Genomic DNA, 72,089 nt, shown 5'->3' with positions numbered 1-72,089 from the left:
AAATTTAGCATTGGAGGGCAGCGTGGAGGGTACAAATCGTAGAGGGAGACCAAGAGATGAATACACTAAGCAGATTCAGAAGGATGTAGGTTGCAGTAGGTACTGGGAGATGAAGAAGCTTGCACAGGATAGAGTAGCATGGAGAGCTGCATCAAACCAGTCTCAGGACTGAAGACCACAACAACAACAATTCCGAAATTAGCAGAATCGAAAAAAGTGTAGGAGAAGCAGTTGCTCCGATCATCGAGTATAAGGTGACGGAACAAATTCAATTAGTGAAAAAAGAGGATCAAAAGAAGGTGGAAACTTTAAAGGCTTTAGTATCCTAAGTAGATACCAAAGTGACGAAGCAGGCTAATACCTGCGAAGAGAAAAAAAATGAAGTAGAAACGCTTGCGATAACCACTTGCCAAGTAATTACGAGAGTGTCGGAATTAGAAAAGAAACTTGACGAAAAACAGAGCTATGTGCCAATCTGTGCACATAGTTCGGAATTGTTGGCGAAAGAGGAGCGGTTCGACCCCTTGAAAAAAGGCGGTATACACGCGACGGATTTCATTAAAAATTGTGAAAGAGTTTTACCCAGATCATGGACTAATGAGAGAAAAATTAATGCGGTTATTGATGTGTTGGCTGGTGATGCCAAGCGTTTGGGCTTATTAAACCTCAACATTACGAACCTGACTTTTGACGAGTTTAAAAATTTGTTTCTGGCTGAATACTGGTCAGAGCAAAAACAGCAAAGTGTCTGGCGCGAATTTGTCGTATCGAGGCCTTTCGATGCGAATTCGCGCGGCTCGATGAAAGAGTTTTGTGAGGGCTGGATCCGCAAGTTGGAATATTTGCGTGATCGCCGCACGGAATCCGAAATAGTCCGGGAACTCTACAAGAAGCTTCCAGATGATACAAAACGCTATGTGGGAAGCAATCACAGGACAATCAATAATTTCCTGGGAAGAGTTGAGGACGAGGACTATTGGCGCAATAATCGCGACAGTGGTGGAGGCCGTGGTAACAACAACGGGTACCACAGCAACCACAACAATGATAACTATGGGAATAATGCATACCGCAATATTGGCAGCAATAACAATAGTGGTTCGGGCCGTAATGACAATCGGTACAATGCAAATGATAACAGGAATGACGGAAACCAGTATCATACTAGCGTGATACGGGCTTCGCAGAATAGTAATAACGCCAGAGGGTGTGATCAGCCGCCTCAGCAGCATCCAGGGAGCGTATCTGCTGGGACGAGACAGGGAAACCATTAGCCGCGACGGTGAGGGGCCGACCGAGCGTGGAGAAATTTTGGAGGCCCAATAACAAGAGAAAACCCAGGTGTCGTCGTTATGAAAATTCCGTATGGAATAATCAACGGCGGGAGAGTGTGCCAGTGTTAAGAGAAAGGAGTGCGCCCACAAGTAGTAGATCAGCTGTATACACGGCAGTAGAAGGTTCATTCACTGTCAGTGAGAACAATTTAAGTAGTGTTCCGGAAAACGATTATAAAGTGGCAGCTGTAACACCCACAGCGGAACTGGAGATTGAGTTTAAGAATGATTCGCGATTGTTGAGAGAAGATCAGATGTCGGATAACACGTCCGTCATTGAGCGAGGGGATGCAGAGAGGGATGAGGTCTGGTTAAGGCAGTTCGGTCGCTTATACGACGAACTAAGAGATTATAGGGGCCTGTACGGGAGAAGTGTTTATGGGGAGCGTGGGCAGGATTTGCCGCGTCTCGTCCCGCAGGAAGACAGTGTTTGTGAAGTGATAGAAAGTTCTGGCCCTAACCGGCAGACTTTACCAGAAATAGTTGATGTTAATGGGGAGCACGAGCAAGATTCGTCGTGTTTCGTCCCGCAGGAGTTGGATGTTGAAGTAGTAACGGAAAGTTCTCGCCCTGACCGGCAGACTTTACCGAAAGTTATAGTGGTAGAAGTGGCCGACCCATCCGACGCAAAACCCCAGTTTAAAAATTGCGAGAGTATTAAGGAGAAATATTATGAAAATTTTAGTGATAGCCGGACACGATTGGTAGAAAAGCACATAGATTACAGCGTGTATGAGGTTAGAGCTGACATTATACGGTCAGACGATATCAGTGTGGGTTGCGCGGATCTAGAGAAAGTAATTGCAGATACTACTGGGCACATTCCTCCAGGTAGATTGGCAGATGAGATCGATCTGACCAAAGAGGAATCAACGAAGGTGACAATTAATGAATTGATAGCAAAGCAACACTCACTAGTTGACGAGTTACAGGAAAAGGTTTCGGTATTGGAGGCGAAGCTACAGACTAAGCCTCAGGACAAACGTGTTGAAATTAAAACTGTATGTGAACAGAGGCTGAAAAAGCCGCCAGATAAGCTGGATTTAGGGTCAAAGCCGGATGGTTTTTTCTGGAATGACCTGGATATAGACGAGGATTTACTGTGGGAAAATAAAGAAACAGTCGAGGACAGGTGTAGACAGATAGCACGACCTACAACTAAACGTGTTGATTGACACCGGTGCAGAATTGAGTGCTGTATCTGGGAAAATATTTGAGTTACTGAAAGACAGACCTGGTATCGTAGTTATGCCAGTTGTTGTTGTTGTGGTCTTCAGTCCTGAGACTGGTTTGATGCAGCTCTCCATGCTACTCTATCCTGTGCAAGCTTCTTCATCTCCCAGTACCTACTGCAACCTACATCCTTCTGAATCTGCTTAGTGTATTCATCTCTCGGTCTCCCTCTACGATTTTTACCCTCCACGCTGCCCTCCAATGCTAAATTTGTGATCCCTTGATGCCTCAAAACATGTCCTACCAACCGATCCCTTCTTCTGGTCAAGTTGTGCCACAAACTTCTCTTCTCCCCAATCCTATTCAATACCTCCTCATTAGTTACGTGATCTACCCACCTTATCTTCAGCATTCTTCTGTAGCACCACATTTCGAAAGCTTCTATTCTCTTCTTGTCCAAACTGGTTATCGTCCATGTTTCACTTCCATACATGGCTACACTCCATACAAATACTTTCAGAAACGACTTCCTGACACTTAAATCTATACTCGATGTTAACAAATTTCTCTTCTTCAGAAACGCTTTCCTTGCCATTGCCAGTCTACATTTTATATCCTCTCTACTTCGACCGTCATCAGTTATTTTACTCCCTAAATAGCAAAACTCCTTTACTACTTTGTCTCATTTCCTAATCTAATTCCCTCAGCATCACCCGACTTAATTCGACTACATTCCATTATCCTCGTTTTGCTTTTGTTGATGTTCATCTTATATCCTCCTTTCAAGACACTGTCCATTCCGTTCAACTGCTCTTCCAAGTCCTTTGCTGTCTCTGACAGAATTACAATGTCATCGGCGAACCTCAAAGTTTTTACTTCTTCTCCATGAATTTTAATACCTACTCCGAATTTTTCTTTTGTTTCCTTTACTGCTTGCTCAATATACAGATTGAATAACATCGGAGAGAGGCTACAACCCTGTCTCACTCCTTTCCCAACCACTGCTTCCCTTTCATGCCCCTCGACTCTTATAACTGCCATCTGGTTTCTGTACAAATTGTAAATAGCCTTTCGCTCTCTGTATTTTACCCCTGCAACCTTCAGAATTTGAAAGAGAGTATTCCAATTAACGTTGTCAAAAGCTTTCTCTAAGTCTACAAATGCTAGAAACGTAGGTTTGCCTTTTCTTAATCTTTCTTCTAGGATAAGTCGTAAGGTTAGTATTGCCTCATGTGTTCCAACATTTCTACGGAATCCAAACTGATCTTCCCCGAGGTCCGCTTCTACCAGTTTTTCCATTCGTCTGTAAAGAATTCGCGTTAGTATTTTGCAGCTGTGACTTATTAAACTGATAGTTCGGTAATTTTCACATCTGTCAACACCTGCTTTCTTTGGGATTGGAATTATTATATTCTTCTTGAAGTCTGTGGGTATTTCGCCTGTCTCATACATCTTGCTCACCAGATGGTAGAGTTTTGTCATGACTGGCTCTCCCAAGGCCATCAGTAGTTCTAATGGAATGCTGTCTACTCCCGGGGCCTTGTTTCGACTCAGGTCTTTCAGTGCTCTGTCAAACTCTTCACGCAGTATCTTATCTCCCATTTCATCTTCATCTACATCCTCTTCCATTTCCATAATACTGTCCTCAAGTACATCGCCCTTGTATAAACCCTCTATATACTCCTTCCACCTTTCTGCCTTCCCTTCTTTGCTTAGAACTGGGTTGCCATCTGAGCTCTTGATATTCATACAAGTGGTTCTCTTCTCTCCAAAGGTCTCTTTAATTTTCCTGTAGGCAGTATCTATCTTACCCCTAGTGAGACAAGCCTCTACATCCTTACATTTGTCCTCTAGCCATCCCTGCTTAGCCATTTTGCACTTTCTGTCGATCTCATTTTTGAGACATTTGTATTCCCTTTTGCCTGCTTCATTTACTGCATTTTTATATTTTCTCCTTTCATCAATTAAATTCAATATTTCTTCTGTTACCCAAGGATTTCTATTAGCCCTCGTCTTTTTACCTACTTGATCCTCTGCTGCCTTCACTACTTCATCCCTCAGAGCTACCCATTCTTCTTCTACTGTATTTCTTTCCCCCATTCCTGTCAATTGTTCCCTTATGCTCTCCCTGAAACTCTCTACAACCTCTGGTTCTTTCAGTTTATCCAGGTCCCATCTCCTTAAATTCCCACCTTTTTGCAGTTTCTTCAGTTTCAATCTGCAGTTCATAACCAATAGATTGTGGTCAGAATCCACATCTGCCCCTGGAAATGTCTTACAATTTAAAACCTGGTTCCTAAATCTCTGTCTTACCATTATATAATCTATCTGATACCTATTAGTATCTCCAGGATTCTTCCAGGTATACAACCTTCTTTTATGATTCTTGAACCAAGTGTTAGCTATGATTAAGTTATGCTCTGTGCAAAATTCTACAAGGCGGCTTCCTCTTTCATTTCTTCCCCCCAATCCATATTCACCTACTATGTTTCCTTCTCTCCCTTTTCCTACTCTCGAATTCCAGTCACCCATGACTATTAAATTTTCGTCTCCCTTCACTACCTGAATAATTTCTTTTATCTCGTCATACATTTCATCAATTTCTTCATCATCTGCAGAGCTAGTTGGCATATATACTTGTACTACTGTAGTAGGCATGGGCTTTGTGTCTATCTTGGCCACAATAATGCGATCACTATGCTGTTTGTAGTAGCTAACCCGCACTCCTATTTTTTTATTCATTATTAAACCTACTCCTGCATTACCCCTATTTGATTTTGTATTTATAACCCTGTAATCACCTGACCAAAAGTCTTGTTCCTCCTGCCACCGAACTTCACTAATTCCCACTATATCTAACTTTAACCTATCCATTTCCCTTTTTAAATTTTCTAACCTACCTGCCCGATTAAGGGATCTGACATTCCACACTCCGATCCGTAGAATGCCAGTTTTCTTTCTCCTGATAACGACGTCCTCCAGAGTAGTCCCCGCCCGGAGATCCGAATGGGGGACTATTTTACCTCCGGAATATTTTACCCAAGAGGACGCCATCATCATTTAATCATACAGTAAAGCTGCATGTCCTCGGGAAAAATTACGGCTGTAGTTTCCCCTTGCTTTCAGCCGTTCGCAGTACCAGCACAGCAAGGCCGTTTTGGTTAATGTTACAAGGCCAGATCAGTCAATCATCCAGACTGTTGCCCCTGCAACTACTGAAAAGGCTGCTGCCCCTCTTCAGGAACCACATGTTTGTCTGGCCTCTCAACAGATACCCCTCCGTTGTGGTTGCACCTACGGTACGGCCATCTGTATCGCTGAGGCACGCAAGCCTCCCCACCAACGGCAAGGTCCATGGTTCATGGGGGAAGAATTATGCCAGTAACAGGAGTGAAAAATTATCGGTGCTATTGGGAAGGCCAGTAAACCGGTCACAAAACAGATTTTTGTCAACTTCGAGATATGTGGGGCACGATTTGAACAAGAGTTTGTCATCGTGCCAGACTTAACTACGGAAGTAATTATCGGGTTAGATTGGCTATTAAAGTACCGTGCAGTGATTAATTGCGAAAGCAAAACTTTGACATGTACGTCACAAGATAAAACAATAGTAATTAGTTTTGACGAGGCAGGAGACGGTGTGCATAGGCAATACCAGCCTACACACATTGTTAACTGGCCGGATGACATTGACGTAGGAATGAATTTGAACTGACGTAACGTGAGGAATCTTGGCATTGACAAAAGTGTAGAAAGTGAATTGGAAGAGATAATCAAATTCCCTCCATGGATTGACATTAGTATTGGTGTGAAAAAAGATCGTTTTCGAGAAGTAATGAAGCTAAAAGCACATGCTCGCATACGTCGTCATGACGCTAAAGCGCGTTCTGCTAAGTTTGCAATCGGAGACTTAGTACTTGTAAAAGCTCATGAGAAATCGAGCGAGATAGACAATGAAATCTCGAAATTTAAGTTTGTTTATAATGGACCATATAAAGTTATTGGTATACCTCACACAAATGCTTATTGCTTAGAGTATCCAAGCTCTGGAAAACTATTAGGTATACAGAACATTGTAGACTTGAAATTGTACCAACCTAGGATTGATTAATACCACAGAATGGGTAATTTGTACAGTATGTAAATATAGAGTGTAATATTTAAGGATTTGCTAGGTTGCCATGCTTATGCCTGACCAAGAGGTCATTAAAGAAGTTGTAATTAATAAGTAATTAATTTTGACTGAATGATTTAAGAGGAATTCATTAATAATCATTTGAAAAATCCAAGCTGCTAGTTTAAGTTTTCAGCTGAGTCACTGTAGATTAAGGAATGTAAATATGATTTTGTAACTAGCTGTAAGATTACATAAATATGTGATTTACTAGTCACTGCCGATGTACTTAGACGCTGTTTTAAGTTTCAGGCTAGTACATGCGTGTGATGATGGACAGTGTTGAGTTATCCACTGTGATAGAATTAATGGACTCCTTGAGATTACTCTGGAGTGAGTTTTTCCGAAAGAATACAGTGAAACGGACGTTCTGGAAATGCCTTTACACAGGCGAGTGAGATAAAGCGTACCACACAGGCGGGCGCAACAATACTGGCGAGGCGGAGTCGCTGTCCGCTCTTGTGCCGCTGTCGGCTCTTGTGCCACTGTCGGCATTCTTTGTACTTGCGAGTACGAAAGGCCGAATAGTTTTTCTTCCCGGACAGCTGATGTGAAAGAATTCTGCTCTCAATATTTATGTTTTTGTCAATCTGCTGAATATTATTTTCTTGTTTAGCTTTAATTGGACTCTCATGACCAGAATATTAATTATGAAAAGGTTATATAAAAATGTGTATAATATGTAATTAATAATTAATTTGCGTATTTTGATCTACCTGTTTTTATGGCCATGTACTCTGATTAATTTTTTAAATAATATTCCATTTCTTGATAGTGTTACGAATTTTGACGATTTTAGAATAGCTAAACCATTTTCTATTTTCTATGAATTTTAATATGTTGTCAACCTGTTTTATTTTGTGCAAGATGACAGAGTGGAATAAGATTAGGAGTGTCTCCACTCAATTATTATGGTCTAAAAATTGATTTATGCTTAATTAGACGAATGGTAAATTTTGATGATGTTTTGACCATATGCATTTCTGCTGTTTCTTTTTTGGGACATTTTCTGAGTCTGTTTAGGTTACACGAACATCCCAGACAATGTGGGGCACGTGTAACGCCGGAAATGCATATCCTCCTATTTCCATCTATTGTACCTTAATTTTTTCCTTATTTTGTTACCTGAAGATATAACATTTCTGTGTCTTTATATATTGTAATTGTTTTAATATATATATATATATATATATATATATATATATATATATATATACATATATATACTTATGCATTTATGTCGATGTATAATTGGTTTGTTTTGTAAATATTTTTTGTATTTTACGCTGGGTCTTGCCTAGGGAAAACTATGCTATCGAACGAATACATCGATAGGTCGTGTGAAGAACGAAAGTGTGTAGGATCTTTGGTAGTGTTAACTCTGCCGCGTGGAGCGCGGGCAGCGAGAGAGAGTCTGGTTGGAGTAGTGCGATTGAGCAGGTGTGTTGTGTGACGCTCCCGCAAGTTGCCGGGCTTTCGGGGTTTGGCAGCATGTAATTGCGATCGACTGGCTATGGCAGTTTCTAGCACGGTGTCGCGGACGGGAAGCATTAGCTGGCACACATCAAGAGCCCGTTTCGCCTGGTGACCGTGTCGAGAAGAAGGCGCGCCAGCATCCAGCTTCTGCAACAGCGACGGCCGACAATGAGTGACTGTCGCCACCTCGATCGGCGACTTCAAACCTTCAATCAACCAACAAGGAAGACTAAAAGCACGTAAAGTTTCAGAACTGTATGGCAGACCTCAGCTTTTCAAACTGTTCAAATCACAAAATTACAGCAACTTAGCATGAACCTTTGTTGCTCATTGTCCCAATCGCATTGCCAAGCAGGGTCCCTTCCTTTTCCGAAATGAACCCGAGTGTCGTTGAAATTCAAACGCCAGCATTAAAATAATATAATTCTATTTCACTGCTTTAATTTCAAAGTTCAGTTAAAGTATTTATAGCTGGCTACAATATTTAGATTACACAAGCACAAATTAAGAGTGCGAGTTTTGTTACCGTATTTTAGCTTACCTGTGACTGCAGCTCAGCTTGGTACGTACAAAATTTTACTATTGTTAATTGTTCAGAATCATTTAATTCAAGTTCAAAGTTAAATCTCTTATTTCTAAATTGCGTAGAGTCAAGTTGCTTTTGAAATGATTGTTGAGGTAGTCCAAGGCTAACCGTATTTTACTGAATTTCGATGTGCTTCAGGAAGAAAGCTCACTATTAACTTCAGTCACTAAATTAACTTTCGATTTTCCGGTTTTATTAATTCTTTTGCTAAATTAAGTCAGAGTGTAGCGAAACTTATTACTTCTGACAAACTTTCAGTTTTCACACTACACGTGCCAACCTTCAGTTGCCACGCTTCTAGTGCTAATTATATGTGTAATAACCTTTCTTTTTCAGTTACTATAGTAATTGTCCTTAGGACTGGCGACCGTAATTTCCCCCAAATCTCAAATATCTAATTACTGCTAGTTAATTGTTAACATAACGGCCGCACATTTACTTTCTTTATTAACTTTACCCCTTTTCAAAATTAATTTCCACCAGTTTCATTTGCATTTTCCTTTCATTAAGATGTAACCCTTTCCTCCCTCTTTACCGACAGATTAACTTCGGTGACGATTGCTTTTCCCAAATTTCCATTAGGTACACGCGGTTTAATTTTTCACTGTCATTAAGGTCGATAAGAGAGGGGGAGGTTACAAGTTTACGTGTGAAGATCTACCGCTGTAAAGAGGTAGGTGAACAAAAATTATAAAAGAAATTGCATTGCAGCAGCAACGTATAATCAGTCGCAACTGGTGCATCGCACGCACACATGTAAAAAATCCTGTCACAACTAGTCAACTTTAACTGGCCTAGCATGCAGGAACATGCTTGAATATTACCTAACGCCTCAATTACAACAGGATATGAGCACAGGTTTTGTTTTCCACAAAGGCAGCGCACCATCACATTATCATCATCAATTTTTCACATATCTCTGCAGGAATTTTGGACTGGACATGATGGAACGATGACCTGGGCAGCATGATCACCCGATTTAACCTCAATGGACTTCTGTGCATATGGTTACTTCCATGAAACTCCGACGAGCTGTGACAACAGAGAACACAATGCAGTTTTCAGGTATGGCAGGGCACTGAGGAGCCTTGTGATCTGATCTGGCACCTTCCTGCCCTGTCGGAACAGCCTGCTTAAAACACTTGCAATGTCTACATTCAGTCGATCAGCGTGCTGATTGGATGTGGTGAAATATTTCACAGCAAAAGTGTATTTGTGGAAAGTCATCCCCCCCTCCCCCCCCCAAGTTAACTTGGACCAAACACATGTGAATGCAAAAATACTGTTCCTAAATCCTTAATGTAGGTTAACTTTGCTAAGTAGATCTCATATGTAAATTCTTCCACAAAATATTTCTCATTTCTTTTTGTTTGTAGGTATGTTCTGAACAGAGATCACATTTAAGTCAGCATGTCGTAGGGACTAAACACCAGGCAAATTTTAAAAAAATAAATCAAACTTTGAACAAACATTTGTGACTAAACCAAATGCAACAAATTTCATCTTGACCTGTGCCGCGGCACTGTTGCAGTAAATGTACCATTCAATGCAGTTGAAAATAGCCAGTTCAAAAGTTTTCTACAGAAATACTGTCTCTGCAGCGTTCCATCAGAATTCACACTGAGAAAGAACTATTTAGATACTTTATATGAAAATACGTTGAGCAGAATAAGGGGAGATACAGGTGATTCATACATGTGGACCTCTGTCGATGAGACAACTGACAGAAAAGGTCTATATGTGGCTAATTTGATTGTTGGAAAATTAGATCCTGACAAGGAATGCTCATTCTCAGCATATAAAATGCTATTAACAGACGAGAGATGCAGTTTCTCAAGAGAAAATCTGAAGAAAGTGTTAGTTATTTACTGTGACTAAGTAAGAACATGGACAATAATATAATGTGGATTTTTGTCAATCTATTTATCTTTTTAGACAGTAAAATGTCACATTTAGGTCACCTATTTTCTGATTTTTATAACCTATTTTTGCAAGTGATAGAACCTAAAAGTCTGAGGTCTAATGATGATAATGAAGTAGCTGACTACAAATAATTAACAACAAAATTAAATCGTGACAAAACAAAACTGAGATGAATTTTAAAAATTGGTATTTAGAGCAAGAATATTTTATGGTTTGAACAGTATCATAATTTGTTATACGCTAAAATAGCTAGTTACTTCAAATCTAAGATTTTTGTGCATAATTATATTACTGAGAATCATTTCCATACCTGAGAAATTTAAGTACATCCTCTTACTGCCTATATGGATCTCTAAGTATTATTTGTTAGTATACTTGAAAAATAATGAGAAACTTAAACAAAAATACAAGACAAAGGAATGCTGAAAAGGAGAGAATTGTGCCAAGGCCACATTTTTCTCTGTACTGTTTCTTCGAAGAACCACCTGGCTCATGTGTCAGTAATCACAATGGTAGAAGTTGGAGAAAGTGGTGAAATACTGCACTGGAGTGAAAAATAGTACATCATTAAGATATGTGTAATACCGATATCATTAAGATATGTGTAATGCTGATCTTTTCATGTTTCCCATGTGTACTCTTTCAATGCATTCCTGATACAGGGGGTTGAGTCACTATTTAGCAATCCCACTGTAGACTGCTGTAATATGTACCTAGTATCTGGAATTTCTTGTTATCAGTTTCTTTAACTACTGCTATGTATCACGGGCTCTCTTGGAGGGGAAAGAAAGACCATTAACGTACAAAAGAAGGGGGATATATGTAAATAACGACATATGATGTGTGTGTTAAGAGTCAATGGGAAAGCCATTTGTTTTATTTTGGAACAGATAGGTGATTATATTCTTTAGGTAAAACCTACACTTTATTATGTAAAGATAACTAAGATACTTTTTATAATTGAATTGTATTTAGTTTTAGTAATTGCGGTAATTCACACCTTATTTTAAGCATTTTTCCTACATGAATAATTTTTCCATTTGTCAAGTCATACCTTTTATAAATATAATCTAAGGGTGTACAGTATTTTCAGAAATTTATGTCTTACTGTGCTGAAATGATGAAACTAGTAAAAAGGTCATGCTGTGGACAATCCAAATGAATGGATGAGTAAGAAACTGGCCAGTTGTTATCAAGTCTTCAAAGGAAGCACATGAAACACAAATTCATGACATCCAGATAATATCTACAGTACGCCAATATCTACACATTTGAATGTCTGTATGCGAGATGCATAGGGGGCCTGAAGATCGCATACTAACGTGCCAAAACTGGTTGTGAAAATAAAAACTTCTCAAATTGCACGACTGTTTGGCCATTTTCCTTGTTAAATATTTGAACAGGCACTGCCCTGCGTCCACAGTGGGTCAATAGATGTTCTTTATTTTGGTATGCAGCCTTGCATTTGAAGACAAATTTTAATGCAAGCTGTCATATGTGGAACAAATCTTATGTTATGTAATGTTTGTTAAAATCCCACTAGAGCCATATAGATGTACACGTATTAATACAGACAGACTTATCATTTTAATGATTCATTGCTATATTAACAAAAATGGTAAGTAAATTTTTTATCTAATTTATATTTTCTTCATGTCTTCAGTTTTCATCAGTTAAATAGTATGCACTGTTATGGTGCCATCTGACCATGGCTGAACAATAACCTTCTTACTGGTGACTGTCACCACCAGTATCTCTTACAGTTATGAATTATCTGACAACATACACTGTACTGATGTTTCAAAGTATTTGGTATGTATTAATCAAGTATATTACTACATTTTACTCTATTTGACAGATCTGATGATGGCAACACTCAGAATAAGAAAAAATAAAGTGAGACACAAAAACTAACATGGAGAGAGAGTGTGTGTGTGTGTGTGTGTGTGTGTGTGTGTGTGTGTGTGTAAGGGGGGGGGGGGGGCAGGTGCACACACACGATTATGGCCACTAACCTATACAAAGATGTCCATTCTGCTGTTTTGATGCTTACATGTTCTTGATGGTTGAGTACACTCCCAGCAAGTTACACTCACATGTCTAATAGAAGGGCAGAATGTAACACTTCAACAGCAAGGTGCTGGTATGCACAACCATTTCCAGAAAGAAGGTTACCAAAATCATGTCACATTTTAAACACTCGATGGCCTTCTTCTTGCAACAGAGTCCCTTAGACCGGACCAATGGGAAACTGGTGAATCTGTCACAAATTTTTCAGTTTTAACAAGTTTTGTTACAGTGAATTAAGGACAGTCTCAGCATCAGCACATGAGCTATAGCCAAGGAACTAAACACTTCCAATGCCTATGTGTGAAATGTCCATATCAGAAAGACATGCACATAAAAGACTTATAATCTAAGGACTACCACTACCCAGTGGAAATCTCCCAATGACATCAACACAAAATTTTAAACATCCTTACTTCCAAAGGGGTGTTTTGCTTACTGAATAGGCTGCCTTCATATGAGAAGAAATTGTCAACAGCCTCGACACCCATGTCTTGGAGTTTAAATACAACTTGTCTGTTCCACTGTCAACAGAAATTTACAGTAAATGTTTGGTCGGATTTTGTTCATCCACATCTAACTGAGATGTATCTTCTGCCTAACATGCTGGTGGAGGAAATTTCTGCATTTCTCCAGAAAGCTGTACCATAAATATTGGCGAATGTCTGGCTAGCGGTCAGACAACGTTTATGATTCCAGTGTGATGGGGCTCCACCACAGTTTGCTGTTTGTATCAGAAAACATTTAGACCATGTTTTCCTCAAATTGTTGGTCTGTGAGATGTGGGCCAGTACTGTGGCCACAGTGTTCTCATGACATCACTCCTACACATTTCTTCTGTGGGGGAGATGAAGTCTTTGGCATATGACACAGAGAGAGACTACAGATGAGTTTGTTTCTCATTTGGCTGAAGCTGCAGCCATTACTTTAGAAACACCTGCCTGTTTTTGGCGGAAAATCCTTAGCACACAGATGCCATTTGTGCATTAACGTAAACAGATGGCATTTTCAGCAACATCTATAAAAATCATTTGTAACATGTTAGTCTGAACATTGTGTCTGAATATCCCTAGCATCGAAACTTGAAATTTTTGTCACATAATAGCTTTTTTTCTCTCTCTTCTACACACTCAAAGTTTATATTCATAGGAACAATTGGGAAAGGATAGATTACTACTCACTACACAGAGGAGGCACTGAGTCACAGACACGCACAATGAAAATGAATGCTAGAAATGTTTCATTTGTATTCTTGGTTTTTTTGCACACTGTATATGAATGTAGATTGGAGTATATTTGGGATATTTATTTGAACTCTTCCAGAGTGCACCCAAGCTCAGGGAAAAAAGAAAACAAAGTGAGAAAGTCTGAGTGAGGTCATAGTATACAAGTGGCATTATAGTGCAGCACACAAAAATATGGCTTCCATGTCTTGCATGTTGCAGCCATACATTAAACTGCATTGTTACCTCTAATAACAGGAATAATATCGTGAATGACTCCTCAGCTTAATATATGCCTAAAGAATAGTCACAACAATAACACTAACAATGACATCAGAAATAACATTCATGATTGAACTGCTAGTTTAAATCATGTGAAGACAAAGAAGTAGTTTCCCCAATGCAAGGGGCACAAAATTTGGAATACAAACAACACAACTTGTAACACTGACAAAACGGAGTATTACATTGTTACCAATCAAAAAGTACTCAAAAAGATTTGTTTCACCCTCTTGCTGTACCAATAAGTGGAAAGAAATCCTCTATTGATATTCATGAATACAGACTGATTGCATGTTGTTTCACATCCATTATGCAGGACTGGACCACTTAAGTTTTCCCCAGTTAGAGTTCTGGTAACAATTCAATGTACTTCTCATCACAGCTACATTAGGTTCTTATTGTGCAGTTTATCAACAGATGAAAGTGATATAAATACATCCAGTATACACCAATAATATATTTTTAAAGTGTCATAACAGCTTTTACATTTCTCAAGCAATCCAACTTTACTGAACCCGGAAATATACAACGTACAGAAAACATGCAATGTACAGAAGAAGCAACAAACTATCCATTTACAGTAGCAGATCTTTATTATAAATATTTGTACATACACCACAATCTTTTAATGCCACATGATGCATGTGTGAAGTCTGATGCTGTGGTAAGACCTGCTAACTGTAAGCATTTCAGTGAATAAATAACAAAATACACTGAAGGAAACTGACGCTTCACATTTAATGAAGTCCTTCATTTTCACATTAACTTTGCAGTGCATAAAACTGTGTTATCTGCTGCCTTCAAAAGGCAAAAATTAATTCAGGGTTTAAGCTGCTTCACTGGGTTTGTAGTAATGTCATGTGACCACTTAAAATCTGCTTATTGATTTGGGAATACTGAATCACAATTTATTTCTTGTTTTGCCTGAATATTTTATCACCAATAAATCTGCTACCAATAGAATTTGATTAAAGTTCATTAATGATCTTCAAACTACAAATCTTCTGAAAATTTTCCTATTTTTCCAATCATTTTTGAGTTGGGGGCCTGAATGCCATCTTCCTGCTCTTAAGAAGTGACCACTTGTGCCTCTTGATGTAATAGACAACACCAAGTAACATAGGGAAAATGAACAGCACCTGAAAAAATAAAAGTAACAACATAATGTGTTAAGGATAAGCATAATTCTATGCAAGTCTGAAATTATAAACTTCCTAAATCCAAAATAGCGTAACCTAATTCTGGCACTACACACTGAAAACAACAATTATCCTTAACTTCTTAGTTTTTCTATCATATATGACAAACAGATAAAAAACAAATTGCTAATTTTGTACAAGAACACACAACATAGAAGTTCAATGCACTGTCAGCATCACTTACACTGCTCATACACAAGAGAATTTAAAATTATAAAAATTATATTTGAGAATGATTGCTGTTGGTGGAGTATGTAAAGATGAATATTTACAAAACAAAACTTCAACTGTGTAGACAGACTTTGGTCCGGACTTCGGCATTTCACAGACAGTGCTCTTTCAAATGAGACAGCCCAGCAAACCTCACAGGTGACTCAAACCTCCAATGCTACGATTATTTATTACAGTCTGTGGTGTTTTCCCAACTGGAAGAGCAAATGTGGGAACAGTTCTGAGTTCGAGCCATGAACAGTTTTGATTTGTTGAAGTAATTAATGTTTATGCACAAATCTAAAATGTCACCTCATGTATAAAATGTCTATTACCAGTAAAACTGAATGATTTTATAATTACGAGGGTCATTCAGGAAATAAAGAACTTTTTTCATACTGAAATTCTTATTTCATTTACAATTTTATACCCAAGCTACTTTTCTGTGTCGTCACTATTCAAATTTAGGCACCTGTCGTACCACTTAGCCTTCTGCACTTCAGTTTCTACCAATTTGTTGAACCACTGATTAAAGGCTTCTGTAAGTTCACGTTTGTAGCGTTGTCCACTCAAAAAAATCTTATAATTTGGGGAATATGCGATGATCACTTGGAGCTAAGTCTGGACTACATGGTGGATGCTGAAACATTTCCCACTGAAAATGCTAAGCTGTGCCAAGCCTGTTGAATGCATTATCGTGAAGGAGGATGGCTCCACTGGTTAGCATTCTGCGAAATTGTTGAAGTATGTCACAGTAGGTCGCTGCATTTATGGTCTCACCTCTAGGCATGTGGTCACCATAGCCATGATATTTTTGGTGCTCAAAATTGGTTTCACTTGTTTTGGTTTTGTTGGGAACTGCGAATGACGTCATTCCATCGATAGGTGCTTTGGTTCTGCTATGAAATGTAATATGCAAGTCTCATCGCCAGTGACAACAATGTGATTAAAAATTTCATCACCATCCTTTTCACAGCGACAGAGAAATGTCAGTGCAGCTGCCACTCATTCAATTGGTTTTGTGTTCATCCGACAGAATTTGAGAAACCCACCTGGCACTCACTTTTTATAGCTCACATCTGCACTAACAATCTTGTACAACACAGTTCTTGAAATGTCTGGAAAGGATGAGCCCATTCCACTATTTGTGAAGCGCCTATCTTCTTGTAGTTTTGTTTCAACACTTGTTGCGAGTCCATCAGTTACCAGTGAGAGTCGTCCCCAAGCAATCTTTGTCATGAACATTCTCCTGTCTGCCATTAAACATGATACACTACCCCCATACTGGTGCTTTGTTCATCACATTACCATAGAACTCAGTTATTTGTCTTCAACTTTCAATGGGTCTGACTTTCTGCGAGTTTAATATGCGAGTAAGACTGTGCACCTTATACTTGGTGCGATTGTAAATTTTGTCACACATTTTAAAGTTGTACAGCTAAGCATTCAGCAATGTATTGAACCTTAGCTGCTGCCAAACTTCAGCGAATGAATACCAACATCAGTGATTGGTTGGTTGAACACAGTCACATGTCAAAAAATGTTCTATACTTTCCCTATGACCCTTTTATATGCAAAAATTTACATGAAAGAAACACTGATAGCAGTTCAAGAACAAAAGTGACCACGATGCATGGTGAAATGTTCCTGGTGTCAATGTTTTCTCCGTTTCTTAGTGCATTTCTGTATGCTACACAATAAAAATAATGAAACATGTAGCTGGTTAACCCCATACGACTTAAATCACTAGCATTACAATGAAATATTTTCTTATATGGTTAAATACATTCCCTGAAATTTCAATATTAGCTTTAAATTTTGCCTGCTGGTTGCATGGTTGGTTTGGAGGTTAAAGGGACTAAACTGTGTGGTTATCAGCCCCGTTTTCGTTAGTCACACAGGTCTCAGATTAAAACCATACCCCAAAAGAAACCTATCGTTTCAAATCCAGGGAAGGAGCAAAACACGTAAAACTGTGTCTAACCACATTGAAGTAAGAAATGAAAGTATCAAGAAAAAACTGAAAACATCAATGAAAAGGGAAAAAAGCGGTCAAAGGTATTAAAAATAATACAGCAGTAAAAGGTATTAAAAATAATATAGCAGATGGCCTTGGCGGCTGATGACAAGAATGAAAAAGGATGAGCCAGCCACTCTGCAACACACTAAAATCTCCAGCCAAAATGCACAAGGCAAGAGAAAAATAGGTGGTGAAAAGATGAACACCAAGTCAAAAAGAGACGGCACCATAGTGGGGCAAGGAAGAGTTAAAATGCAGGTAGGGTGAAAGCCTGGGACAGAAGGCCACACATCTACCCTTCAATGGAGTGGGAAAAAAAAACCCTCTCAAATAAAACTTAGAACTAGATCAGCCATTGAGGCACTGTCACCTAACACTGCAGGTAATGTGTCAGGAACGTTGAAAGTGTGTCGGGGTAGCTGAATTTGGACAGTCTAATAAGATGTGGATGACTGTCAAGTGTGAACCATAGTGACACTGAGATGGGTCCTTGCAACGTAAGATGTGAACATGAACCAGCAAAGTATGGCTGATGGGGAGCCGACAAAAGACTATGGAGTCATTGGGAGTGGATCACATGGAGGACCACCACACATCTGTCACCTCCTTTATCATACATACCTTGTTCAGCAAAATCAGATAGTGCCATTCTGTATACCAGAGCCCAAAAACTTTTCAGTGAAAACACTAGAGCCATCTGGCAAGGAGCGCTGTACAGCATGAACACAACCATCAAGCCATCAGTGTAAACTACCTCTGTATCCTGGGACACATCAGGAAGAGGGAAAATCCCAGTTTGGGCTGCAGGATGAACTGAGTCTTCTGGGACTTGTGGTAAGTCTACACAAAGCTGTGGTCAAGGTAAGCCCCACGGAGGTGTACATGAGTGGACTCAAGAGTGGTGGTGGAGAGAGAGAGAGAGACTAGAGTTCAGTGAGAAGGGACCGGACATCGACTGCAATTACAATTTCCAATCTGGGCTACTGTTACGGGAGATGGAGCACTGTGTCATGGAAACGAAGACAATAATTTGTACGTTTAGGCGAGCCGTGAATATGCGCGGTATAACTGGCGAGCAGCTGTTGTCACCTGAGTTGCGATGGAGAAACTCCAACCTCCACGAGTAGACTGTTCACTGGGCTTGTACGGAAAGCTCCCCTCGCAAGTCTAACTATACAGTGGTGTATAGGGTCCAGCATCTGCAATTCTGAGGGCAATGCAGAACCATACAACAGGCCTCCATAGTCAAGATGGGACTGTACAAGGGCTTTGTACAGCTACAACAGTGTACGGCGATCTAAACCACAGTTGGTGTGCCTCAGGTGTTAAAGAATCTTGATGAAGATGGGCAAACCAAACTAAGCAGGCATTGAAAACCTGTCCTGGAAAGTGATAAAGAGTCCACTACATTAAGCAGATAGTCATGAAGATAATTTTGTGGATGTGCATGAATCATGTCTTGGCAGCTATAAACTGAAAGCCATGGGCGAGGGCCCATGACTGCACCTTTCATATGGCTCCTTGCAGTTGATGTTCGGCCACACCAATAGTAGATGAGAAAAAGGAAATGCAAAAGTCATTAGCATACAAAAAGGTTGATACTGAGGACCCTTTAGCTGCTGCGAGACCATTAATGGCCACCAACATAGTGGGGCATTCAGTACAGAGCCTTGCAGGACCTCACTCTTGGATATGGAGGGAACTGTGTGAAGCACTGACTCAACCTCCAAAGGTGTGGAGTGCCAAAAAGTTTGTTATAAAAAACGACAGCGGGCCCACTCACATAATGTAGCAAGGAAGTGATGTTGCCAAGTGGTGTTATAGGCTTACGTCAGGTCCAGAAAAAGTACAATAAGGTGATGGCGGGAAAAGGCCTTTTGGATGGCAGACTCCAGGTATACCAAGTTGTCAGTGGTGGTGCAACCAGAAGGCTCGGAGACTCAAGGACCCTAGACAACCACCAGCTCACCATATGTTCGAGCAGCTTGCATTGAACATTGGTGAGGCTAGTAGGATGATAGCCATCCACATCCAGTGGGGTATTACCAGATTTTAGCACTGGAACAATGACACTTTCTTGCCACTGCCACGGGAATTCACCATTGCTCCAGATGCAGTTAAAGATGGCAAGGATGTGTCACCGTTAATCTACTGATACATGTTTAAGCATTTGGGAATGGATAACGTCTGGCCCAGGGATTGTGTTGAGACAGTATGCAAGGACACAGAGATATCCCCACTCACTGAATGGAACATTACATGGCTCAGGGTGGCACGTACTAGACTTGCCCGTCACATGACGCACAAAATCTTTATCTGAAAGGCTCAAACAAGTACTTGTTTTAACAATGATATAACATTGTATGTACAATTAAAACTTTAAAAAACAATGCTGTACACCAAAACTGAAATATTTCCATTCACCAATCTAGACAAAGAAAACTTCTTACCAAAATCAATTAGGTGGGGTTGAAGAGACGTTAGTGCCAATAGTAATTAAAAAAAACACACACACACTAACTAATGTCAAAGATTTGTCAGTCTCAAAAATGAATGTATCATTATTACCTTTGAAACTACACACAGCAAAGAAAGTTTAGCATCACCTCGGTTCCGAGGGTTCTGGAAACTGTACAAATAATTGGAATAGAGATCAACATAATCATCATCTCCGCCCTTTTTATTGCTCATGAAAACCACACATTGCATGTTGTACCACCCTACACCGAGACCTTCAGAGGTGGTGGTCCAGATTGCTGTACACACCAGTACCCCTAATACCCTGTAGCACATCCTCTTGCATTGATGTATGCCTGTATTCATCGTGGCATACTGTCAACAAGTTCTTCACGGCACTGTTGATCCAGATTGTCCCACTCCTCAAAGGCAATTCAGCATATATTCCTCACAATGGGTAGTGGGTCACGTCATCCATAAACAGCCCTTTTCAATCTATCCCAGGTATGTTTCAATAGGGTTCACGTCTGGAGAACATGCTGACCACTCTAGTCGAGCAATGCCGTTATCCGGAACGAAGTCATTCACAAGATGTGCACGATGGGGGGCGTGAATTGTCGCCCATGAAGACGAATGCCTTGTCAATATGCTGCTGATATGGTTGCACTATTGGCCGGAGGATGGCATTCACGTTTTGTACAGCCATTACGGCACTTTCCATGACCACCATCAGGGTACATCAGCCCCACATAACGCCATCCCGAAACAGCAGGGAACCTCCACCCTGCTGCACTCACTGGACACTGTGTCTAAGGTGTTCGGCCTGACCGGGTTGCCTCCAAACACATCTCCGACGATTGTCTGGTTGAAGGCATATACGACACTCATCGGTGAAGAGAACGTGATGCCAATCCCGAGCAGTCCATTCGGCATGTTGTTAGACCCATCTGTACAGCGCTGCATGGTGTTGTGGTTGCAAAAATGGACTTTGCCATGGACGTTGGGAGTGAAGATACGCATCATGCAGCCTATTGCGCACAGTTCAAGTTGTAACATGATGTCCTGTGGCTGCACGAGAAGCATTATTCAACATGGTGGCGTTGCTGTCAGGGTTCCTCCGAGCCATAATTTGTAGGCAGCGATCATCCACTGCAGTAGTAACCTTTGGGTGGCCTGAATGAGGCTTGTCATCGACAGTTCCTGTATCTCTCTCTCTCCTCCATGACTGAACATCACTTTGGTTCACTCCAAGACGCCTAGACACTTCCCTTGTTCAGAGCCCTTCCTGGCACAAAGTAACAATGCTGATGCGATGGAACCGCAGTACTGACCGTCTAGGCACGGTTGAACAACAAACAACATGAGCCATGTACCTCCTTCCAGATGGAGTGACTGGAATGAATCGGCTGTCAGGTCCCCTCCATCTAATAGGCACTGCTCACGCATGGTTGTTGACATCTGTGGGCGGGTTTAGTGACATCTCTGAACAGTCAGAGGGACTGTGTCTGTGATACAATATCCACATTCAATGTCTATCTTCAGGAGTTTTGGGAACTGGGGTGATGCAAAACTTGTTTTCATGTGTGTATATACAAACGGCACAAAGAATGTGACACAAACAAAACAAAAATCAATTTTTCAGGCCAACCTTTATAAGCATCTGTTTCCTTTCATCGTGTTCTGGTTCCGCAGCCCATTTCAAGAATGTGCTAACATCTTTCGCAAGCTGGCTGGCTGTTGCTGGAGTTCCGTCTGAATACTCTATGACCTACATAAAACACAAAAAATGTATCACTGGCCATCCCTGTAAATGAGGTAGTTTTTATACAAATAGTTACAAGCATGTTCACAGAACATACCTCATTGTAGAGGGCTTGTGCCATACTTATAGCTCCACCAGGAAAGTATGGGTTGTAATACTGGCCTTCCCTGAGAACTACACCGGCAGGTGGATCGCAATAGCCCGTTAGTAGAGAAAACACATAGTCCTGGAAAAGGAAATTCAAATGTTAAGATGAAATATAAATCTGTGTTACAACATGGTCAATCTCTTCTGAACACACACACACACACACACACACACACACACACACACACACACACTACTTCTCAGTTATGTCTTTCTATAACAATAGCTTCAAATGCACAGTCGTTTATGCGTTTAATATCTGTAAGTCAAGCCTCAAGCCATGTCTTTAACGAAGTCCAATTATTGTTCTTGATATTTAACAAACCATTTCTTTGCATTAAAATTTAACAAGAATACAGTTTTTTGTCACCTAGCTAGCTGCTTACTGATACTGACTTCTGAGCCTGATACTTTAGAAACATGATAAAAAATGTGTTTTTTGAGACTGAAATTTATCACACAGCAAAAGACCTTAATAATCATAATTCATCAGATCTAAAGCCTACATTTATATACAGTTTTTGCCATTCTCTTGTTATCATCACGATATGCCCTTTCTTCGTTAATATTTCACATTCTTACTTGAAAATCAACCCACACTTGTACAAAGGAGGTGGCATTACAATGGTAAGACTGTTGCCTTCACAGATCTTCTGAACTGATTGACCCAGCCAGTTATAGCAGAATCCACAGTTTAATGTCGACTTCAAACCATTGTAAAATTCTGTCTTTTTCACATTAACAAACACAGTCACAGGTTGAAGACTAAGGTGAAAATTGAAGGACTGACTAGGGGTCAAACCTGAGACCTCTGGATAGGAGGCTGGCACTTACTGAGACACTAAGCCACTTGCACACATATAGTAGATGGTAGTTTTTTGATTTGTTTATAATCATTTAAGAGGGGCAGGCAGGTGAGACCTGGGAACACTTGAAGGTTTTGTGCAGATTATATAATGGTAATATGATGAGTTTGAAACCAGCTTTTATACTGAAAAACATGTCCACTGGCACTGCAACTGCAGACAAACTGAAAAAAAAAAAAAAAAAAATGTAAAAAGTTAGGAAATAAAAGAAATGCAACCTGGTTTTTTTTTAAAAAAACTGACGGTTCCTGAGTTTCAAAAGAAGCATTAAGTGACGATCAATTAAAATGGGGGGAAGTGAATACTACAGAAGACAAATGGGTAGCTTTGAGTAATGAAAGGTAGCAGATTCTCAGAAAGGCAAGAAGCCAAGACCTAGTAGAAATCCTTTGTTAACAGGTTATATAGGATTTAACTGACAAAAGGAGAAAATACAAACATACAGGAAATGATGCAGACAAAAAGGGAACATAAATGTCTAAAAAATGAGCGAGACATATGTGAGACTGTGGAAGCATGTACAACTATAAGAAAGGTAGAGGCCACCTACGGGAAAATTAAAGAGACCTTTGGAGAAAAAAAGAAGCCACCATATGATTATTAGCTCAGATGGCCAGCACATGCAGTACAGTGGGGGATGGGAGGGGGGATGGGGGTGGGGGGGGGGGGGAAGAATCGAATCAATCAGTTGGCTAGTAACAGTAGAAGACGATATTGCACAAGTGAAATTAATCCCCATGCAACTAAAATGATTAAATAATTTACCCCTTCTTTTTTTTACTTACAGGAAAGGTCCCCGCCCTGTAGTTATTTTGATAGCGACCTTATCTTTTGAGGAACAAGGTAACTCTTCCCTAACTGTGTCAATGAACTCAAGAAGAGGACAGCAGGTACCAGGACTTTCTTACAGTTTAGCAGAGTACATCGTCGGATTACCAGAATCATGTTCATTTTTAATTTAGATCCTTGCTGTGGGCAAAGAGCTCTATGAACTCGAATAATGCATTAGAAAGGAGCGGCAACATGCACACATGTAGTAGTAGAAACCTAATTACAGCACCTTGCTACAGCACTAGTCATCCTGGAATTACTTTTAAGAAAGGTCTAACCTGAGTGTATTCGATTCCTGCTACAATTGGGAGTAATGAGGGGACGGCTTACCTCATATGAACTGCTCACATGTCGACATGCCAACAGTAATCGAGATGGTTTGCTGAGTTACCTCCCGTAAGAGTCAGGCTCTAGCTTTCATTCATGACACGTCAGGACAGTAGCAAATTACGTATTTAGCTTTCTGTGTGTACTTTTATAGTTAGATCTTAAATTAGTAGTACTAGGATGAATAGGATGTATGCATGCTGTGTGCAGATGCAGGAGGAGCTGACCACAGTTTGCAAATGGCTGGTGACATTTTTGGATGCAGTCAGTAATTCTCAGGCTGCTGTCTCAAGTTGTAGCAGTTGTGGAGAATCTTGTGGCTACCACAGACACTCAGGTGTGGCTTATTTCGCCCACATGCTTGACAACCCAGCACCTTTCAGCATACTCGAAACAGGGAATCTGCCCTCACCACAGTGAGAGTGCTGGCTTGTATCATATTCACATCATTGAAGGCAGATAGTTTATGTGGAGGCTGCTGACTAGTCCCACCCATGACCCAGTGGGTGAACAGGTGGTCACTCATTCAGCAGGGACTGAGCAGGCACATGGGAACAGGAGGTTGCTGGTTATTGGCAGCTCCAATGTTAGGCACATTATTGAACCCCCCCCCCCCCCCCCCCCCAACCCTGGGAAGTAACATTCAGGGTTGGAATGAAATCTAATATGCACTCTGTGTGTCTGCCCCAGGGCTTCATCTGAGACATGGATGCAATCCTGCCTGCAGATAATGAGGATACATGGTGCTGTCATTTGGAAGTTTTAGCTCATATCAGCACCAATGATGTCTATCACTTGGGTTCTGAGGTAATCTTCAGTTCATAGGACCGACTGGCAGAACTGGTGAAGACCACTGGCCTCATTCACAGGGTGAAAGGGTGAAATAAGAGCTGATCATGTCCTTTGGTTTGGAGTCATGAAGCCGAGGGGGAGGGGATCACAACCAAAGGCTCTGTCAATCTGTGACAAAATCGACTGCAGATTTCTAGACCTGTAATATGATGTGAAGAACTGAAGGACCCTGCTGGACAGATTAGGGGTGTACCACACAAAGGAAGCAGCTACTGATTAATTGATAGATTAATTGAGGGGGAGTTATGGGAATCAATGGCAAGGTCATCAGTCCCATGATTTCAGAGTTACACACAGACGAGAAAGGGTCCACTAAAAGTGCAGAGGAGTCGAACTATAAAACAAGGAGGTTAAAACAAACGCAGAAGGTGTAAAAGGGAGCCCAAATAATAAAACTATAAAACAAGGAGGTTAAAACAAACGCAGAAGGTGTAAAAGGGAGCCCAAATAATAAAACTGGGAAAACAGAGTGATAAAAGAGCAGTCTTTCCAAGGGGGAGTGGTCAGGGGTCCCAGACCGAGAAAACATGAAGCAATGCCTCAACCATGATCACCCTGCACCCTGCCCCTATTCTAGGAGTAAAGCAAAACATTGTATCTAAAAACAAAAACCAATTTCACACAGGACACTGAGGACCAGTTCAACATTCCGTGAATAGTCTGCCAATATTAAATTTAAGGAACCTGGAAGCGTACACTTAGTATGAAAGGCCAAACGTACTTTAGCTGGGGAGGGGGAGCAGCTCCTGGAGGGGAGGTCGTATGAACTACAGGGGAGGGAGAGGGGACAAGAGGATGGGGCTGTGGTAAAAAAAGAGATATGAGGGGAAAAGACTGTAATGAGGGCAAAAGTTGAAGAAAGTGACACTGGATGGAGTGTCTCATATTTTTTGTGATCCTCAGTATAAGACAGGCGGTCTGCCGTACAGTAGGAAGACATATGCCAAAAATGCAAACACCTAAAGCACCTCATGGGTGGTGGGACATATGGCTTCACGTCACGTCTGTAGAGCTTGATCTTCCCTGGGAGGGTATCACCCTCAAAAGCCAGAATGAAGGCACCAATATCGGTGCGGTTGTCTTTGTGACCCTACTGCACACATCGAACAAAATGAATGCCGCGTTGCTCCAGATGAGCTTGCAGTTCATCAGTTTGCAGGATGAGGTCCCTATGAAAAATCACTTCCCAGACCATATTCAGAGATTGGTGAGGGGTAATACAGGGTGTATACGGGGACAAGGAAAAAATTCCTGGGTTATTCCCAGATATCCCGTTTAAAAAATATACTTTTACCTGGGCGAAAATACATATATTTTGTGCTAAGTGACAGTAGGTTTTCCATAGATTTTTCCTTTGGAACTGTAAAACTTATCAGTCCTTTGAATGGTTAACATTTTATACACTGGCGTAGAACTAACTCTCTCTCTCTCTCTCTCTCTCTCTCTCTCTGTATGTGTGTGTGTGTGTGTGTGTGTGTGTGTGTGTGTGTGTGTGTGTGTAAGACTTTTAATGTGCAGCAACATATATGCTGCATCTTTTCATATTACAAAAGTATAAATTCGAATTGCACCAAACACAGCACTTTAGTTTCCGGAGTGTTGAAATCGAGATTGTGATGTCCTTTTATACGCCAATCATATCTCATGCCACGTGATCTTGCCAGCCAATGACAGCAGATATTCAGAGCATAGGACACGTGTTATAGTCAGCCAATAGCAAGGTCACTGTTACATAGCGCGAACACACAAAGAGGAAAAGTTAATGGTTTACATTAATATACATAGTATAGCTACAAAAAAGGTAAGCTTTCACATGTAATATTGATCTTTTTTAATTTAAAATAATGACATAAATGTCTGGTCTTCTGGACTCTTAAATTCTTGTAAGTGGCTGGTCCTCAAAGCGTTCAGTTTTAAACACTCTGTAATTTATTGGATTCATCACACTTTCTCACACGCAACTTAATTCATCATGTGTAAAAAGAAATTTACTTTGAAAGTATTGCTTTTCGAACCACCGTTCGCAATACCATTCCGAGACTGTTAGAAATAGGTTCAATTTAGCAGCTGCCAGTGAGCACCAGAAAACAGGCATTATTGCGCGTGCGCAGCTACAGTGGTGTAGGAACGCTGCACATTCGTATGTATAAAGCACTAAGAGAACTTACATTACGCCAAATAATAAACAGGACATCAGAGGATACTCCAAGACCATCAGAATTTCCTAAACCATACTGAAATGCATAATTTGGATTGAAGTGCATATTGGTTTTTTTCCAGATTCACAATGAAGTAGGTCCCATCTGATGTTAAGCTTTTCAGTGTGGTTCTTGGAATGTATATTTTCTTGGAGTACCAGGACTGTACTGTATCATATTTGGTTCTTTATTATGGCATAAAGCCATACATAGCAGAAGATGAAAATGTGCACTTGAAATTCAGCGAACAGTTGGAGCTAGCCAATACTGTAGAATGAAACACTTCGTTTCATATACATTGATTGACTCAGTGGAAAGATTAATAAAGCCAAATTTCTTTAGCAAACTGACAAAAGTAACTTCATTGTTCTGCAAAGCGATTAATGCTTGACTGCGCGAATCTGGCAGCTAGCTTGCACGAGAAAAATTTTACTCGTTAGCACCCGACTGCTTGTTGCTACTGCCAATACAGCTAACAGCCACACTTCAAGTAGCACGAAGCGGGAGAAGATACTGCTCATACGCGAGTCCACTACGCATGCGCATGAGCCCGCTGGCAACTGGTCAAACGAACCTAATGTAAACAGTTGTGACGTCACTCTCATAGAAAGTAGTTTATTGTAACGAAGTATTACACAGTCTTCGCCCTAAGACCTTTGACATATTTTTGTTGTTTGCAGATGCTTGTGCGTGCACTGTGTTTTGTTGTTGTAAATGGCGCATTTCCTTTGCCACCGAAGTGTTTTTTTTTTTTTAATTGCTGCAGTATCATTCTCCAGTAGCACGATACAGCAACATTCTTACCAGTAAAAATTACAAAAATTTAACTGAAAGCAAACAATGAAAAATTCCCGGGTTTTTCCCGGATGAAAACGTTCTTGGGTTTTCCCCCGGATTGTATACATCTTGTAATACACACTGAGACATTGCCAAGAATGATTACAGACACGAAGAGCTGTAGATTGGACGGCAGAAGCAGCTTTGATTAAGAGGGAGCCTGATTGCATCTTACTGACAGACCCCATTCACAATGGCTTTTTGGCCATGAGTGTGTCCCTGTCCGTCCTAGTACAGAACGATAGTGGGGAAAGTGTTTCATCCCAAGAAGGCAAGTTTGATCCTCCTTCAATGATGTAGCCAGGTAAGGGAAGGCTGCCAGTTTATACGGAATGGCATTCAATACTCCTTCACCACACGAGGAGACAGGTGTTTGAGAGCAGCCAGATTTTTGCAGCTTGCCAAGCATCCACCCTGATATCACCCACTCCAATGAGATGCTCTCCACAAGGGGGGCCATCCAGCCACAGCAAGGACCGCCTGGCATGGCTTCCATTGCTGGGAGTTCCGATGCTCCAGAAAGTCACTAAAAACAAAATATTTAGAAGTGGAGGTCAAACCTCAAGAGGGAACTGAATGCCAAAAAGAAGGAATGAACAAGAAAGAGGAACAAAATTGCAAGCAACACAAGGAACCAGGTGGATAGCCAAGTCGATATGAATCAGTACACCAAGAGAGGGGAGAAGGGGGCACCGGGAAAGGAGCGAGGATAGGGAAGGTTAAGGAAATGCAGCCAGGGTGGAAGAGTAGGCTGCAATAGCTCAGGGCCCCATGTGAGCTAGGCACAAAAATCATGAAAGAATTGTGACGCCCTGGGGGGGGGGGGGGGAGGGGAGAAGCAGCTACTGAGGTAGTTGAGTGCTTGTGGCCTACCCCCCCCCCCCCCCCCCGCCCCCCCCCTTCTTGCAGTAGTTGGAGGTCCGATGAGTGCTTACCACTCAATACACACAGGTTGGAATCAGACTGTGTACGAAGTAAAGACACTGTGACTGTGAACATTTCAACAGTAAATTGTCACATATTCATAACAAAGTTACCGAATTTACTGCCCTCGAGCAAATCATCGTGCTCAAATTTTTCTCTGAATGAGGGCCAACTTAAACCATAAGTAGAAAGCTCTGAAATATTAGTGGGGCATCGAATGTATATCAAAACGACAAATGAAATGCCATAGGAGGTGGAGCGTTTATTGCAGTCGACAAAAATAATGTGTGTATCATGGTCGGAAAAGGATCTACCTCACTAATTACCTCAAAGTGAGCAACAGGACTAGGTAAACTCAAGGTAATTATCAGCCATTTTACCGGCCACCTGATTCTGCCAAGACAATATTTTTGAGCCATCAATCTTCTCACTTGTTTGATGTGTCCTACCACAAATTCCACTCGTGTGCCAATCTCTTCATCTCGGAGTAGAACTTGCAACCTTCGTCCTGAATTATCTGCTGGATGTATTCCCATCTCTGTCTTCCTCTACAGTTTCTGTTGTTAAGCTGATTGTGTAATAATTCTCACACTTGTCAGCTCTTGCTCTCTTAGGAATAGTGTGGACGACATCTTCTGAAATTCAGATGGTATGTCACCAGACTCGTACATTCACATACCAATGTCTTTCCTTTCCTGTATGTGGAGTCAGTTCCTCCAACAATTATTTATTTTTTTGATTTCTTTATACTTTTAATTTTCCTTTCCTTCTTCCATTGATCAGCTGAAGTATTTCTTTTGTTACATATGGTTTCTTTGCAGTTGTCTTCTTTGTACCTACATTTTCTTTCCAACTTCTGTGACTGCCCTTTTTAGAGATGTGCATTCCTCTTCAACTGTACTGCCTACTGAGCTATTCCTTCTTGCTGTATCTATAGCCTTAGAGAACGTCAAGTGCATCCCCTGATTCCTTAGTACTTAATTATTCCACTTTTTTGTCTATTGATTTTTCCTCACTTATCTCAAACTCCAGCCTACTCCTCATCACCACTACACTGTGATCTGAGTCTATAACTGCTTCTGGGTACACCTTACAATCCAGTATCTGATTTCAGAATCTGTCTGACCATGATGTAATCTGACTGAAATCTTCCCATATCACCTGGCCTTTTCCACATGTATCACCTCCTCCTGTGATTCTTCGACAGAGTATTCACTATTACTGGTTGAAATTTTTTACAGAACTCAATTAGTCTTTCTCCTCTCTCATTCCTCATCCCAAGCTCATACTCTCCGGTAACTGTTTCTTCTACTCCTTCCCCTACAACTGCATTGCAGTCTCCCCATGACTATTAGACATGTGTACCTGAACTATCACTGTCGATGTTAGATTGCTGTCGATTCTGGGAAAAAAAAAACAATCTTATCACTAAACTGTTCACTGTAACACTCTCTCTCACCTACCTTCCTATTCATAATAAATCCTACTCCGTTATACCATTTTCTGCTGCTGCTATTACTCTATACTCATATGACAAGAAATCCTTGTCTTCTTTCCATTTCACTTCACTGACCCATACCATATCTAGATAGAGCCTTTGCATTTCCATTTTCAGAGTTTCTAGTTTCCCTATCACGTCCACGATTCTGACATTCAATGCCCTGACTCATACAATGTTATCGTTTTGTTGGTTATTCAATCTTTTTCTCATGGTTGCTGTCTCCTTGACAGTCCCCTCCTGGAGATCCGAATGGGGGACTATTCCGGAATCTTTTGACAATGGAGAGATTGTGACACTTTTTCAATTACAGGCCAAATGTCTAGTGGATAAACATTATGTGTCTTTAAGGCAGTGGTTTACACTGTCTTCCGCATCCTCATGCCGTTGATCATTTCTGATTCTTCCAGTTTCCCACTGCACGGACAAGAGGCAAGAGAGTGCCCTGAATTTCTGTCTGCTCCTCTGCCCCCTTTGACAAGGCCTTTAGCAGACTGATGGTGACTTCTTATGCCAGAAGTCTCTGATCGATAATGCCGATTGTTAATCAAAATTTAAGCGGTAGTGGGTTTCGAACCCAGGACTGAGGACATTTTGATTACTAATCAAAGACCCTAGACCTACGCTAGGACAATTTTAGAATCCTTCAAAGAAAGTCTAAGCTCAGTAGCCTGGAAATACACAATAATTCAGTATTATTTGGAGGTAACTTCAGCCTCCTGAGTGTAGACTGGGCTGTCTATGCATTCATTGCAGTTGATATGGACATACTGTCTTGCAAAGTACTTCTGAACATGTTTTCCGAAAACGTGTCTTGAGCAGCTAGTTCAACAGCCCGCAGAGGCAATATTTTTGCCCTTGTACATAGAAACAGTTCTGACGTTATTGATGGTGTCAGTATAGAGACAGGGATCAGTGACCATGTTTACATCACAGTGGTGACGCTTACTGAAGTTAATTAAGGATACAGGGTACTTTTCCGGCTCAATATTATGTAAAAATAAACACCTATTTCTTCCAGGCACTGTTTATAAAGTATATGTTTTACAGATTTTTTTGTTGCTATCAGGTAACGCAGCACACTTTCTAAGCAAAAAAGAAGTATTTTTAATAGTTCTGAACCTGCTTGGGGCTATTAAAAAAATTACAAAGAAATTAATGCATTTTTTTCCCCAAAATGTTTCCTCAAATTGAGGTACCATTTAATCCAATGTTATACATTTTGAGGAGACCAAATTTTTAGCAGATCTGCACGACATGATGGCTGAGGTACTAGACCTATTCAATTTCACCTATTATGTATATTACAAGGATAAAAAAATATCATAACTTACATTTTATTTTTTACAACTTTTTCCTAATAAAAAAGTTATTTTTTCTATAATTTTGTTGATTCGGCAATAAATCTTAGGTCTACTACATGAGTATGGACTATTTCAACTTACAGTAAAAAATTAGAGCAATGCTTTATAAAACTTTGGGAAATATTTGTACCTGAATTCTGAAAAATACAACTCGTGGGAAATTGCGAATGAAGATATGAGTCCAATTAAAGTGTGCCTCAGAACATTCCTAAAGCATAGTCTTCATCCTGCAGCATTTCTTCATCTTGGCATTCCTTTTAGCACTTCTTGCTTTTTTGGTAACTTGAAGAGCAGATCTTTCAGCTTTATGCACCCATTGACTGTCACACGCAAGCAACTGATCTTCCATGTTAGAGCCACATTTTATGCCTAAATTTCTCAGGACTTCCAACCTTCCTATCACTCCATTATTGAAAAAAATCACTGCATCTAGTACACTGACTTTTAATGTATTTAGTCCTACAAAAACATTATTGGGTAATCTTTTCCACATGCAATGGCTGAAACCTTCATTTGTATTCTGAGTGCCCCATGAAGACATTTACTAAGCAAAACATGGTCACTTAGGTTTCTAAAAATTGGCTTTTTTTCATTCACAACAGGCTCAGGAAGAGGATGCTTATGATATTTGACCACTCCCTTTTGCTTTGGTAACCACACCAAGAATCAGCTCCTTTAGGGCAAAGTCTGTGAACAGGGTGCTCATCTGTGGAGAACTTATGAAAGTAGGTGGATCGTACAGCTTTTCTCATTGCTGTAACATCATTCAGAGGTGCAGGTCATCTAATGTCAAGTCCATAATAACTCTGAAGAAGGTCTATTTCAGTTTCTGTCAATCTGCCTCGGCCAGACACGGATTTTCCATCAGATAGCAACTTTCCTTTCATTTCTCTTTGTAGCTTCCTCAATCTAGCACCCATCCTCTTTTGCACATGTCCACAACACTCCAGTTTTGTTACCAAGGTTTTAACATAAACATTGAACTGATTAAACGTTATAAGCAGACACTGACCTCTGAAATATTTTTAGCACTTCAGCATACTACATACCTCCACTGTAACCATAGCAATTCTTAGAACATTGATGTTCAATATGTCCTTCAGTGTTACCATGGCAAGCGAGGCAGTACTTGGGTAAGCACTCAATATCAACAACTTTTCCATTCTCCAGAGAAGTAGCATTTACAACACCATTTAAGGAATGATGTTCGACGTAGCCGTGTCCCATCAAGTGCAACAGCAATGTCTCTGGTTCCACTAATCTTTACAGTTTCTTCTACTGCACGTTTCATAGATGCTTTAGACACAACCATCTGTATATTGAGCAAGCAGTAAAGGAAACAAAAGAAAAATTCGGAGTAGGTATTAAAATCTATGGAGAAGAAATAAAAACTTTGTGGTTCGTCGATGACATTGTAATTCTGTCAGAGACAGCAAAGGACTTGGAAGAGCAGTTGAATGGAATGGACAGTGTCTTGAAAGAAGGATATAAGATGAACATCAACAAAAGCAAAACGAGGATAATGGAATGTAGTCGAATTAAGTCGGGTGATGCTGAGGGAATTAGATTAGGAAATGAGACATTTAAAGTAGTAAAGGAGTTTTGCTATTTGGGGAGCAAAATAACTGATGGTGGTCGAAGTAAAGAGGATATAAAATGTAGACTGGCAATGGCAAGGAAAGCGTTTCTGAAGAAGAGAAATTTGTTAACATCGAGTATAGATTTAAGTGTCAGGAAGTCGTTTCTGAAAGTATTTGTATGGAGTGTAGCCATGTATGGAAGTGAAACATGGACGATAAATAGTTTGGACAAGACGAGAATAGAAGCTTTCGAAATATAGTGCTACAGAAGAATGCTGAAGATTTGATGGGTAGATCACATAACTAATGAGGAGGTATTGAATAGAATTGGGGAGAAGACGAGTTTGTGGCACAACTTGACAAGAAGAAGGGACTGGTTGGTAGGACATGTTCTGAGGCATCAAGGGATCACAAATTTAGCATTGGAGGGCAGTGTGGAGGGTAAAAATCATAGAGGGAGACCAAGAGATGAATACACTAAGCAGATTCAGAAGGACGTAGGTTACAGTAAGTACTGGGAGATGAAGAAGCTTGCACAGGATAGAGTAGCATGGAGAGCTGCATCAAACCAGTCTCAGGACTGAAGACCACAACAACAACAACAACAACAACAACAACAACAACAACAACAATCAAGGCACCTAAAAGTATTTTTATGTACTTGCTGATCCTATTGGGAGAAGGAGGAAGGTCCATCAAACCACAAAACCTTTGAGCAGCCTTTTTTCCTTTCCGTATTGTATGCACTGCATACACTAACTTCAAATTCACATCATATGAATTATTCACAATGTTGCAAGTCATTTTTGAGGTAGATTTATTGCAGGATCTACACAGAACAACTAATTTTGATGCTAAACACTTCCTTTTACTTTGTTGTTCAGTTATTTCCAGGCAGCCTACACCATCACATTGTTTACCTTTCGCGCCACTTCCTTTATCAAAGAAGATACGATGCCCACCATCAACAACAACAAGTGTCATTGTTAAAACAAAAATTTGAATCACCAGGAGGCGTGCCATGAGTGAGTTTCTTCCCTGAAGAACTGATACACAGGTTACTTTCAACAGTGTGGCTTGCTTTGTTTGTGAACTGGTTACCATGGAATTTCCTTTTATTGAATTTCATATTTATTGGACACTAAAGGATATGTACTTCCAAGAATATATGTAGCACTTGGGCAACAAACATTCAGTAACATGTGAACAAACTGCTTCAGCAAAGCAAAAGTAAATACTAGCAAAAATAATCATTTGGACACTAGAAACCTGCACTGTTACCAACATATACAATGTATAATATGCATAATCGCTGCAAACAGAAAGTTCACAGTTATTTTCGAAATAATACTGGTTTCTGTAACATAAATACAGGGGGCGTGGCAGCACACATGTCCGTTACTTTAAAATTTGGTATACAGAGGTCATTTTTCATTTGAAACACTATAATGTATATATCAGTGTAATTAGGAAAGACTATAGAATTTAATAAAGTTATAATTTTTTTTTTATTTTTCCACCATTTATAAGTACCCTCAAGAAGGCCAGGAGGGTATTTTTGCTATAATCAGTTGTTAGAATCCCACTTACACAATAAATGGACATCATTTACCTCCAGCTGATAAACGTAGAGGAATGATGACCAGAGTTTAAACTGATTGTAAATTGCACTCTACAGAAGTATGTGCTGAATACGGATTAAGGATGGAAAAGACACCCTGTGGTTTACTAACAAAAATCTGAAAATGCCAAGGAAACAGATGATGCTGCCTCTTGGTCAAGAAAGCATGCACTAATGACAACAGGCAGAAGCTGCTAAGAATTTTTTTGCCTGTAAAAAGATTAATATTTGATGCATACAACTTCTTCCACTGTCATACCTCAGCAAAAGGTCTTGCACAGAACCCAAGCAAATTCTGGTCATAAGTAAAATCACTAAGAATGCCAAGGGCTTCTATCCAGTCACTCACTGACCAGTCTGGTGTGGCAATAGACGGTGGCAAAAGGAAAGCTGAAATTTAAATTTAGTGTTTAAGAAATCATTCACGCAGGAGGCTCATACCAACATTCTGTTGTCTGACCGTTGAACAGATTACCTTATGGAGGTTATAGTAACAGGTGACCCTGCATAGAGAAGCAACTGAAAGAGCTCTAAATAAGATAATCACTAAGTCTGGATGGAATCCCAACTCTGTTTCGCAGAAAGTGCTATTCATCATTATCCCTCCACCTTGGATGCATTTACTGTCAATCTCTTGCTCGGTGCAAAGTCCTAAGCGAGTGGAAAATGTGACTTCGGAAAAACTTCAGTCTGCAAGTCAACGTTGATACAGAAAATATTGCTAATGTGGAACTCTGCTTGCCATTTTCTTCACGATATCCTGTGAACCAAGGATAAAGGGTAACGGACAAATTTCTTATTCCTGGATTTTCGGAAAGTGTTTGACATGATGCCCCATGAAAGACAGTTAACAAAGGTATGAGCATATAGAATACATTCTCAGATATGTCAGTGGCTTGGAGACTTCTTAAGTAAATGGACTCAGCGCGTTGTCTCCAATGGTGAGTGTTCATCAGCGACAAGGATATGTTTGCTGGTTATGCTGTGGTGTATGGGAAGGAATCACTATCGAGTGACTGTGGGGCGGTAGAAAACGATTTGGAGAAAATTTCTATTTGTTATAATGAATGATAGCTTGCTACAAATTTAGAAAACTGTAAGTTAATGCAGATGAATATGAAAAATAATCCTTTAATGTTCAAATACAGCATTAATAGTGTGCTGCTCGACACAGTCACATTGATTAAGTATTTACACATAACACTGCAAAGCAATATGAAATAGAGCAAGCATGCAAGGACTGCAGTAGGTAAGGTGAATGACTGGTTTATCGGGGAAATTTTAAGACAGTGTAGCTCATATATAAAGGAGGCCGTGTAGACAAGTAGACAAAACTAGTGTGTGATACATTCTTCCACACTATCCAACTATTTGGGAGCCCAGGCAGGTATTATTAAAGGAAGACACTGAAGAAATTCAGAGGTGTGTTGCTAGATCTGAACAACATATGGTTATTGCAGATATGCTTCGTGAACTCAAATGGGAAGCCCTGGAGAGAAGATGACATTCTTTTAACGAAAAAAGTATTGGAAACAGTTAGGGAACCAGCATTTGAAGTTGACTGCAGAATGATTCTATTGCAGCCTCTGCAGTCACAGTCAGTCTGTGTGTGGTGTGTGTGTGTGTGTGTGTGTGTGAGTGAGAGAGAGAGAGAGAGAGAGAGAGAGAGAGAGAGAGAGAGAGAGAGCGTGCCTTTGAAAGTTTAAATATTTTAGCTGTCTATCACGGTGCCCCTCTGTGACTTAATGCCTTCTGAATGTGATGAGTACCAACCTATTCTTTCCATACTGTTGTTCTTCCATCCTGGACTTCCCAGTGTTAAATTATAGAATAGTTTTTTTTTTTGTAGTGGAACTTAACAACACATTATAGTATTCAATACCAACCAGTTCTCCTGCATAACTAATACAGTCTGCACATACAAATTAACCCATAAGAATGTTATTTTCTTAGGCTCTACTAAAATTACCAAATAATTTGACAATTAACTGGCATAAATTTTATGGCAATAATACACTATGACAATAGACTGCAGTCACCAGAATAACGACTGGTGTATATACAATCAATTTATTTAGAAACTGTATGGTTGTCTCTTCATTATTCATGGGTATTACTCTCTGGAAAAAAAAAACCCAAATATATAACAAAAAAGGATGAATTTTTCTAAGCCCACAGTTTAAATGTGTCACAGTAAATAGGCAGAAATAAAGAATGTTGAAAAATATATGCTTCAGGGTAAAGAAACATTGTTTACTTTTTAGTAAGTGCTACTAGGCCTCATTTTGTGCAGTCCCAAAATGACCTTGTTGCTCACAAGAAGACCAAACAAGTTGTCTCATTGGTGAGCAAGCTCGTTTGTGATTGTAGCACAAACAGCAAACTGCTTCCAGTATCACTGCTGACAGTCCACGGTGCTTTAAATAACATCATGCTGTATGTGTGTATACTTGCCTTGCTATAAGCAAGCCACTTCTCAACTAAAAGAGCACAACATGACTGTAGGTTTATAAATGGCCTAGTGAACAGATTCGTATCTCCTATTGGGCAGTAGTGAAGCGGGCCATTTAACCTTGGTGGTATTGTGTATGGTCATCCTTGACCTACCAAATTCCATTTTCACATTGACAGCCATTGGATCCTGACCAATACGGGATCCATCCTGTGAATTCCGACAAGCGCTGGTAAGTGTTTCCATCCTTACACCATCTTCTTATGAATGAAGATATTAGAATAAGAGAACCACTGCATAATCTTTCCTTATGTACAACACTGAGATGCTGTTACTCCTACCTACTTTGTGTGGTTGTATGAAATGCTAACCACTTCCATTTTCAAGCATGTAGCATACTTCACACTAATCTGAATTTTGTCAGATGCCACCTGCATCAAGTTGCAATTTTTACATCGAACAGCGTACCTTTAACAGCAGCAGTCAACAGTTCTCAATGTAACAGTGTTCCATCATAATACCTGGCACACAAATTGTGAACTTCTGGTTACACATTAACCCCCTCCAGCATTTTTTTACCCAATTTATTAACTTTCTCAGCTTTCCACTGTTCACTTCTCACTCACTTTTCTCAATTTTTTAAACTTTTTCCAGATTAATATATTATCCTCATGAAGAAATTATCTATAATATAGGCAACAGTTAATACCTTTCAAACCATTTGCAATTCTAAGGTTGAGTGTTTTAATTTCCCCATTTTCCTTCCATCAGTGGAAAATACATATTGGTAATTTTTTATTTTTTGGGTTCTGCCTTCATAACCACATGCCCCTAAGAGGCATTGGTTAACTTCATTCCAGCTTCCATTATGAGAATAAAACAATATTGTCATTACTGCATTTAAGAACTAAAGTTGTGATATAAAATACAATGGTGGTACTGTAGTAAATTATGATCATTTGGGCACTGTAAATTTGAACAATACACTAGTACAAATTATGTTAAGGCTGTTACTATTTATCACTTCATCTTAACTACAACTTGCAGTTCTTTATCTTACCTCACCACCATGACGTGCAGATGTTATATATGTCAGGTCTGGAGGATATGCTCCATTGTTGGCTGCACGAGCTGCTTCTTCATTTGGATATGGATCTGGGAAGTAATCAGACAATTTACCTGGCCTCATGAACATGTTGCCGTTATCATCAGGCCCATCCTGAACCTATATGAAGAGAGAAATGAATCAACTAAAGAAATTTAATAACTGGAATAAATGTAATTGTAGAGGCAAGTCATCTTCTCAATGACTTTGCCCTATTATATCTATTTTGCACATAAAAAAAGTGTGACTATTTATAAACATAGAATACTACGATATAATAGAACTTGGATTCTGTTTATACTGCATTTAATATCATAATTCCTTCCTGCTTTTCCAATGCTCAGCAAATACATCAGACTGTCATAACCTTTTCATATTACTTATGTTCAATCTTGCTTCTCCATAATTTGTGAAGTTACAAAAAAAATTCCCCAGTTCTGCCACCTCCAAATTCAAACCATCATCCTTTACCAACATGTCCTCTTATATCCCACCTACGACCACATCTGCTTAGAGATGAAGCTATATGAACATCTTTAACACCATCATGGCTACCTATGGCTCCTCCTCACATGCTGAACTGTCTACTGGCCACACAGAGGAAACATTACTTGCCACCCATCAGCCTGTGCCCCTTCTTTTGCTTACGTTTCACGATTTGGACACAAGAAAAAGAAATTACCCTCCTTCCTCAAAATAATTCGAATCTCCTCAAGAACTGTATGTTTCCTGGTACTCTTTGTCTCAGCTTGCCACATTCTCTGATGTTAACCACCTCTTCAATGGCTCAAAAAGTACCTACATTGAAATAAAGTCCACCATCGTCAACAATGCCCACATTTCAGTTGCTGTGATGCCTTCCACACAGAAAAGTGCCTACGATAGCATCCCAGTATGCCACATTTGCGAAGATCAGCAATCCCTTTTCCAGCATACTACATGTTTTCATAAGGCCACAAGCATTGACCTTCATGGTTCGCTAACTTAAACTCCTTTGCAATTGTCACACTTGCCCAAATTCTCCAATCACTCCCACAAACACTTCTACAGGCTGGAACAACTTAACTACATCCTCCTCCAGCGCTCTTACATGGGCTACCTTTTAAGGTTTTACACAAATCATGGAAGAAATTGTTTTTGAACAAATAGTTTTATTATTTCTTAAATCCATGCCTTTAAAATTTACACACATTTGTCTGCTTTCAAGTCAATTCTGGAAACAGTTATTCCATTCTGACATCAGTACTACAAAAACATGGCTTTGGAAGAATTCAACAGATTTTTGATCAGAATAAATTCATCGTACACAATTTTTTTAAATTTGATATAAAAATGCATTAATTTGATGTTTTCCTTCATCAAATATTCACATTTGAGCATGACAGCTAGCATTCTCATTGTGAGGCATGATTTTTTTTTCTGTTTTCCTGATTTCCTAAAAGACTTGGGTCAAGCAAGTAACTGCATACCATACAACAATAAATGTTCTTTGATCCTCAAGGCAGTGATCCGCAGGCCTGGTTTTTATAAATACTTAAGCTTGGGTGCCAGTCCCGTCACATGGCAACAGCACTCCCAATGCATGAAATCAAAACTATAGCACCCGTAAAATTAATTTTCAAGGGGTAACGCACTGATGTGAATGGCATCCCATTTCCTGACACCACACCAACAAATGATATCGCTAAACTTGTGTTTTTATATTCATCACATCTTTAGATGTCTACATTTATATACACAAGTGTCACAAACAATATTTCTTTACTTACAAAACTTAACAACAACTGTCTTGAAAACTTCCACTGCAAAATTCTGCAACACCATTAGTAAAGAAACAATGTAACACATCATGTAAATAAATGTAAACTTCTGAAGATTAGGTGCGAAGCAACTTGAAATGTCATCATGGCAAAATAAACAACTTTAAAAGCAACTGGTTGCCATTAATTCACTAGAAATGACCTTCAGTTTCAACAGTTACAGTGTTCTAATGTGTGTGCAATGGACAAAAATTATTTACTACTCTCAATATGAGAGTCTGACAGTAAGACAACCAATCCCAGTCAACAAGCAATTAACACTAACTTCGTGATTTTAGCCACGAGCAAGTCATTAGGATGTTTGCTCGCATAGGCATGGGATGTTTCTGTAACGCTAAATAAATTAAACCATCATTTCTTTGTTCATTTTCAAAAGTTAAAAACACTAAATCACTTTAACTTCACATATAGTAGCTGTACTATAAAAAAGCCAAACTGGAAGAACGATAACAGAATAGAAAATATCAAAAAAATGCATCACGAGTGGGAGCAATGTGAATGCTTCGTTCTCTCTCCAATGAAAAAATTTCTTTCACGGGCCAGATCCAGTCCACTGATTGCTCACCTGTGGTCTAAAGTAATCATTTATTTGGAAGCAGCTGCTCAACAAACCACCTTGGTTTGTTTCAGTTTATTTTGCACAGAGTGTATATGCAGGAAAAAAAAAAAAAAAAAAAAAAAAAGATTTCCTGCTTAAAAATACACTTTTCCTGGGTGAAACTACACCTTTTCTGTGTTAAGTGACAATATACTTTTCCTTTGGAACTATACAACTTATCAATTCATTGAATGGTTAAGGTTTTATATGCCAGTGTAGAACTTCCTAGCACTTTAGAAAATGAACCTCCCCCCCCCCCCCAAAAAAAGGGGGTAGAAAGAAAGGGGAGGGAGAGGCGGGGAGAGGGAGACAACATGCGCTTTGGAAAGATCTTGGATGTGGAGTAACATATACACTTCATATTTCTACATTATAAAAGTACATATTTGAATTCCACCAAACACAGCACATTAGTTCCCAAAGCAATGATATCAAGTTGCGATGTGCTTTAGTATTCCAATCATAGCTCATGTCATGTGACTTGACAGCAGATGATAGATATTCAGAGCATAGATCACATGATATAGTCAGCCAACTGTTCAGTAGCACCAACATACAAATACAGAAAGTTTATGGTTTAAATTAATATACATAGTGCAGCTACAACATAAGCTAAGCTTTACCATAAAATATTGATCTTTCTTAGCATTTGTTACACTTTAAGATACATCACAAGAAGTACGCCAGTAAACTTTTAAGTATGTCTGGTCCTCTGTGCTTGAAATTTTTCTAAGTAGCTGGCCCTCAAAGTTTTAAGCTTTAAATAAGAATAGAAAGCTCTGTGATTTAAGAAATTCAAAGCACATTTGCACATGTAACATAACTCATCTTGAGTAAAATGAAGTTTACATTGAAAGTAACACTTTTCAACCGTCATTCGTAACATTTTCCCATGACCTGTTAGAATTGATTTCAACAGTTATCAGAGAGCACCAGAAAATGTCATTACTGTGTGTACGCAGTTACTATGATGTAGGAAGCCCACGTTTGTACCTATATAGCATTAAGAGATCTTACATTACATCATAAAGAAAACAGTGATCAGGGCATTGGAATTTTGTAAGCATCCTAGAACAAATAATTCAGCTTAAAGTGCACATTCGTTTGTCAATTCACAAAGAAGCAGACCCCAACTTGATATTAAGCTTTCCAGTGTGGTTTTTGGGCAGCACATTTTCTTGGAATACCAGTACTGTATTATCTCATGTTTGGTTCTTTAATACTGTGTAACAGCATACAATGCCAGAACATAAAAATAGGCACATGTAATTCAGCAAACAGTTGACCCTAGCCAGTAGTGTGGAATGAAACACTTCATTTCAAATAAAATCACTGCCTCTGCGGAAAAGATTAATAGAAGACAAATTTCTTTAGCAAATCGACAAAAATAGCTTCATTGTTCTGCAAGGCAGTTAATGCTTGGCTGCCAAAAACAAGGAAATAAAATAAAATCAGAAAATTGAAACTACTAACATGGTTTAGCCCTCCATAATTATGTGATTGTATTCGATTTCACTTGCTAGCTCTCGGCTACAGAAATCCGCTTTGTTTTCATTTGACTTGAGAGCTGTAAAAGAGAAAACAGCAAAATCACTGAACTTAAAAATGGGTCACATGGAGACTTCCCCCTTCCCACTACAACTCAGACTGCTCTGTGCATGTGCGAATCTGGCAGACTGCGCGCGCCGGAAAAATTTTTCTGGGTAGCATCTGGCTCCTTGTTGCTACTGCTGATACAGCTAACAGCCGCACATCAATAGCCATAAGCGGGAGAAGGTACTGCTCATACAAGACTCAACTGTGCATGAGCATGAGCCTGCTGGCAACTGCTCAAATGAACCTAATGTAAACCGTTGTGACATCACGGTCATCAGAAGCACTGCATAGTCTTCGTCCTAAAGCCTTTGAAACATTTTGCTGGTGGCAGACAGTTGTGTGTGCACTGTGTTTTGTTGTTGTAAATGGCAGAGGAGGCACATTTCCTTTGCAACTTAAGTTTTGCTTTTGGTTTATGTCCCTCATTTATGTTTTACTAATGCAGTATTACCAGGTAGTAAAATTATTTTTTTAGAGTATCAGTTCTTACTACTCAAAATTACAAAAATTTAACTGAAAACTAAAACAATGAAAAATTCTTGAGTTTTTGCCAATTGTCTGGGGCCATATACACCCTGTCGCAACACCCAAACGACTGACTGCTGCTTAGTTTCCAGTCTGTACAAACGTATCCAAGTTACATCCTCTGTTATGATGTCTGCATATGATGCATTTCTTCAGTTGGACTATTCAATTCTTTTCACAGACCAATTTCCATGAGCCTTTTTTGCAGCTAAATGTTCATGCAAAATTTAATTTACTGCAGTTTTCAATAGGTCTAATGATGCCTACAGATACCGGTACAGCTCATACCAATCCTCTTCCATCATACTACACTAATTTTTTTTTTTTTTAAGGAAAGCAAAAGGTTATGGTTAATGTCTTTGAAGTAAACACAACCCTGATTAAAATTTGCAAACCCATATTGTAAACATTCCTTTCTGTAGGTGATTTAGTACTAAAAAAATGATCAAAACTATGTATGAGACAGAGGAAGGGGTGAAGTAGGGAGAGGAGGTCGAGAAGAAGAAATTTCAAACTACATGAATCTCTGCAATGCTGTGTGGGCTTATATTCAAAGGCACCAATAACTGAAAGAACAAACCTTATGCAACTTAATTTTATTAATAAAGAACTTTCCCCATTTGTAAACTCAAAATATGCAGCTGGATAGTATTCAATACTGTGTTGTTGCACACAACACACAGTAACATGCTACGATCCTCTTTGACATACTGTCCGCAAGGTGGATAAGGCATTGCTACTGAAGCCTGTCCATTCTTCGAAGGTGACCCTGTAGTATGTGAAAGGGGTTTCCAAAATGTACCACTGCAAGCTTCAACAAGTCCCAAGCATTATCAACAAGGTTCATATGTCAGCAGATACTGCAGGTCATTATGCTTGGTTGGGTGCTGCTTCCTGGAAGAACATGTTCACGAGATGGGTGCCTGTGCTAATGAAATATCATCTGAAAAGACTACACTATCACCAAAATGTCAATTTTAAGGCTGAACAAAAGGTTTAGAGGATCCTGTTCCCGATACTGCACAGCCCTCCAATACCAACGTGAGGTGTCCAACAAACATGCATAATTCCAGTCTGTAACACGAATGACCACCATCTCTGATGAAACCATGGGACGGCATTCTTGAGACACACTGGTACTGTAGCAGTTCCATCTACTTTTAATTGTTAGTTTATTTGTCCTCAGTGTCGACATACTGCGTGGCTACACTGGCTGAAATATGAGGTTTGTAATTTGGACACTGACTATTGTAAATAATGTAGCCAACATATGCACAGTTGCGGTGCACAGTCTTTTACTTTTACTGTCTACACAGCCCCCTAATGATACACAGTTATTTATGTATGGCCAGTGCACTATTGTTTAATACTTTCCAAAAGCCTCATTAATAGTTTGTAGGCGAACCTCCACAAACTGCTACAATAGTTTTCTGTTGAACATCAACAAGCAGTAAAACCTAACCACAAAGTTCATAGTTCTTTAAGAACAATCAGGTACATACGGAGCAGACATTGTCACTGTTTTTACACATGGCATAATTGTTTAACACTTATTTCACAGTTAATATGAAGCATTGTTGTTGTTCTAACCAGCACAGGTTTCTCATCCGAAACTCAGCCGTGGGACTGACTGTCTCATGACCAAAAATCGGACCCTTATATATCATCACAATAACAGGCGCTGAAACTGCACATTGTTTAATGTTGAATTTACAGAAATTAAAATTTAACTCATTAAATTAACTGAATACATAAAAAAATTGCGTCTTTTTAACCGTTTCTTCTACTGCAAGAGTTAGGCCGAATTATTTGTTTAAATCATGAAATTAACAAATGTAAGAACACAAACAATACTTTTGACAAAACTGTTAATTATTTTGGAATTAATGAAGGGCAGGTTTTGCTACCATGTTTCCGACTAGAGCCAAATAGATACTTTATGAATACTAGCATTTCGTCTTCCAATGTTTACAATTATTACAGAATTTGTATTTGTTTATATGTCAACAATAGAATCTAAGTTATGAAACAATTACTGATTTCACCATATAACAAAAGATACTAACTAGGAACAGTCAAAATAAATTAGAAAACCAATTACATACATAAAACTAAGCACAATATTAGATCTGGTGTTACATTCTATAAAACTATGGGCCAATCTTTCTCATTCATACAAATGCAGATTATATTCATGTGTATTAATGTAATTAGTTAAACATGAAAAAAATGAATTTAAGGAGGCAGATGGCAAAACAAGAGGGGAATAAAAATTATCCCAGCTTGCTTCGTCACAGTACCTGCCCGCATCCACACTCATCTATGCCTACTATCAGGTACCAAAATCAAGATTTCATTCTGACCACCTTTTTCAAACCTGCAGTGTGGGGGAGGATTGTACTGTCTTTCTTAAGGGATACCAATAGGCCAAATAGATCACACACAGGCTGCTGTGTAATCCTGTGTAAATACAGCCCTCCATGTTGCCTCTAAAAGGCAGCACATGGTACTCTGAATCGTCATCAGGGTAACTATGAGCCATAATTTGAGGAGTGTAGTCTAAAGCTGCTGCTGTTACATTGTGTCACCACTGTAAGTGCAGTGGCTTGTGCCTCACGATAGATGTTGAATGACTCTGCTATGGTGCATGCCAGTTCGACACAAAACTACACTTGCTCACAACCATCCATGCCATAAAATAACCACAAACGCTGACCCCCCCCACACACACATGTAGTTTAAGCTCGGAACGAAACTCCAAGGTATGCCGGCTGACTGAACAGCGTACACAAGGCACGTTGCCCCATTCACAATTACAGACACAGCATGTACACCACTGACCTGCACTTAGGTCGCAGGCTTACTTTCACTTCCATTACACTGGTGGCTACACATACCAATTTCCTGAGGCCAGAAGAGAATAGAGAATGAGGTTTTTGATGCAAAACACATGAACTATGAAGTCATGAGAATTGTACAAAACTTTCTTGAGCAGTTTATTTCATGACTAAAAGATACACGACACATCTATGAATTATTATTCTATATTTGTTGTGTTTGGTTGACACTGGATGATGATATCTACAAAAACAGTAACACAGTTGGTATCTGAAAGTTAAATGTGCTAAATGACTAGACAGGTCCCAGAGGGGCACACAGTAAGGGCATTAAACTGCTAATAGTGACAGCTGTTGAATGTTTCCAAAGACAAATTGTTTTGCAGCTCTGGAATGCCTTAATGAATGGGATCAAACTAAGCACAGAAGTGTAGTCAGTTTTCCCTGTTCCTATGTTTAATGCAAAGGAAATAGTTGTGAATAAAAGGTGAGTACCCAACACTGAGCTACACCTATGCATGTAAGGTCAGCCAAAGTTCTTTTTTACTACACTCCATACAATAACCTATTACTTACATGCAAACTGTCTTTTTTTACTTTTGTACTTCTGAAATAGAATTAACCACAAACCTGAACTTCTTCAGCTTCCGCTTTAGCTTCTGCTTCTGTATGAGAAACACCAATCAAGTTTCTGTATGCCATATACTTCATACTATGGCATGCAGCACACACTTGCTTGTAAACTTCGTATCCCCGGCGAACACTGCAAAGGCACGTATTTTTGAAAATGAAATATGGTAACATACATTTTTAATACACACCACAGACACAAAAAAAGTACTTTACCTGGCATGGTCAAGAGACTGAAAAAGGCCATTGTGGGGCCATGGCTGTTTTGGTGGGTGTAAGTCTAGATCGGCTGCTTTTACTGATCGATCAAGAGCAATGGCAAGTGCGCCGACTCCTCCCGTTACAATGCCGATTGTAGTCACCAACTGTGAAAAATTAAAAAATCACACACTCTTTCTACTTTATTTTACTTTACAGCAAAATTAAAAAAATTTTACCTAATTGCACACGCGCGCATATATGTGAGTGGCTGCTTTTCCTTTATTTTATGTATTATTCATCCAGGAATTTCCAATTTTAAAAGAGTTGATTATTTTGCCTATTTCCCAGGGAGAATAGTAAAATCAAATTGAGTTAATGAATATGATAGTGACTCTCGTGTATACTGAATTACCTTTTCTTTTGAGCTTCTGTGCAATGCTTGGGTGTAGTGAGTGTTAAAGAAGCTTGCCACAAGTTTGCATTCAAAGTATATCAGTTAATACCTTGCATTACTGACCCCCCTCCCCCATATGAAAGTGAACAATTACTCAATGCTCATTCTGAATAATACATTACTGTTAATTAGTGTGTACTGTCAGCATCAGAATATAACTTGGTGGAGGAAATTAGGCTTTGTGAGAGTATATCATATGCTTACAGGTTACATTTAGTTCAGGTACACATAGCTTTATTCCTGAAAATTTTTCAAGACACTTGTGAAGCGGACAATAGTACACACAACTTTGTTAAATTTTAATACTGAAATATATTTTCTGAGGAAAATGTCACTTCACACAGTGACTTTTATTCCATTAGAACTTCAAGTTCCCCAAAAAGAAATACAATGTTTTAAAATATCTGTGTTAGTCATCACTTTCATTTTGGTTACTTGCTAGCACAACAAAAACCCTTAGATTTTTAGCAGCAGTATGTAAATTAATCATTTACTAACAACTGTACAACTCAGTTTAAATCTGTCTACCTTGTGGGTAATACAACCCTAATTGTTACAGAAGTTGATATTGAAATTGGCACATACATCCACTCTTACTTATAGGTAAAAGAACAATAAATCAAATTTCTCAATTCCTAAATCGTTCCAGTGGTTGGTTGGTGAATGAAGTACACACACCAGGTTTCTTAGCTCTTATAAAAGCCCAGGTTTAGAATGTTCCATAGAAGCTGAGTACAGTTACCATTAATACCAGAATATTATCTACAGCTAGCACTTACAATGAGTTTATTCTTGCTTACTTCACCTATTTTCATCCCTTGATTTCTAGTGGGCTTGTTTGTTGCAGCAATTCACAACATGTACACAGAATACTTTATCCAGGAAGCAAGTAAGTAACTAAAGTGTTAAGTACAACTAGTCTTTGAACATTGTTTAAAATATTATCTATTCTGAAACCCACATTGCACATGAGCTGAACACTTTTCTCTTCACTAACCCCTAACAAATGGTGCAATAAAATGCCAAAACTGGCATCCTCCTCCTTAAAAAATGGTTCAAATGGCTCTGAGCACTATGGGACTTAACAGCTATGGTCATCAGTCCCCTAGAACTTAGAACTACTTAAACCTAACTAACCTAAGGACATCACACAGCACCCAGTCATCACAAGGCAGAGAAAATCCCTGACCCTGCCGGGAATCGAACCCGGGCGCGGGAAGCAAGAACACTACCGCACGACCACGAGCTGCAGACCCTCCTCCTTACTTTACTGTCAATATGACTTTTTGCAAACAACAAATTCAGCCTTAAGTTCATAACTTCTTCGAAAAACTGTGAAAGGAAATATGTTTATTGACTTTAATAACATTCTACTGGGATTGTGAGTGTCATGATAAACTACCTCACTCAATTACCATTGCAGACAGCCTTCATTAGAGAGATTGATGAAGACTGGCTGCAACTGGAGTGGAAACATGGGTAGTTTTATCACATTATGAAGTGGTCACTCATACAAACGAATACTACTGAATACATTCTGGTCATAAAACAGTTACCCTTATATGTCTCAACAGTCATATCATATAACTGACATTCCAGGGTCATCACATATATAAACAAACCGAGCACTGCGCTTAGCACACTGGACTCTCATTTGGGAGGATGAAGGTTCAAACCCACATCCAGACATCCTGATTTAGGTTTTTCACTATTTCCCTTAATCGCTTCAGGCAAATGCCGGTATTGTTCCTTTCGAAGGGCACGGCCAACTTCCCTACTCTGATGGGACTGATGACCTTGCTGTTTGGTCCCCTCCCCCAGATCAACCAACCAAAAATACAGATGGGGGCAAATGGTCTTGTTAGCTAATGCAGGTCCCATGATGAATCTTCTGATCGTGAGTGGGAACAAATGAATACTGATGTTCCACAGGATTCAATTCTGGCACCACTCCTGCTCTTTCTATGTACTGGTCGCTTTCAGTGTTACTCCAGTAGAGCAGAAATAATGCTATTTGCTACAATCATAATAATAAAGCAAAACACAGCTGCAACAAGGAAGGAGCAATAAAGAAAATATTCGAAATTATTATTGACTGGTTCTCTATAAATGATACCTGTAATTTGCTGAAGTACTCTATTCATTCAATTCTGTATAAGGCGTCATTATCATCACAATTAACACCAATGCTACTAGTATGCGTGAAAGGAAATTTAAAAAAGAAAATAAATCTTTAAATTTCAAGGTATACATATTAATCAGCCCCTGCTTTGGAAAACAGGACAAAATCTTCTCAAATGGTTAAGTCTAGCTACATTTGCTCTATGTGTAATTACTGAATTTGCTGAGCAAAATGTTAAACAGTTAACTTGCTTTGCAAACTTCAATTCACTGATGTCACATAGCATAATATTTTGGAGAATGTCAGAGAGAAATTTGATGTAAGGAAAATGTCTGAAGTCCATTCTTTAACTTTATGTGGGCAACTACTTAAAAGTTACACATAAGTCTCACAATACATTTACTCTCCTCTAAAGGTTTGCTGCGAAGGATCAGGCATGATTTGGAAAGAGTAACTAGGGTTCAAAAGCCATATAGTGGAGACCTGCTTGAAAATGGAAGTTTTGAAAACAAATGCAAATTATATTTCTACTTCGCAGCTCCTCATCCTCCTCTTCCTCACATGAATTTCTGCATGGACAGTATTTATAATATTGGGTTATAGTTATCAAATTTCATGGCAGACTCAGATAAAAATAACAGTTATGTAAATGCCCAGCATTTAGCCATGTTTTCACACAAAAAAATTTGCCTTGTATGTAAACCGGCTGAAAATTTCCACATAATACAGAGCTGCCCTGAATAATATACACAGAACATGCACAAAATTAAACAGTTTGGAAGGAGAGACTAAATCCAATTAATTGATACCATATGCTACTAATGTAAACCCTATATCAACAGGAAGAAAATGAACACTTAAGGGTTTTCTCAATTCCCCGCTCCAAGTCTTTGGGGGGGAAAAATCTGATTTTAGAAAAGGATACAAAGTTTATATAAAAAACATTTTCAAATCACTGTGCATCAGAGACTTTTGTCTTTCAATGACCTCAAATGCCATCACAGAGTAAATGCACTGGCGCATATGAATGTTCTTTGACAAAGCTTCTACAAGTAAGTTTGGCTATAAACTTCTCAAAATATCGATAATGTTTGTTTTAGTAGTGTCTATTTGACCTTTATGCATTAGCCCAAAGGAGTCTGCTGCAATACTAGGAAATCAAAGCAAGTAAACTAATTTCATTTTTCATAAGCATGTTAACAAAGCACACTAAACTGATGTTTCTGACTGACTTAGCAACTGAATTTAGACTGATAGCTATACACATGGGCAACTATAGCTCTTAAATATCAAGTTTCATTGTGTGTAAATAGTTAAGTAACATAGCTCTCATACTCATTTAACAGGTTTCTGTATGACTGTGACCCAATTATAAGCTATTAACCTACATGTTTTGGTTATGCCTGAGCCACTAATGGTCATCAAACACTGCATTTTTAAAATAGTATGTAAATGCCTCTGGCATCGAACATGCCAGAAACAAAAACAGCCCGTGTAGTGAATCTCTAAGCATATCTTATTTCCTGTTCCTCACTACAATTTTAGTTTTATTTCTATCAATGTCTCTGTTGTGTTTGTCATTCAAGTTCTTTTACAAAAAAATGGTTCAAAAGAGGACTCACTGCCATCAATAGTTTTACAGTGTTGTTTCCGTCACTTAGATTATCTTACTCACAAGACATTTCTAAGGTCACAGAAAATGACAGGATTAGTTTCTGTGAATGTAACTGCCTGAATTGCTTAATGTGTCTTTATCTGTAACATTCTGCTTGCTGTCATTGGTTCAAAACTTAAAACTTGCAAAAGAAAGTTCATTGTTAGTGGTGGTGGTGGTTAGTGTTTAACGTCCCGTCGACAACGAGGTCATTAGAGACGGAGCGCAAGCTCGGATTAGGGAAGGATTTGGAAGGAAATCGGCCGTGCCCTTTCAAAGGAACCATCCCGGCATTTGCCTGAAACGATTTAGGGAAATCACGGAAAACCTAAATCAGGATGGCTGGAGACGGGATTAAACCGTCATCCTCCCGAACGCGAGTCCAGGGTGCTAACCACTGCGCCACCTCGCTCGGTTTCATTGTTAGTATCAACTTTGTTTTACAATTTAAAGTTCTGATCTGACAACGGTGGCAGCTGAAACAATGTTATAAATGCAGAATGAAAAACCCAGGATGGAATAATGACACACTTCCTGTTCCTTTACCACTTGGTGCCCTGCTTATCACTACTGATCCCTGATCCCTTTTCACTAACATCTCTAATGCCCATTGCCTTGCTGCTATTGAACACTACCTTCCCCAATTCCCGACAGATGCAAAACCTTCAACCTCCACCCTAAATATAACTACATCAGTACCTCTATCCATATCAAACCTATCAACCACCAGCAATACCTCCACTTACAGCCTAACCACCTGTGGATGTCACAGTTGTAGTCAGCTGCATTAGCAACTCTCTCATCATATGCTTGTAATTAGCACTGCAAGTTTTACTAATGCAAATGACATTTTCCTTCTTTGTTACTCTACTCTTACAAGATTATGGTTCAGAATCTGGCTCATTAATGATGAAGTTTTTAACTACATACTGCAAGTCTTGTTGGCCCACAATAAGAATGCATTTCATTGCACGACTACATTTAATGTTGACTTCTTTTGAATGTGTGTTCACCACTTTTTTTAAAATGATTTCAACGATCTGAATATGGTTGTACAAAACAACCAAAATTAGTCACTGTGCTGCAATTATATACTAAAAATTGGTGTCTAGACTGGAATTTTTTAAATATAAACAAACTTATTTGATAGATTAAGACTGCTGTCTCCTCCCTGGGTACATTAATTACATATAATTATCTGCACAACATTTCAATGGATGCCTTTAATAAAGAACTAGTGATATCACTTAGGTGTGTGTGTGTGTGTGTGTGTGTGTGTAGTGCCATCCTCGAATTAACCTCTTGTTTCTACTGTTAGGCAGAAATCATTGTTTACTTTTTCTGTGTGTGTGTGTGTGTGTGTGTGTGTGTGTGTGTGTGTGTGGGGTGGGGGGGGGGGAGGTGTCTAATTCAGAAGGCTTTTTGGCCAAAAGCTCACCTCTTTAGTAGTCTTTTTGTTGTACCTGACAGCAACAACATTAGGGGCCTACCACCATGTGTTGAGTAGCCATTATGCTTTTTATAATATTGTCATTATTCCATCCTGGATTTTCCACCGAGTCATTCTGAAATACTTCTCCAGGTAACTCTGAGCATATACAACTATATGCAACACAGCACTTGTCTTAAAGACACTTGGAACATAGTGGTCAACATCCACCCATTAATAATATTAAACTTGTGTTGCTCTATCAGACAATGTTGAACTAGAGAAAACAGAAAAGCTATTTATGTTAAAAGACAAAAGCAATCATGATACCTATGCCTCATATAATGTGTTGGGTTTGATCACAGTCCAGTCATCTTATTTAAACCCCTATCTCACCCCTGCAAGCGACGACTAACAACTGTACTAATGACTTTGTATCAAGCAATAAACACCTAAATATGTGAATTAAGAATATTTTTTTCTTGTAATAAGTGCCCACAGTCAGTATAAATTTTTAAATAGCATCATATTCACTTTTAGCTGTTACTGGAAGTTCAGTATCAGCTACAAGTGAATGAAATTTAAAAATTGAACATTTTTATGATTTATCTTGGACTTCACAAAATTATTTGGAGGAGAATTTGGTATTTTTATTTTTCTACATGTTACACACTCAGGAGGCTATAAATAAGGCTCTATATAATAATTTGATAAAGACAGTTTAATAAGTGATGGAGAAACTTATCAGGTTACACCTATATACTGGTAATGATAAGTCGCAATGTGTGCCCTTCAGATTCCACAGTGATGACGGCACAGCTTTTTCTTTTTCACCTACATAAATCCTTATCAATAATTTTACACCTACAGCTTCATCTTTGGAGATTTAGTGTCCCGCTATAGGACAAAAATAGGTCATACCAAACTGTGATCTCCACCTTGGGTCCTACTAACTGCAGCATCTCAGCTCTTCTGCAGAAGACAATAATGATCACTCTACACCCAAATAATATTTAAAAATGCTGCTGGCGATTGTATAGAAAGTAGTAAGTTACTGTATCATTTTCATTTAGGGAGAGAAAAAAATCATACCAATCATCTTTTGAAACTTAAGCCGAATTAAGCAGACATAAAATCAGAATTCGCATTTATTACTTTAATCATATTTTCTTGTGAACAATTTAATGTTTTCTTTCATTAGCACCATCATGTTAAAAAAAACATGAGGGCAAAAGTTACAAACATTAAAGAACGAAAATGATTGTATTAACGTGACACCACAAAGAAAGTACTACAGACGCACACTAAAAATGAACAACAGTAGTTAAAGGTCTAAAATACTGACCGCTTTTTTCCCTCTGGACCAACTTGTCCTTGCGGTGGAGATGCTGGCAACCTGCAACAACAAGACGATTCAGAAAAACTTTCCATTACTCGTGCAAACCAAGTGATGAGTATAGTAGTTTGCAACGTATCAGAAAGACTGTGCATATTTTGAGTTTTAAGGCCTTCTTCATTATCAAATACACACCATTATGTCACAATGAACCTTTTTACCCTTCAGCTAAAGCTAGTGCTACCGTGATGTGCACAGGGGGCTTGAAAGGATATAATCATTTAATTTAATTGTGGATACGCCTATAAAACATATTAAAATACACAACGAGAAAATGTATTATTGACTCACCTGAGATCGTAAAACATTACAATTCGATTTAAGCAACCTTACTCCGCTAACCCTACCCACAGTAGCCGCCATCATGCACAGAAGGACCACCAATGTAGTCAAAATGGAATTTAAGTTATTTAATTTTTAAGGTTGAGAAAAATAAGTTAATAGCCTTTATAAAATCAGTTATTGCTTTTATTTGCACATTCATTGCTGTATGAATGCTGATAAAGAGCTTTTATTTTAAATGCGCTCTCTATCTTTAGCTGACGTCATTAAAAGTTTTGGTCGCCATTTGCGTGCGACGAAGCTCAGTTGTGATTTGTGGTGCAGATGCGGAAGGGAGTTGTGAACTGTCGCAGTTGACGATTGCAGGGACGATCTGTATACAACATGAGTACCGGAATGCCAGAACTTGGAAGCAAGATAAGTTTGATATCGAAGGCAGATATACGTTATGAAGGAAGATTATTCACTCTCGATCCACAAGAGTGCACAATTGCTTTGGCCAATGGTAAAAAGATCTGACTGTATTTTGTAACAGTTAGTGATTATTTTATGTATATGTATTTAAAAACCTACTTGTACGTAGGCTAATAACGTTTATCATCAGTTAGCCATAGTCTTTATGACATTTGCTGACAGATGTTTTCAGATGTGTTTTGTTTCGTGTCTAGGAAATTCGTGCAATGAAAGTGTATGACATTACTTTAGACATTAAGAAATTTGTTAGTACCTGTAAATTAAACGCGGAAAATATTTTCTCCACAATTTTTAGTCCGCTCGTTTGGGACGGAGGATCGGGAGACGCAGTATCGCGTCGCCCCCCAGAATGAAGTTTATGATTACATCTTGTTTCGCGGCTCAGATATAAAAGACATTAGAGTGGTGAATAATGTCGGACCTCTTCCAAATGATCCTGCCATCGTACAGGTAAGTTTAAAACTGGTGGATGTTCCGTAAGTTTCCAGCTTTTCCCTCCCCCGTCATCATCATATGCATCTGATATCATAGGACGCGCTGCATATGCTACTTTTCTTAGGCTGTCTGTAAACAGTCTTAATAAATCGGCAGTAGCTGTCAACATTGAAACGGCTACCTGCATTTAATGAAGCTGCTTAAGAGATTTTTCTTAAATTCTCAGTTTCAGCAGATTGCGGACTAGGAATGCTTATTTCGCAGCTTTTTATGATGGTAATTACTATACGTCGATTAGGAACCGTGGGTTGCCAAGTGCGAAATTGTAAGCTTCACTATTGTTTGAGGCTTACTACAGCATTTACTTTTGCTGTACCATTTATATAAATCCACGTTACATTACGAAAGTTTCACTTGTTGATTTTTGTGTTGGTCATGTAATTGGTACTAAACATTTTGACCAGGCTGTTTGGTTAAACGCCATTCAATAACTCTGGGCAGTTTCAAGCTGTAACTCATTTTAATGTGGACTCATCCTCAAACTGCATGTGCCACTCAAATTTACATGTGGAATAGTCGTCAGTGGACTCCTCACTGAAATGTTTATCACTTAGATTTGTGATTTAATGACCTTTTAGTGCAGGTAATAAGTCCTCATAAGGTAATGCCTGTTGTTCAATTTAAATGTGCCAAGCACTTTCAGGAAAAATCGGCTGTTCTATGTCTAATGCAAAATAGACATGGAAGAAAATTGTTCTATTGTATTGATGTCCTGCATGTAAACTTAAAAGCTGCTGTGCACTCAGTGTGGTCCATGATTAAGCAAGAACAGACATAAATTTCATTTGTCATCTTGTAGGTTCTCTTTAGCTGCTACTGTTTATAAGTGACTGTAGTGTAATGGGCCCTTCAAATGTTGAATTGGAAGTGTGTTAGCACAATCCCTGGGAATCATAATTTTGAAAGGCTTCTTATTTTAACAAAAGCCTTCAGAAAGTATTAATTCAATATACATTAGCAAATGGGAGACTTTGTCATTATTGCAGACTCCATTAGGCATCAGGATAGTGTCAGATTTAGAATTGAAAGAATGAGGCAAGCAGATTCTATATCAACCAAGAAGTTCTAAGCTTTCACGTTAACTGGAATTGCAATAGAATGTGTTGATGGGTCAAACCTGAATCGGCTTCGTTTTGTGGACATAGTAATGTTTAGGCCTACCTTAAAAAATGTAGATAAAAATCAGCAAATGTAAAAACTTAACACAGCCAGTTTGAAAGTAGGCTTTAAAGTAAGATTGTATGAAATCAGACAGAAGTGGTGGTGGTGGTGGTGGTGGTGGTGGTGGTGGTGGTGGTGGTGGTGGTACATGTAAATAGGTGTCCTAGCTTTAGGGACTTTCTCTCTAGGGAGGAGAGATTTGATAGCTTGAGGAAGGTTAAAAAGGACCAGACCACAGGATGAGGTACCCACCTGTTGATCAGGGGAGGGCAGCACAAATTACCACGCCATAGAATAAGTTAAGTCTTTGTGTTTGACAGGTGGAAGACAATGACTGGTGGTGGTGACAATAAAAAAATACTGATCAGAAAGTAGTGGAGTAATGTATGTTTGAGGCTGACAGGAATGCAGGAAAACACATTCCAGGGCACAGACTGGAGTGGAGGAGGAAGTTTTACTGAAATGAAATGGTTGTTGGTAGTACATACACATGAATAATTGGTAACTGAAGTAAGGGAGGTATTTGCTGGGTAATAGTTTTTAAACTTTGTTCTGGTAGTTTAAATTCAATCAAATCATATCTAGGTTTTTGGGTGAGCTTGTTGAACTCAAAATACTGTAGTACTGTAGTTCTGTAGTTAACATCCAGTTTGTTAAATTTAACTCACGAATTCCCAGTGGAGCAGATAAGTCATGTCACTTCCATCTAATCTTTGTGACAACACATTCAGCCAGGTTTGTTTGCTTAATGCTGGTGAAATCAAAGTTGCAGACTGTCCTTTCATAAAACTGATTAGCACTGTTCAGTAGAGCAGAGAGTAGCTGGTGCAAATTGGACAAGTATGTTTTTGTTGTCTGTCTTGAGGTCATCAGCACAACATTGAAAACAGTCCAGATTAACTGAGGAACTGAATACTGCTTTGCCAACACAAAAGTAACTTGCCTTCTAGTGTAAACTGAGTTAGTACTTTGGTTAAGCTACAGATGAGGTGGTAACAACTGGTGTTCCAAAGCTAATAAAAGTGAAAAGAATTGTTTCCATTGCTAAGTTTTCTTTTAGGATGAAGCATGCATCCTGTATCGGCAGGTTCAGTTGACTGAATATTCCTACCACTTCCAGTTGATTGAGATGTTCCTGATGTGAACAAGGTGCCAGGCACTGAATTGCAGAGTAGTTGTGTAGAGTAAGGTAACACAGTGGTTGTACAAGATTTGCTTCTGTGAGGCTCTTGTGTAATATCTCTGGCCATCTACAGAGGGGTTTTCTATGTTTCTTTAAATATAAGGTGAATGCTGGGATTTTTTCTTGACAAAGGTGTGAGATTTTCTTGGCCCCCATCTGTTATCCTCATTCGTGTTTTGATAAGACATTAAATCTGCTATAGTTTCTAAAACTTGTCACTGTGTGTGTAAACTGCTTAAATTGGTTTTCTCAGGAGCAGCGTTAATAGAGGACCTGGGTGCAGAAACATTCCACAAAGTCTAATGAAAGGGCCTTAGAAAAGAAGCTATGGTGAGCTCTGTTCTTTGCCCGCTTGGGAGGACTGTATACTATAGGCAATTTGAGTTCTGGGCAGGAGGAATTGTGTGCTTCATTGATGCAGGTGATAGCATAGCTACTGGCAGGGCCACTGACACTAGACAGCCTTCAATGGAAGGCATGAAATATCCCATAACATAAGGAAGGCTGTTTATTCTCCAAGGAACTCTAACATTGGTTGGGTCAACAGAGGCATCTGATCCTGCCCGTCGGCTTTGACCCGTGACGTAAGGGTGTTGCGGTGTGTGACGTCATGACAGTGCAGAGTTTAGTTTGAGTGTGTTGTTTGGTGATGTCATCTTATTGGGATTGGTAGTGTCTTCCAGTGGTGTGTGTGTGTGTGTGTGTGTGTGTGTGTGTGTGTGTGTGTGTGGTCCGCATGTTGTGGTGTATAGGGTTCATTTGGGTGCCGGTGCTTGAAGTGTGTGTTTATCGGTTGTGACTGTTACAGAAGAGCAGAAATTAGTGAGTTAAGAATTAAGTTTCCAGGTATCTGGATACCTGCCACCCCAGTTGTGTAAGGCTTGATGAGGCATGCAATATTCTACCCGAGTTTACATTTGTTTCTGTAGTTGCTTATGGGATTCCTGTGGTGTGATTCAAATTTACTCCTGATGGGACAAATTTGTCTAGTAGCACCTACTCATTCAACAAATAGCTTGTATGATCCACCCAAGAAGTCTTAGAATTGTAGTAGCAGGACACTAGTCAAACAGTTCAGTCATAATCAAGAGCAAAGGGAGCGTCTGAGATCTGCTCTTTCTATGTTCACAAGGGGTAGTAGGGCAGTACTGGTTCCTTAAAAAGTGTTAAATTATTTCAACATGAAAGTAATTTCTTAGAATGAAGATTGCAACCATTATGATCATGAGAATGCATTTATCATTCTCCCAGTTCCAGTGGATTGTGATTGGCTGCCAGTATTTAGTCACAACTAGTTCAGACTGACCAGAGAAATTTCTGGTGAGGCCAGTGTTCAGTAATCTTGCTCCAAAGAGCTTTTTGTTAAGTCCCATAGTTTTCTTCTGGAAGAAGACAATTCCTAGGTTTCTTCTGGCCTATTAGAGAGACAGCACATTTCAATCTTGTAATAATTTAATGTCCTAATTTTATTCCCTTGAGAGATATTTCTGCAGACACAGTGTAGAAATGAATCCTGGGGTATAAGGCCCATCCTTCCTACCTCCGGATGTTAGATGCTGTCAACCATGCAGGCATTCGAATATTGACTGGAGCCTTTCAGACCACTCCAGTTCAGAGCCTGTGTGCACAGGCTGGTGAACCACCACTCTGGATTCGGCGACGTATCCTTTTGGCTCAACAGGCGCTGAAAATCTCAGCGTCACCTCGTCATTGGCATTTAGTTCAGTGATCCAACCCACCTTTGAACGACTATTCAGGAATCGACCCCATGCGACCCAGCCATTTGGTACACATGCTACAGCCTGCCTCGAGGATCTGGATCTCTCTGGCATGAAAATACACACCCAGGGATGGAACGCACTGCCACCTTGGTGTCTTCAGAGGCCCAAAGTGATTTTAAGCCTGACGCAGTACCCGAAAAATTGTACTCCAGATATGGTTTTTACAACTTTGTTTTTGTCTATTTTAAGTACGTACCATCATTGTTTTATTGTTATTTATACAGATGGATCCCAGCAGGAGAATGCTCTTGGTTGTTCTGTGGTTTTCCCTGATAGGGTTTTTAAAGTGTGTCTTCCAGAACAATTTACAATTATGATGCGGAGTTATATGGCATTCTAATGGCACTGGAGAGGGTTCAGACATCACCGTACGAGTTTTCTTGTCTGTTCTGACTCTTAGTGCACTGCAAGCACTTCACCAAATGTATCCGGTAGACCTGCTGATTCAGCTGATCCGTGACTGCTTACAGCGGCTCCAATGCCATGGCAAGGTGGTGATCTTTTGCTGGGTACCTGGCCATGTTGGGATACAGGGTAACGACATGGCTGATAAGCTGCCAAGGAAGCATGTTGGGATGGTGCTGTCCATCAATGCCCCATCCCGCTGTATGCCATTATCTCATTTTCTGACAGATGCATCATGTGTCAGTGGTTGCAGGTGTCGGACAACAAACCGACCACAAAAGCTTGGCAGACTTCGTATCAGCCTCGCCGCTGTAAGGTGGTTTTGCTCACCAGACGGTGCATCAGGCATAGCCCTTTCACACATAGCTTCCTCTTCTGGGGGGATGATCCACCTTTCTGTGAAGTTCGTGGCATGCTACTTTCAGTTCAGCATATTGTGGCTACATGTGTCCTGTATACTGATAATAGGGCAGCCGTTGGTCTCACTGAGATCTGCCCACCATCCTCGCAGATACCGATACCAGTGTTCAGAGTGGTGAAATTTTGTGAACTATCAGGCCTCATCCCTAAACTGGTGGGGAAGGGCGGCAGACTTTAATACGTTATAAACTGCACTGCATGTGGGGGCAGCCTTCGTCCGCACCCGTGAGATTTCCTGTTGATTTTTCGTCAGGGCACTGACGACCGTGATGTCGAGTGCCCCCTCAACCCAACTCATCATCATCATCACAAAATAAGTATAAAAACAAAGTTCTCACTATCCTGTGTTAACTCTGCTTTCCAAATGGATAAATTTATCTCATTCCATACAAGGATCAAATCACAGAGTCAGATAGCTGTAGGTTGCAAATTACACTTCCTATAAATGACATGCAAACATTAACTTGGTTCACTTTAGAGAGGAGGTGGCATACATTGAAACATGCATGCTATACTGTTACATATATTGGCGAAATTAAGCTGCATACCAAATGCATAACCACTGGACACATTGCAAGTTCTTAACTTAATCAGTGCTATTTTCTTGAAATTATCTAATTTCCACCATTTGCTGTTTTTGGACATAAATTAGACAGTAGTCCATTAACATGGGGACTAATTAACTATGTATTGTCAGTTGGCAACAAAATGTAACAAAATCAATAGACAGTCTTACCGAATTTATCATTTGTGTATAATCAAAGTATGTAAAAAAAAAGAGGGTGATAAGTAGGAACTTACTGTTATTGTCTCATTGCTGTGCCAAGAAGAGCTGAACACAACTGAGAAGCAGAAACCTTTCTTTCATTCATTGTAATCAATGTTTTTGGGAAACATGCAACTGTCATTCATTTAAATAATGAAACACTGTACCAGTTAAATATTTGCTTGCTCAGCAAGACATGTTTTAAAAATTTGTCATGGGCAAATATTTATGTAAGTGTTGTGTGTTCTGCCTCTTGGACTGTAGTAGTCGTCGAGGTTACAAGGTACTGTGCCTCTTCAGTCACGCAGAAAACCAGAAGCACACAGTGTGAAATTTCACAAACAGTTTGACTGCACAATAAAGTTAGAGGGGTACCACAATACACCTAAAACATGACACAAAATGCTTAGGTAAAAATTTGCTCTTGAGTGAGAAAAATCTTGAAATGCACAGTGATAAACATGAAGAAAATAAATACTGGGTGCAGTGTCGCAAAATCAAATCGCAAACATTTGAAGACAAATGCGATCATTTGTGATAACTTCAATGGAACAGATGTAGTACTATGTCCCATGAAGTACCTAAACTTAAGGAACACAGGATCTTAAATGACTACTCTGTTGTAACTGAATTGCAAAAGACCTGTCTCCTGTAAAGGTGTGGTTACCTTCACAGATACAATGGAGATGAATCCTGAGAAATCATCTGAAGAATGGAGAAAACAAGGGTGTTGTGGAAGTGCAGAGCTATGAAGAGTCAATGGCATTAGAAAGAACTGCAGCATTTATTGTAATGTTGAACAGCTGGGAATTACGTGAATGTATTCTTTCCGGCTAAACTGCCTTAAGATTCAAAGTTTGTTTCCAATACAGTGCAATGCTTGAAATGATTTGGTCATGGATGTATGGCTTGTACCAGTAGGGCTACATGTGGAAGTTGTTGAGGCTCAGCTCATAAATCAGGTGACTCTTGTATGCTCTTCCAAAATGTCTATACTTTCCTGGTGATCACCCAGTGTGGAGCAGGATATGTGGAATTTCTAAGGAAAGGAAGATATGGGAGTTAAGAGATGTGTACCCTTTGATGAAACTAAAACAGCTTTCAAAGCTAGGAAACATCTCACACTCACTACTTTCTTGTTGACCCTTAAGTAGCCAGATGCTGGAGTGTGATTGCTCCACACAAACCCAAAGTGCAGTTTCAAGTAAGAGTACATATACTTGTCAGTGTACCTGTAAGTAAAATGCTACACTTGACCCTGAAACCATTTGGAAGATGGGACTGACATGGAACCTTGGCCACACACCACGGCACACAGACTGCCCGAACTGTTCTGTCTACTAATGCAGCCAACACTTCCCATAAATGAAGAGAAAGTTCCACAAAAGTGGCTCACAATTGAAAGTGGCAGCTAAACAATTGGTTCAGTGAGTGCTCTGCCTTTTAGTGTAATTCTGTTTTTGATAAGGATATCTGAAGGGCTGGGGACCATTGCTAATCAATGGCTCCCACAGGAAAGTGTGTATTGTAATGGAATTTAAAGGTGTTGACTGCATTTGAAAGAATTTATCTGGCCCAAGAGACTGTTGCGCATCTACTTAAAAGAAAGACATTTTAAAGTTGCACACCTGCATTAACTGGCTTCCATTCCTACAGGAAGGATGATCTTCATGGAGACAAGATTAAGAATGGTGCAGCTGTTTGTCAATGACAGATACTATTCCTGTCTTGTCCTGTCCATCCTATCATGGTCGCACAGCCAGTCGCATTGGAAGTTCTTGCATCAGTTAAGATAACAATGTGTTTGATACCTTCAACCTCCGATCTGTTGGATGCATGTGTACTGTCGGAGCTCATTTTGAGTATTCTCTTGCTGTTTACCCCTCTTGTCCATTTAGAGAATTTCTGCCTTTTGAACTAGGGTCAGGTGACACTATTCTTCAGACACACGGTCATCTTCAGCCATTGACCTTTGTTTCTGCTCCCCAGCTATTGCAGAGACAGATGAGTAGGAAGTGATAATTTGCATGCTAGTGACCACTTTCCAATTTGGATCCATGTGCCAACTCTGGTGGTGGTCGAAAGTAGACGACAAAGATGGGTGCTTCAAAGGGCAAATAGGTTGGGACAGTCAACAGGCTGTCTTCAAACAGGAATGTGCACTGGAGATTGTGGACTGCATCAAATGGGAGATCAACAGCTGCTACAGATTCCATTTCCCAGTCTAGCAACCACCTTGGATAACAGCCTGTTCCTTGGTGAAATTAAGAATGTAGTTTGAAAATTGGAGTAGGTGTGCAGCTTTGATGAAATTTACAGTAATTTCCAAGAATGATTGCCTCTCGAAGTTGTGGGTTCCAAATGATAAAATTGAACGTGCGATCCTAAATCGATCATGTGACTCTGGTGGCTGGTGTTATCAATTATTTGTGATTGTCATTTTTCTGTTTTCCATTGTTCCCTCAGTTTCTCTAAATTACATACCGCTGAGAATTAAGAGTTGCAAAGGAAACAGCGACAATTTGTCGGTAGTGAGTGGGAGGTCTGGTGTTCTTGATGTTTCTTCGGCTGATTCTCTCACATGGTAAGATCTAATTCCATGCTTAACCCAAATATAAAATTGACTTTTGTCACAAATATGGAGTACTACCCGATGAGGAAACAAGGGACTGTGTAGACTGTGGTGGTACAAAGTGTTTAAAACTTTGTAAGAATAGTTGCGATGCTTACATACCATTACAATTTCATTGCGGACAGTGCGGAAAATGAAAGATATCAGGAAGAATACATGGTTCGACTCTTCCAAATTATGCATCCAGACCAGTGTAATTCTTCTATCTTGCTGGATTAGAGACTACACCTTGGAAGCAACAGCATCGGAAACTGACTTATCTGTTAACACCATGTGTGACAATTTCGGGTTTTGCAGAGAAGTGTGTTATGTGGTCGTGACGAACGAAAGTGTACAGATTATTGGACTGAGTAAAGTTGTGGAAGTGGAAGAGTCTCACATAACAAGAAGGAAGAACCAGGGAGCACGACCTTCAAAGAGTGAAATCGATAATATTTGGGTATTTGGTGGAATTGAGTCCTGGATATGTTCCATTGTCAGAGAATTGTCCAGAGACAAGGTTACTTTAGTGCACCTGATAAAGCACTTCATACTACCTGGTAGTGAAGTCATTACAGACTGGTTTGTCCTACAAGACACTAAAAGCAGAAGGATTCAACCAGAGTTTGTCAACTCACAAGAGTTCTTGTCTTCAGATGATCCCATTGTATACATGTAGAACATTTAGCGGCTATGGGAATCTGTGAAGTCTTCCATTAAGAGAAGGGTGTCAAAGACTGAGAGATTAACTATACTTGTTTCAGTACCTCTATTTCCACAACTTGCATTTGCAGGGAAAAGTTAACGTGTAACACTCTACCCATATTCTTGAGTGATATTGGCAGAGTTTACCCAGGCTGTGGCAAAAAATGAATTGTTCCCGTAGCGTACACAACACGTGGACTTTCACATAACACTGATGACGAGTAAGGTAAGTTGTCTCCTTCGCAGCTACAAGAATTTTTGTGATGCTCTTTTGTTGTTTCTGTAGTGACAATCATAAACGTATTCACAACACTGGCCAGCAGAGCCGCATGATCGATTTAGGATCACATGTTCAGTATGTCTTGTTTGGACCCCGCACTTAAATAGGTAATCATTCTTCGAAATCACCAAATTTACACAAGATTTAATTACAGAAAATCGTTATGCCTTCAGGTCTGCAAGAGCATAAGCAACATGAGTAATAAAAGAACAGTAGAGTAACTCCTGGAAGGAATTAATGACATCTATTAATTGATAACTTTAACTGCACAACTTTGGGAATCAATAAAGCAGACTTCAGGCAACGGCAGTTAATCTTCCCATACGGCCTTGAGAAATGGTCTTGGTGGACATAGTGGACACGACTATAGATAAGACTCGAATCTCAGCTGAACACTTCACCACCACTGTGTCATCTGGATGAACATCCAGAGTTCCATATGTTCTGCAGGACTATGGAGAGGTGGCTCCAGTTCTTTTTGTGTGACGAAGTCTGTTCTCCTATTCTGCATATGGGAATTGGAATCTGCTTTGTCTGCAGCCAGACATACTGCTCAGGGAACACATCATCGATCATGCCATTTTCAGTCATCTGTGTCCTGGAGCCAGAGGCAAACTCCAGTTTTGTTTGTCCAGTTTGGTTTGATGGACAGTACCCTGTCACTTCAAAGGACTCAATATTAATTCCGTTATGGAAACCAGACAAGGATTGTGCCAACCCTAACCATTACTAAAGTGAAGCCCTTACGAGATGCCTTGACAAGACTGTAGAGCACATTGTCAACTTTTGCCTTTCCTGTTTCCTTGAATCCCAAGGTCACCTGTGCTATTCCGAATGAGGTCTCAGGCTCTACTATCCTTCCCTTGACAATTGTATTGGAGATGATGATATGGGAGTCATAACAAGGAAATGTGTGTGTGTGTGTGTGTGTGTGTGTGTGTGTGTGTGTGTGTGTGTGTGTGTCAAAAAGTATATCCACCACTTGGAGTTGGAGGGTACATCATCCTTTTGCCAGGACAGGACTATGTGGACATCTGCTGCTTCTTATTCAGTCCTTCCTGCAGGACAGGTATTCAAGATAGTGTTGATTTGTCTGAATCCTTTGTTCAGGAAAGGGGTGTGGCAGTGTACTGAGTCACATTGTTTGCAATTACTATCAGTGGTATTGCCTGCATTCAGGAGCCCCATTACCCCCCAGGGGGTCCACAACTCTTCCGTGGATACGTGCGTAGTGAGCACGGGACCCCGAGCTAATGTGGCCCTCCTTCCTTGCTGGGCTGCATACCTTCCTTTTCCGCATCCTTCCCTATCCCCCATCTTCGCCCCCCCCCCCCTCACCTCTGGCTCGTTCCTTCCCTTTCTCCCCCTCTGGGAGTACGGTTTGTGCCTACGTTCGGAGATGGACGCTCGTAAATGTAACACATTCTTCACCTTCTCTGCTTGTCTGTCTTCATCCTTCCTTTGTCCTTTTCCTTACCTCTTCTCTTTACCCTTTTCTCTGCTGTGGCGTTTGAGACCTCTCTTCTTTCCTTTCCCTTTCTTTGTTTTTTCCTTTCTCTTTCTTCCTCCCTGTGCGTGTCTGAAGGCCGACCCACGCATTTTTGTGCGTAGCCGGTGACGGGGTAACGTGTAATTCCCCGCCCCGGGTAGACAGGTAGGACACGTACGTACCCCCTGGTAACGGCCAGGCCCAGGGAGGGGTGATTACCCAAGCTGATACCTTCAGAAAGTGCCGATTGGTCCCTCCGTCCGTTTGTCGGGAGGTGTGACCTGAGGTGTGAACAATCACCTAGGGCGGGAGTGCCCTCAGAGAGGGCCCCCACAAGGGAGGAGCGCGCCATCGGAGACGCCGTTAATCATGGGGATTCTTCCGCAATGGTTTCCTCACCTTCCACTATGACTGCTCACAAGTGTAAGTTCACTGAATCTCAGCCACAGACAGTTCTTCCATCGTTGCCACAGTTCCTTGTTGTTTCTCGGTCTGACGAAGGTCACGACTTCTCCACAGTCAACCCTTTCATTATTCAGAAAGGTGTCGACGCAATTGCAGGTCCTGTAAAGTCTTGTTCCAGATTACGGAATGGCACCTTGTTAGAAACAGTCAGTGCCCTCCAGGCACAAAAATTGCTGCGTACTTCACTGCTCCACACCTTCCCTGTCCGGGTTGAAGCGCACCGCACTTTAAATTCCTCGTGTGGAGTCGTTTATACACGCTCTCTCGATGGATTGTCTGACGAAGAAATTCAGCACTACCTATCTGACCAGGGCGTAACGGCTGTTCATAGAGTTATGAAAAGGGTTGACACAAACATCATTCCAACCCACACTGTCTTCTTGACATTTGACAAAGTTCAAATCCCATCGAAAATCAAAGCAGGCTATGAGATAATTTCCGTTCGCCCTTACGTCCCAAAAACCTACGCGTTGCTATTGGTGTCAGCGGTTCAATCACACCAGCCAGTCCTGTTCCAATCCGGCCAAATGTTACGTGTGGCAAGGATGCCCATGAGGGTGCTTGTCCACCTCCATCCCCTCGCTGCATCAACTGTATGGGTGACCACGCTGCTTCCTCTCGAGATTGCCCTGTTTTTAAAGACTAAAAGCTCATCCAGGAAATCAGAGTGAAGGAGAAGGTGTCGACCTTTGCTGCTCGAAAATTATTCGCCAGTCGACAGCCCACCGTGCCTCAGACAGGAAAATACAGCACTGTCCTTGCTTCTCCTCGGCCAACAAAGGAGGCGGCCACGCAGACTTGCGACCTCACCTTTAGTGCCACGGTCGTCAGATCGGCCAGTGCAAAGATGGCCCGTTCAACCTCACCACTTTTGCCTGCCCACTCAATGGCTCACCCTTCATCGGGTTCTGCTAAATCTCGAGCCCAAGTCAGACACCCGGACTTCCAAAAAAGAGCACACTCGTGAAGATTTTTTACGTACCCCAACTTCGCAGCAGTCGGTTCCTCCTCCATCTAAACATCATATTTCCAAGAAGGCTACTAAGAAACCCAGTTCTTCTCCGCCAAGGCGTGTCCCATCTACAGCACCACCTGGCGGAAATCGCCTTCGGCCGTCTTCTGTGTCGCCGGGGCGTACTGCTGGCGGCCAATCAACCGGCCGATCGCTGGTGGCAGGAGCTGCTCCTGAACAACCTATGGATCAGGATCTTCTGCCTTCGGCTGAATGCCATTCCGTGCTGTCGGTCGCAAGCTCTGAGCAGTCGATGAGTTGACAGCAATCTTGGTCACATTCCTCCATTTTCTATTCACCCTACGTCCATGATCCACTGGAATATCCGCGGCATTCGAGCCAATCGGGATGCATTGTCGATCCTCTTACGATCTTACTCGCCGGTCATCTTCTGTCTTCAGGAAACAAAGCTGTGTGCCCATGACCGCATTGTTCTCCACCATTTTCAGTCCATCCGATTTGATCTCCCTTCTGTTGAAGGCACTCCAGCCCATGGAGGACTCATGATTCTTCTCCATGATACTCTCCATTATCACCCAATCCACTTAAACACTTCCTTCCAAGCTGTCGCTGTCTGTCTTTCCCTTTCTGGATATACCTTTTCTCTTTGTACTGTATACATTCCATCGTCCACACCAATGGCACGAGCTGATCTCCTTCATCTTCTTGGTCAGCTTCCACCCCCCCCCCCCCCCCCCCTATTTGCTGGTTGGGGACTTCAATGCCCACCACCCGCTTTGGGGAGCTCCACATCCTTGTCCACGTGGCTCACTATTGCTAGACATCTTCCACCAAGCGGATCTAGTTCGTCTCAACACTGGGGTCCCTACATTTTTGTCTGCCTCCACGACAAATTTCTCTCACTAGGACCTTCCGGTCGGTACTGTGCTGCTAGCTTGGCGCTTCGAATGGTTCGCCCTTGATGATACACACTCGAGTGACCACTTTCCATTGTCCTTAGACTGCAGCCTCAACAGCCATATATGCGCCCGCGACGCTGGAAGTTTGCTCAAGCCGATTGGACACTTTTCGTCTCTAGCGACATTCGATGACCGTCACTTTCCCAGCGTCGACGATGAGGTCACACACATTACCGACGTTATTCTTACAGCTGCGGAACATTCAATACCACGCACCTCCGAATTGCCCCGGCGTCCCCCAGTTCCTTGGTGGAACGAGGCATGCCGTGATGCACTACGTGAGCGGCGACGTGCTCTCCGCGTTTTCTGCCACCATCCTACTTTGGCCAACTGTATCCGCTATAAGCAGCTCTGAGCTCGATGCCGTCGTGTCATCTGCGATAGCAAGAAGGCAAGCTGGAAATTCTTTATTAGCTCCTTTAACACCTTCACTCCCTCCTCGGAAGTTTGGAGTCGGCTTCGACGGTTCTCAGGCGCGCCTGGTTTCTCCCCGGTCTGTGGGCTCACTGTCGCGCATGACACATTAGTGGACCCCGTCGCAATTTCTAACTCGTTGGGTCAGCACTTTGCCGAGATTTCGAGCTCTTCAAATTACCCGCCAGCGTTTCTCCCAAAGAAACGTGCAGCGGAATTGCGACCTCTTGCTTTCTCCTCTCAAAATCGCGAAAGCTAAAATACTGTTTTCTCCTTGCAGGAACTCCAACATGCACTCTCTTCTTCTCGCTCCTCCGCCCCAGGACCAGATGGTATCCACGTCCAAATGTTGCTACATTTATCAACCCATAGTCTGCATTACCTCCTTCGCCTTTATAATCGAATTTGGACCGACAGTACTTTTCCCAGACGATGGCGGGAAGCTATCGTCGTTCCTGTTCCGAAACCTGGAAAGGACAAACATCTCCCCTCTAGCTATCGCCCCATTTCTCTCATGAGTAGTGTCTGTAAGGTTTTGGAGCATATGGTGAATTACCGTTTAGCGTGGTGGCTGGAATCCTGCAGTCTTTTAACACCTGCCCAATGCGGATTCCGAAAGCATCATTCTGCAGTTGACCATCTTGTTGCTCTCTCCACTTATATCATGAACAATTTTCTCCGGAAACGCCAAACGGTAGCAATATTTTTTGATCTGGAGAGAGCATACGATACCTGTTGGAGGACAGGCATCCTCCGCACACTGTTCTCATGGGGCTTTCGAGGCCGGCTGCCCCTTTTTCTTCGCGAATTTATGGCAGAGCGCACATTTAGGGTGCGGGTGAACACTACTCTCTCCCGCACTTTCTCCCAAGAAAACGGGGTACCCCAGGGCTCCGTGCTGAGTGTTGTACTGTTTGCCATCGCTATAAATCCAATTATGGATTGTCTCCTTCCCGATGTCTCGGGCTCCCTCTTTGTGGATGATTTTGCGATCTACTACAGCTCTCAACGGACCAGCCTTCTTGAACGACGTCTTCAAGGATGTCTCAATCGCCTCCACTCTTGGAGCATCGAAACCGGCTTCCGTTTCTCTCCCAGTAAGACCGTTTGTGTTAATTTTTGGCGATGTAAGGAGTTTCCTCCACCCTCCTTACATCTAGGACCTGTCAACCTTCCGTTTTCAGACGTCGCTAAATTCTTGGGTCTTATGTTTGACAGAAAACTGTGCTGGTCCTCCCACGTTTCCTATCTTTCGGCTCGCTGTCTGCGATCGCTTAACACCCTCCGTGTCCTGAATGGTACCTCCTGGGGAGCGGACAGAGTGGTCCTTCTCCGCCTCTATCGCACCTTAGTGCACTTGAAATTGGACTGTGGAAGCAGTTTACTCCTCTGCTCGGCCGTCTATCCGTCATCGTCTCGACTCTATCCACCATCGTGGATTACGTTTAGTGTCTGGAGCTTTTTACACCAGCTCTGTGGAAAGCCGTTATGCTGAGACTGCTGAACCTCCGCTGTCCAATCAGCGAGCAGTCCTTCTGAGTAGTTATGCTAGCCATCTGTCTTCCATGCCTGCTAATCCAGCCCATGACATTTTTTCGACGCCTCCTTTGATGTAGGGTATGCAGGCCGCCCCCTCCTCCCTACTACCACCGGGAGTCCGCTTCCGTCAACTGCTCCATTCTCTTTCTTCCGCTTTCCTAAAACCTTCTTGACAACTTGGGGTACAGCACCGCCTTGGCTCCGTCCACGGATCTGCCTGCTCCGTGACCTTCGTCGATTTCCCAAGGATGGTACCCCTTAACTTGTTTGTCGGGCATTTGCTGCTCTGTGCACAAATGACGGAAGCCACATTTATTTACACCGATGGCTCAAAAACACCGTTAGGTGTAGGGAGTGCCTATATTGTTGGCGACACCCCAAATCACTTTCGGCTACCCAACCAGTGTTCGGTTTATACTGCGGAGCTTTACGCTGTTCTCCAGGCTGTCCACTACATGTGCTGCCATCAGCGGATACAGTATGTTACCTGCTCAGATTCTCTCAGCTCTCTCCTCAGTCTCCAAGCTCTTTACCCTGTCCACCCTCTGGTACACCAGATTCAGGACTGTCTGCACTTGCTACACCTGGAGGCGTCTCTGTGGCGTTCCTCTGGCTCCCGGGACACGTTGGCATATGTGGAAATGAGGCGGCCGATATAGCGACCAAGGCTGCAGTCTCTCTTCCTCGGCCAGCTATTCAATCGATTCCCTTCGCCGATCTACGGAGCGTTTTATGTCGTCGTGTTGTTCTTTTATGCCACGCACATTGGTCGCCACTTCCCCATAATAAATTGCGGGACGTGAAAGCTCTTCCTTGTGCTTGGACATCTTCCTCCCGAACGCGTTGTCGGGAGGAGGTAATTTTAACTCTACTCCGGATAGGGCACTGTCCTTTTAGCCATCGACATCTTTTAAGTGGCGATCCTCCCCCACTCTGGCCCCACTTCTCTCAGCTGTGGACGGTAAGACACCTTTTAATTGAGTGCCCCTATTTTACTCCGTTACGCACCCGTCTACAGCTGTTGCCTGATATATCGTCAATTTTAACAGATGACATGCGCTCGGCCGATCGCATTCTTGAGTTTATTAGTGCCAGTGAAATGACGTCAGTCATTTGAAGCTTTTTTTGGGACAACCAACCCCTTTCTGTAGTGGATTTTTAAGCCTTCCTTCTGCTTTTAGTTTCTCCAATTTTTTTGAGCTTTGCTCCCATTGCTGCTGGTCTCCATTTTCAGTTTTTTACTGTTTCCTAAGTCATGGACTGGGCGCTAATGACCATAGCAGTTTTGTGCCCTAAAAAAAAGAGCCCCATTAAGTGTTCTTTGTTTATAGATGACTTCATGGTGTAATCCTCCGATCTAATAAGACAACTACAGTTTATCATCAGGAGCCTGGAAGGTTGGGCCAATGAAACTGGTTTTAGGTTCTCACCAGGGAAGACAGTGTTCAATATAACTGCACTCACCGAAGTTTTAACCAACCACAGCTAAAGATGGGATACAGTATTTAAATTTCCTTGGCTATGTGCACTTTCTTGGCCCTACACATGGACAAACCAAGGGGCTTTGCACATGTGGAAGACCTGTAAACAAAGATCACCAAATCACTGAATCTTTTGAAAAATCTCAGCAGAAAACTGTAGGGAGCTAACAGGTCTGCCTCCTGCAGTTTTATAGGGTGTTGGTCAGATCATGGATAATGGCGGTGACCTATGGCGCAGCAGGTACTTCCCATATAAAGATGTTAAATGCAGTCCATCTTGACAGCATTTAGATATTAACTGGAGCTTATTGGACCAACCCAGTTTAGAGTCCAGATTCAGAAGTGCTACCATCTGGCATGACAGGCCTTGAAGATTTTAGCATTGTCACTGTTGTTCACATATAGTGTGGCAGTATAAGCAAACTGAGTGGCTGGGGAACTGTCCCTATGTGACCA

At 40.5% G+C, this 72,089-nt stretch overlaps 1 protein-coding gene across 1 annotated transcript; it reads right to left on the bottom strand.

The window, feature by feature from the left end:
• Positions 1–14,675: 14,675 nt before the first annotated feature.
• Positions 14,676–54,169, bottom strand: LOC126232556 (cytochrome c1, heme protein, mitochondrial-like). Its single transcript, XM_049942797.1, has 8 exons — positions 54,042–54,169; positions 53,700–53,750; positions 46,711–46,859; positions 46,495–46,627; positions 38,444–38,608; positions 21,984–22,112; positions 21,773–21,892; positions 14,676–15,377 (listed from the first exon to the last, which is right to left on the bottom strand). Exons 1-8 carry the CDS (start codon positions 54,114–54,116, stop codon positions 15,267–15,269), a joined length of 933 nt encoding a protein of 310 aa, XP_049798754.1. The 5' UTR covers positions 54,117–54,169; the 3' UTR covers positions 14,676–15,266.
• Between the last annotated feature and the right edge of the window lie 17,920 nt (positions 54,170–72,089).

This window comes from Schistocerca nitens, unplaced genomic scaffold, assembly GCF_023898315.1.
Source record: "Schistocerca nitens isolate TAMUIC-IGC-003100 unplaced genomic scaffold, iqSchNite1.1 HiC_scaffold_524, whole genome shotgun sequence".
Classification (NCBI taxonomy): domain Eukaryota; kingdom Metazoa; phylum Arthropoda; class Insecta; order Orthoptera; family Acrididae; genus Schistocerca; species Schistocerca nitens.
Note: the sequence above shows the minus strand (reverse complement) of the source record. Positions and strands in the feature narration are given on the sequence as shown.

What these genes read in the sequence shown, in the direction of transcription:
- LOC126232556 (XM_049942797.1), bottom strand. Translation starts at nt 54,116, where the DNA reads ATGATGGCGGCTACTGTGGGTAGGGTTAGCGGAGTAAGGTTGCTTAAA. An exon ending in CAGTCTCTTGACCATGCCAG is followed by an intron (nt 46,628 to 46,710) that starts GTAAAGTACTTT and finishes GTGCCTTTGCAG; the next exon opens with TGTTCGCCGGGGATACGAAG. An exon ending in GGAAACAGATGCTTATAAAG is followed by an intron (nt 15,378 to 21,772) that starts GTTGGCCTGAAA and finishes TTATTTTTTCAG; the next exon opens with GTGCTGTTCATTTTCCCTAT.